Source organism: Eumetopias jubatus, unplaced genomic scaffold, assembly GCF_037043125.1.
Source record: "Eumetopias jubatus isolate StellerSeaLion01/CBP00866 unplaced genomic scaffold, mEumJub1_p1.0 scaffold_1, whole genome shotgun sequence".
Taxonomy (NCBI): domain Eukaryota; kingdom Metazoa; phylum Chordata; class Mammalia; order Carnivora; family Otariidae; genus Eumetopias; species Eumetopias jubatus.
The window spans coordinates 103,603,265-103,675,353 of NW_028274807.1; the positions used below are offsets into that span (position 1 = coordinate 103,603,265).

General features: G+C 38.3%; 1 protein-coding gene across 1 annotated transcript; it reads right to left on the bottom strand.

Annotated features, from left to right (window-relative positions):
* Positions 1–37,686: 37,686 nt before the first annotated feature.
* Positions 37,687–40,684, bottom strand: LOC114209033 (ER lumen protein-retaining receptor 3-like). Its single transcript, XM_028103081.2, has 2 exons — positions 40,633–40,684; positions 37,687–38,147 (listed from the first exon to the last, which is right to left on the bottom strand). The coding sequence occupies exons 1-2, from the start codon at positions 40,682–40,684 to the stop codon at positions 37,687–37,689; spliced, it is 513 nt and encodes a 170-aa protein (XP_027958882.2).
* Between the last annotated feature and the right edge of the window lie 31,405 nt (positions 40,685–72,089).

Sequence of the window (72,089 nt, forward strand, 5' to 3'; positions counted from 1 at the left end):
TAAAACTTGAAGGTTTATATGTCTTTCCTGATAAATTTTAATCTTTTTGGCTTTACTTCTAAATGGATTACTTAAATCTTAACACCACTTTTGGATTTAAACTTACTCTTTTGACTACCACAGCATGACAAGTGATAACTATTTACTTCATTTTTTTTAATGATTTTTTTTTAGTATTTGACAGAGAGCAAGGAGAAAACAAAGGAAAAAGTGAAGGCAACTCCTCATTTTCCAAGAAAATGAGTGGACAAACATGGAAAGGGTTCATCACTCTGGGAGCATTAGGCTTTGTCACTTGTGTCCATCAATCCATTTTCATTCATCACCTGAGTCTAAGCCAGGAAGATAAGAAATGTGGATTAGACCTTCCTTTTCCCTGGAAGGTCTCCATGAATCTGAAGCCTCTGTCTTACTGAACAACTATCATTTATCTTCCTTTCTTTTTTTCAGCTCTCTGTTGATATACAAGTATTGATTAACTAGACAGGATGGGAGGAATGAGACGAGGCAGAGCCTCTCCTGCTTAAACATGTAGTTCATTTACTGGATGACAGCGGCTCACTAGCTTCTCGGGGAGACACCAAGTTGGCAGGACGACCCCATAATTTATTGTGAGTCTGAGGAATGCTATTAACATCTAGACTGATTTAGAGAGAGGGTAGGAAGAGGTGCTTTTGTGAGTTTCAGATAATAGTTTCCCATTGCCGGGAAGGTCAAGACCTAACTCGTTAGCGTATCTTACACAGCTGATCACAGTCTGGCTCCTTCCTAACTTCCCTGCCATAGTGCCCACCATTCCCCTACCAAATCTACCCCAATCTGCCCAAAATTTTTACCTCTGTGGCTCCATGCACTCCTTTTTTCCACCTGAAATTCTCCCTCAGATACCCCACACATCTTCTAAGGCCCAGTTCCAACATCATTTCCTCAGAGAAAGCTGCACTCACCTCCTTCTCCCTCCTCTTTGTTCTTATAGACTTTCTATATGCCTCTACTGAAGCTCATGAGGCTATTGATGTGGGTGTAAATATTAATATGGTAACCTGTTTTAATATGTAAATGGAAATGTTTTTTTCTTCCCCTTTTTTGCTGCAGTTATAGAATGAAAGGAAATACAACCCCTCACTATCTGCGGACGTTAGAATATTTTATTCCTGGCCTCCAGAAACATTAGGAAATGTCCTTCCAATAAGTTCTATTATGAGACACGAGAATGGAGGAAAATTTATGCAGAATACAGAGGGAAACATGGGACTCAAGAGGACTAAGGGAAAAGGGAAGCGAGTGCAGAGAAGGAGATGGAAAATGATAAGGTTCCTGAGGCCTGAAGCCTTGTTGAAACTGAGTCCTTGCCCACGGACAGCTCAGCTTTCATCTTCATGGAGAGCCTCCCATCCTCTGCACCCAGGGTCTATGCCATTTGATCTCTCTTCTGTACCAAAGAGGATGCCCCTTTTCCCTACCCTTCTTCCCTCAGCTCTCCTCTGAGTGTACTCATTCTCAACTGCCAATACATCCCACACCAGCAGATATCACTTGGTTCTTATCCTATCAACCCTCCCCACACTCCAGGAAATCCATAAATCCATAGGGGCAGGGGGTCCTGAACACTCAGTGATGGGGGAAACCCACATTTATCCTAAGGAATGGGGAAAGTGCACTTACTGAGCAAACTAGGGATCATAGTTGGTGATAGCCCTGCATTTATGTCTATCTCCCTAACTTGACTATAAGCTCAAGGCCCATGTCCCATTCATCATTGATTTCCCAGGAACATCTGTAATGTAATAAATTTATAGTAAATCTTAGTTCAATGAATACCTAAAAGAAAACTGCTGGCTTTTCCCCTAAAAATATGCCTTGTATATTTGCAGTAGGTAAAAGTTTTGTTTTGTTTTTTTTTTATTAACACATAATGTATTATTTGTTTCAGGGGTACAGGTCTGTGATTCATCAGTCTTACACAATTCACAGTGCTCACCATAGCACATACCCTCCCCAGTGTCCATCACGCAGCCACCCCATCCCTCCCACCCCCCACCACTCCAGCAACCCTCAGTTTGTTTCCTGAGATTAAGAGTCTCTTATGGTAGCAGGTAAAAGTTTTGAAAAGTTTTCTCCATTATTACTTTTTTAAGTAAACATTTATTTGTTGAGCACCTACTATGTCCCAAGTTATGGACACAGGTAGAGAAGAGGGTTCTATAGTAATGGATAAATTAAAAAATTACATTCAATTTTTTGATTCAAATTATGAAAGTGGTGATTCAAAATATGAAAGTTATCATTTTTATAGCAGCCAACATTCATAGCCAAAATGTTAACATGTTAACATAATTTAATTTCAACGATTAGTACACATCATCACTTTATAATGGGCACTCAAAAAATTAAGTTTTCAACAGATATCCCCATAAATCCTGCCAATATATTCTAGTCTGTGTGTTGTAGAAAAAGACTTTGATAACCACCAACTCTGGGCTCATAAACACTGAGGGAAGAAGTGCTCAACATCAGCATATTATGTATGAGTAAAATACTCTGCTACTTGTAATCTGTGTTGGATTGCAGAATTCATGATTAGAATTTAAGTTCCAGAAGGAGAATTATAATGCCTTCTACTGATTTTCTTCAAGCACATGATTGAACTTTGTTATCTGGCAATTCAAAACAACTAACACATCAAGCTGTGATACTGGAGTGATGAAATAGATCAAATATATAGGTAAGTAATGAGCCTATGGCTGAAATTTAAAAGCAGGGTTCAAAGATTTATACAGCTGAAGAGCTGGAATTTATCTCACAGCAAGACTACTCAGGCCAACTCAGAAGGTTCATCTCCTCCCTGCTTTCTTTCACCCTCAATTCTCTACTCCATCTCCTTTATACCAAACCGCTTTTCATCTTTACTCTTCTAACTTCACATATTAGGCAAAATTCCTTTATTCTCTCCTTTCACTTTATCCCTTGATGTGGTACTGGAAGCATATTAATATTTATATACTTTCTCTGGTCAATTTTCCCACATCAGTCCATACAGATGCAGAGGCTCCTCCCAGATTTGGGAAGGGCTTCACTGAGTGACCATGAACATGTGCTACATGTTTTTCTGGACAAGGTCTTCTTAAAGCAATTGTAAAGAGGCAATGGACGTAAATGGTGCACACCTTTGAAGTAGGCTAAAGCTTAATTTGTAGATATCAGAACTACCAGCCAATTGTCACAAAAAACAAAAACAAAAACTGAAGAAATTCAGTTATTCAAATGAAAACTTCAGTTAACCTACCATGTTTGTGTCAAGTCCACAAAACAGCTAGTTTAATTTTAAATTCTTTCACTTTCCAATAGTAACTTTGCAGGGCAGTCATTACAAATATAGTATATCAGGTTATTGAAAGAACCAAGTACCAGACAGGCTGCAATGCAAAGCACTTAAGCTGAAAAACTTATCATTTGGGAACTGGACTGAAGTAGAATTACCCTTCTCTCTGTAATGGTTGAAACTCTACCTCAAAAGCAGTCAATGGACATGACATAAAATAAGTAAAGATAAGTCACTGTATGAGAGATTATGAAGTAAATTCCAGCACTGCCAAAATAATAAAAACTTACAAGGAGTTAATCTCAAATATGTTGCAGCATTGACATTTTAGTCTTAAGCAGCCTCTTGAAATCCAGGGCCACCACACAAACTGGTGGGGCATCATCCACTTTTATCTGTAAAAGCCATATACTTAATTGTGACCTATAATTCTCCTATAACAAATGCTGGACCAAAAAAAAAAAAGACACTTCTTTTATGCTATATTTCTTTTCTCTAAAAGGGGAATTATAATTTCTGATTCTACATAGGGAGTTTTGGAGCACTGATAGATATTAAATTTGCCCATCCACTGCCCTGGACATTTGGATTCAGCAAGTGTGAAATGAGGTTCAAAGAGCTTTCTTCCTTCCTTCCTTCCTTCCTTCCTTCCTTCCTTCCTTCCTTCCTTCCTTCCTTCCTTCCTCCATTTTACCTTTCATTTTTTAAATAATTTTAGACTTACTGAAAAGTTGTGAAAATAATACACCCTGATTTCCTAATATTAACATCTTAGACAATCATAGTACAACTATCAAAACCAGAATATTAACATTTACACAATGCTCTTAACTGAAGTGGGTTAAGTTGTGGCCCCAAAAAGGTATCTCCAAGTCTGAAGCCTCAGCATATGTGAATGTAACCTTATTTTTTTTAAAGTGGTTTTCCAGCTATAATTAAAGATCTCAAGATGAGATCATCTTAGATTAGCAAGGTAGACTCTAAATTCAATGACAAGTGTTCTACGAGAAAAGATGACACAGAGGGGCACCTGGGTGGCTCAATCAGTTAAACATCTGCCTTTGTTTCAGGTCATGATCTTGGGGTCCTAGGATCTGCCCCACATGAGACTCCTTGCTGGGGAGCCTTCTTCTCCCTCTCCCTCTGCTGTCCCCACTGTTTGTGCTTTCTCTCACTCTCTTTCCCTCTCTCTGCCAACTAAATAAATAAAATCTTTAAAAAAGAGAGAGAGAGAGAGAGACGACAACAGGCAGATGAAGAGAAACAAGGGAGAAAGCATATACAGAGGAAGAGATTGAATTTCATTGTCACAAGCCAAGGAACACCTGAATCAACCAGAAGCTGGAAGAGGCAAGGAAAGATCCTCCCCTAGAGTCTTTAGGAAAGAACTAACCGTGTCAACACCTTGATTTAGTACTTCTGGCCTCCAAAACTGTGAAAGAATAAATATCTACAGTTTTAAGAGATGCAGGTTTCTGGTGCTTTGTTATAGTAACCCCAAGAAACTAATACATACAGGTAATGATAATAAATAAAATAAATATTGTCTATCATTTCTGAGTACAATCACCTCTGCTTACTCTCAATAAGGGACTGATTAATTGCAAAATTATTTTTTACCTTGGCTTTTGTCCTACAACTACACTCTCTTCCCCTCTGTTCTAATGTTATTATTTCTTAAATGGCCTTTCAGAAATCTGAAATTTCTAAAGAAGGTTTTCAAAGATAATTAGTTGATCAAGGAGGACTCAGTATTCTTCAGAAGTAATTTATTGAGTATATGCCCCAAATTTTGTGATTATTAAGCTTTGACATAGAAAATAAAGCTTAACACTGCCAAGGAACTAGAAGAATCTTTTTCACATAAACGGTGACACAGATGGATTTTCATACGTTAAATACTTTAAGACATTTTAAATGTGCAAGGCATTTTCAACTGGATACCAAGTTAACGTAATATTTTTAACAATGATTTAACTTTTACATTACATAAATAATAGGTGAAGAGTAGATCTTAAGTTTGATATTTTTGAGCTACGTGTTTTGATGTATAATCGATAAACAGGAAATTTGGACTATATTAAATGATCAAAAATATGTTGACACTGGAATTTCTGGTGATTGGTATCCAATTCTGACATTTCAGGGTATGACTAGCGATGTGTTTCAATGTCATTTGATACAGATTATCAGTTAGAGCAAATAAATGAAGTTACATGATTCTTATTAAGATATCCTTTGAATCTACCACCTTGCCCACAACTGTAAATATGGGTTTTGTTCAAGAAAAATCTTTTAAATTTTTATGTGAAATGTAAGAACATGTATTTTATCTCTACCATGTAAATAAGCAGTGATATAGAAGCCTAAGAATTAAAGTAGGGGCACCTGGGTGGCTCAGTCATTAAGTGTCTGCCTTCGGCTCAGGTCATGATCTCAGGGGCCTGAGATCAAGCCCCGCATCGGGCTCCCTGCTCGGCGGGAAGCCTGCTTCTCCCTCTCCCACTCCCCCTGCTTGTATTCCCTCGCTCACTGTGTCCCTCTCTGTCAAATAAATAAATAAAATCTTTAAAAAAAATAAACCATTCATCAAAGTAAACATTTTAGTGGGAAGTAAAAGGGGCTCACAGCCCTTTCAAGGCTAAAGAATAGTTCCTTATATGAATGGAACCCATTGCCATTTGCCTAATGCTGCCAAGTATGGAAAGATACTGGTGAAATCTCAAGAGAGACCTTAAAAAAAAAAAAACTGGCAGGTTTGAACACTTAAAATACCTTCAACCTTTCCTTTGACTGTGAAATATATTCCAATATTATTGACTCTTAATAATCTTCCTTATATTCTGAAGAGTTAAGTATAAATTTTCACTTTAATTGACCTTTATATCCTATAATCTGAGAAATCTAACCAACATCCCTGTCATAAAATACCAAGTAGACTTTCTCTCATTATGAAGTGCAACTGATTTCCCACTTCTCTTGACACAGCTCAACAGAATGAATGTGTGGTGATTAATATATTCCTATCTGCCTAAAGATCTGCATCAAAGGTACTAAGAAATATAACCAATGACAAGTTTGTTTTTAAAAAGCAAAATGTGAGGATTATAACATGTAAATTTCATTTCCCTTCTCAATAAATATATTCTGCAGCTGTTCTGAAAATATGGAAAGTTGAATCTAAAAAAAAAATCCAGATATATTTCTAAATATTAAAGAAAGAATGAAGTCCCAAAAGTTCATTTTTGCTTTTATTTCACTAGCCTTTGGAGATGAACCTTGAAAGAAGTTGCTGTAGCCAATGTCAGAGGTTACTGCCTATGTTCTCCTCTAGGATTTTGATGGATTCCTGTCTCACAGTGAGGCCTTTCATCCATTTTGAGTTTATCTTTGTTTATAGTGTAAGAGAATGGTCGAGTTTCATTCTCCTGCATATAGCTGTCCAATTTTCCCAGCACCATTTACTGAAGAGACTGTCTTTTTTCCATCGTGTATTTTTTCCTGCTTTGTCGAAGATTATTTGGCCATAGAGTTGAGGGTCCATATCTGGGCTCTCTGTTCTGTTCCGATGGTCTGTATGTCTGTTTTTGTGCCAGTACCATGCTGTCTTGGTGATTGCTGCTTTGTAATATAGCTTGAAATCAGGCAACGTGATGCCCCCAGCTTTGTTTATCTTTTTCAACATTTCCTTGGCAATTCAGGGTCTTTTCTGATTCCATACAAATTTTAGGATTGTTTGTTCCAGGACTTTGAAAAATGTCATTGGAATTTTGATTGGGATGGCATTGAAGAGCTTCTGCACAGCAAAGGACACAGTCAACAAAACAAAGAGGCAACCCACAGAATGGGAGAAGAATTTGCAAATGACACTACAGATAAAGGGCTGATATCCAAGATCTATAAAGAACTTCTCAAACTCAACACCCAAAAATCAAATAATCAGTCAAAAAATGGGCAGAAGACATGAACAGATACTTCTCCAAAGGAGACATACAAATGGCTAACAGACACATGCAAAAATGTTCATCATCATTAGCCATCAGGGAAATTCAAATCAAAACCATACTGAGATACCACCTTACACCAGTTAGAATGGCAAAAATGGACAGGGAAAGAAACAACAAATGTTGGAGAGGTTGTGGAGAAAGGGGAACCCTCTTACACTGTTGGTGGGAATGCAAGTTGGTACAGCCACTTTGGAAAACAGTGTGGAGGTGCCTCAGAAAATTAAAATAGAGCTACCCTATGACCCAGCAATTGCACTACCAGATATTTACCCCAAAGCCACAGATGTAGTGAAGAGAAGGGCCATATGCACCCCAGTGTTCATAGCAGCAATGTCTGCAATACCCAAACTGTGGAAAGAGCCAAGATGCCCGTTAACAGGTGAATGGATAAAGAAGATGTGGTCCATATATACAATGGGATATTTCTCAGCCATCAGAAAGGTTGAATACCCAACTTTTACATCAACATGGATGGGACCGGAGGAGATTATGCTAGTGAAATAAGTCAAGCAGAGAAAGTCAATTATCATATGGTTTCACTGATTTGTGGAACATAAGGAATAGCATGGAGGACATTAGGAGAAGGAAGGGAAAAATGAAGGAGGGGAATTGGAGGGAGAGATGAACTGTGAGAGACTATGGACTCTGAGAAACAAACTGAGGGTGTTAGAGGGGAGGAGGTAAGGGGATGGGTTAGCCTGGTGATGGGTATTAAGGAGGACACGTATTGCATGGAGCACTGGGTGTTATACATAAACAATGAAGTGTGGATCACTACATCAAAAACTAATGATGTACTGTGTGGTGACTAACATAACATAATAAAATAAAACTTAAAAATAATTAAAAATTTAAAAAAAAAACAAAGAAAGGATATCTTTCTCTGCTCAAAAAATAGGAAGATTTAACATTGTCAAGCTGTCATTCCTTCCCAACTTAATCTATAAATTCAATACAATTCCAATCAAACTCCCAGAAAGTTATTTTGTGATATTGACAAACTGACTCTAAAGTTTATATGGTGAGGCAAAAGACCCAAAATAGCCAGCACAATATTGAAGGAGAAGAACAAATACAGAAGACTGACACTACCTGACTTTAAGATTCACTATAAAGCTACAGTAATCACAACAGTGTGGAATTTACAAAGAATAGACAAATAGAAAAAGGGAACAGAACAGGGAGCCCAGATATAGATCAACATAAATATAATCAATAGATCTTTGACAAAGGAGCAGAAGCAATACAATGGAGCAAAGACAGTCTTTTAAACAATGGTGCTGAAACAGTGAAAGATCCACATGTAAAAAAATTAATCTAGACACAGACTTTATATCCTTCACAAATCAAAAAGGATCACAGGCCTAAATGTAAAATGCAAAACTACAAAACTCCTTTAAAAAGGAGAAAACCTAGATGATCTTGAATGTGATGAAACTTTTTAGATACAACAACAAAGACAAAATCCATGAAATAAATAACTGATAAGCTGTATTTCATTAAAAGTAAAAACTTCTGCAAATGACAATTTCAAGATGATGAGAAGACAGGCCACAGACTAGGAGAATATATTTGTGAAATACCTATCTCATAAAGGACTGTTATGCAAAATACACAAAGAACTCTTAAAACTCTACAATAAGAAAACAAACTACCTAATTAAAAATTTGGTCAAAGACTATAAAAGACACCTCTCCAAAGAGGACATACAGATGGCAAATAAGCATATAAAGGGATGTTCCACATCACATATCATCAGAGAAATGCAAATTAAAACAATGAGAGACCAAAACACACCTATTAGAATGAGAAAAATCTACAACACTGACAACACCAAATGCTGACAAGCATGTGGAGCAACAGAAATTCTCATTCATTGCTGGTGGGAATATAAAAAGCTATAGCCAATTTGAAAGACAGTTTGGTGCTTTCCTACAAAATTAAACATATTTTCATCATATGATACAGAAATCATGCTCCTTGGTATTTATCCAAAGAAGTTGAAAACATGTCTACACAAAAAAACTACACACAAATGTTTATAGCAGCTTCAGTTATAATTGTCAAAGCCTAGAGGTAACCAAGATATCCTTCAGTAGATGAATGTATAAACAAACTGTAATACATCCAGACAATGGAACACTATTCAGTGCTAAAGAGAAATAAGGGGTGCCCAGGTGGCATAGTCAATTAAGGGTCTAACTCTTGGTTTCGGCTCAGGTCATGATCTCAGGATCCTGAGACTGAGGCACACATCAGGCTTCATGTTCAGTGCAGAATCTGCTTAAGACTCTCTCTCCCTCTGCCCCTCCCCACTGCACTCTTTCTCTCTAAAATAAATAAGCAAATCTTTTTTAAAAATTAAAACGATGGGTATTAAAGAGGCGATGTACTGTTTGGAGCACTGGGTGTTATACACAAACAATGAATCATGGAACACTACATCAAAAACTAATGATGTAATGTATGGTGATTAACATAACATAATAAAAAAATAAATAAATAAAAATTAAGATAAATAAAAAGAGCCATCAATTCATGAAAAAACATAGAGGAATCTCAAATGCACATTACTAAGTGAAAAAAAAATCTGAAAAGCTATATACTGTATGATTCCAACTATATTACATTCTTAAGGCAAACTATGGAGACAATAAAAAGATCAGTGGTTGTCAAGGGTTGGTAGGAGATGAGGGACAAGAATAAATAGGTAGAATACAGAGGATTTTTAGGGCAATAAAAATACTCTGTATGCTAATGATGGATGCATGTCATTATACATTTGTCCAAACCCATAGCATGTATAACACCAAGAGTGAACACTAATGTAAAGTATGCATTGGGTGATTATGATATGGCAATGTAAATTCACCAATTGCAAAAAATGTATCCCTCTGGTGGGGGATGTTGAGAAAGGAGGAGGCTATGTATGTGTGATGACGAGGTTATATGAGAATCTCTATACCTTCCCCTCAATTTTACTGAAAACCCAAAATTTCTCTTAAAAATAATAATAAAGTCTTAGTTGAAAAAATATCCTGAGTTCATATTTCTAAATCTTCTCATCAAATTGCTTCTCTTCCAATGGTCTCCATTTCAGTAAATAGATCCTGGATCCAACCAATCTAAGGTCCAAATTCTGCAGTTTTCCATGATACACCATCTCTTCCAATACCCAAATGCCCAATACCTCAACCAGTCTTAGAGAGACTTCCTCCAAAATACATTTTGAATTCCTTCATTTTTCTCTACCCTCACCTGTCTCATCCAAAATACCATCATTTCTTGTCTAATTTATAGCAATGGCCTCTTAATTGGTTCCTCTTACTTGACCCCAATTCATTATCCACACATTGATCAACACAATCTTTGAAAAATGTAAATTTTACTCCCTGTCGAAAGCTATTCAATAGCTTCTCAATTGCGGTTAATGTAAACTCACAATAAACTATCACCTTACACCTGTTAGAGTGGCTACTATCAAAAAGACAATAACAAGTGTTGGTGAGGATATGGAGAAAAGGGAACTCTTGAGCACTGCTGGTGGGAATGTAAATTGGTGCAGCCACTATGGGAAACAGTAAGGAGGTTCTTCAAAAACTTAAAAATGGAACTATCATATGACCCATCAATCCACTTCTTGACATATCCAAAAGAAATAAAATCAGTATTTCAAAGAGATTTCTGCACTCCCATGTTCATTGCAGCATTATTCACAATAGCCAAGACATGGAAACAACCTAAGTGTCCATCAACAGATAAATGGATAAAGAAAATGTGGTATGTATACAATGGAATATTACTCAAACATAAAAAAAGAAGGAAGTCCTGCCATTTGTGACAGCATGGATGGACCATGAGGGCAGTATACTAAGTGAAATAAGTCAGACAGAGAAAGACAAACACTTTATGATCTCACTTATACACAGAATCGAAAAAAGCCAATCTCATAGAAACAGGGAGTAGGTTGGTGGTTACCAGGTTCTGGGGAATGGGGAAAATGGGGAGATGTTGGTCAAAGTATACAAAATTCCAGATATAAGACAGATAAGTTCTAAGTCTCTAATGTATAGCATTGGGACTATAATTAAGAATACTGTATTATAGGGATGCCTGGGTGGCTCAGTCAGTTAAGCGTCTGCTTTCAGCTCAGGTCATGATCCCAGGGTCCGCAGAGCAGGGAGCCCACTTCTCCCTCTGCCTCTGCCTCTCTCCGTCTCTCATGAATAAATAAATAAAATCTTAAAAAAAAAAGAATACTGTATTAAATACTTAAAAGTTCCTAAGAGAGTAGATTTTTAAATGTTCTCAGCACACACACACACACACACACACACACACACACACAAGATAATTATGGATATGTTAACTAACCTTGTTGTAGTAATAATTTTGTAATGTATTCATGTATCAAATCATAATCTTGTAGACTTTAAACAATGTTATATGCCAATTTTATGTCAATAAAGCTGGGGAAATTTGTTTAAAAAATACCTTAAGTCCTTTATTTTGCCTACAATGCTCTGAATCACCTGGTCCTGCTTACTTCTCCAGACTTACGACTACCACCTAACACCTGCTCTCCATGCTGTAGGTCTCTTGGCCCCTTGGGGCTTTTGCAGTTTCCCTCTATCTCGAATGCTCTTATCCTTCCTTTTCACCTAGCTAATCTACTAATCCTTTAAGCCTGAGCTTATTCTACTCTCTCACGGAAGTCCTCAAGCACTCTCTGTCCCCTAATCTAAATGTATTTCCATTATAGTTTTTTTAAATACTTATTTATTTGAGAATGAGAGAGTGGGGGAGGAGCAGGGGGAGAGAACCTTCAGGCAGACTTCCTGATGTAGGGCTTGATTGCATGACCCAAGAGATCATGATCTGAGTTGAAACCAAGAGTCAGACACTTAACAAACTTTAGCCACCCAGGCACACCTCCATTATAATGTTTAATTTCACTGTTTAAATTTCCCTCCTAGCATATGTGTACTATATATATATACTGGATATAATATAATGTCTATATCATATAATACATATAATTTATATGTATACACTTACTTGTGCAAATATGTGTTTAATATTTATCCTCCCACTAGACTCTATGTTTTCAGTTTTGGTTTGTTTGTTTGTTTGTTTGTTTTGCAAAAAGTGAGTTCTATTTCCATAGAGTTTTTTAAATTGCTGTTCAGAAGTAGATTCTATACTTTTGGAGGCAAGAGTGTCTGTGTTGTCCATCTTTATCATCCCAGTACCTAGCATAGTGCCTAGCATAGAAGGTGCTCAGTGTATTTCTTAATATATAAACAACAAGAACTTTCATCTTCATGTCAATAAGAAATATTGCCACTCCTTTCTTCCCATGATTACCCAAATGTATCCTAAAAGTTACTCTGTTATTCCTACTGTCTTCTACATCTAACATTGGGAAGCTTTTATACACCCTGTAACTTTCATATATTGAATAGCAAACACAAAACAGAGAGTGCAATATGAGAAGAAGGCATGAATTAGTCAGTATTATGACAAACACCTAACTAAAACATGGGAGGAGGAATCTAGAATCTTTTAACTTCCATTTTCATCAAGATTCTAGATAATTTGTGTTAAAAATAATATATTTGCATGTAATTTTACAGTTAAGCAAATGTCAAATCAAAATATTAAATAATTTCACAAACCAAACAACTACATCTATAACAGCAAACTTCTATACATATTAGGAATAACATTTACAAGCATGGTGGGAAACAGTAACCCTCAATTATTATTTTTTTTAAAGATTTTATTTATTTATTTGACAGAGAGAGAAAGAGCACAAGTAGGCAGAGCAGCAGACAGAGGGAGAGGGAGAAGCAGACTTCCCACCAATCAGGGAGCCCAACATGGGGCTCGATCCCAGGACCCTGGGATAACGACCTGAGCCAAAGGCAGATGCTTAACTGACTGAGCCACCCAGGTGCCCCAGGTAAAACTCAATTATTGATTCATTCTTTCATTCAACATTCATTTATTGAATATTGTTTACATGCCAGGGAACAAGCCAAATGTTGAAGATAACTTTCTCAATGGAATCCATACAGCAATGCTATAGAGTGGTCAAGGCAGATATCATCATTCCCACTTTACAAATGAGATACCAGGGTTTGGAAAACTCAAGTCTCACTTCCTTAAAAATCATATGTAAGCCAACTTCTGGAAAAGATGGCAGAGTAGGAAGATACTAAGTTCACTTCATCCCACAGATACAACTAGATAACAACCCCATCAGTGTACGTAATCCAGAAAAAGACCCAAAGACTGGCAGAACAGACTCTGCACAGCTAAATGTTGAGAAGAGGCCACCTCAAAGAGGGTAGGAAGGACAGAGACCCAGTCAGGAGCTAAAAAAAAAAAATAAATGGGACTGCCCATGGGAGGAGGGGATGCCCTGGGCCCAAAGAATAGAAAGAAACAAACCCTTATATCAAGCACCCCAGGCACGGGGAACCCGCACGGGGAAGACAAATCCTGTAACATGTGACTTTGAAAATCAGAGGGGCTGAATTTTGAGATTTCTTCAAATCACTGAGGCTTAACCCCTGGAACTTTAAAGATCAGTGGGCTCAACTCTGGAAGAGCCTAGAAGGTGAGAGGAAACTGAGTCCCCAAGCTTAAAGAGACAGTACAACAAACAGCCCCATGAAGAAACAACATAGAAGCAGTAGTTAGAAAAATGCCCAGGGTAAACAGGAAGGAGATTTATTTACTAATCTCAGAGTGTGTGCTAGAGGGTCAGGGACCTTTAGGAAACTTCTCCAGGGACAAAGGAGTTGGCAAGTGCCCTTTCCTTCCCCTGCTCCCTAGCCTAGACACACAAATATCTGCAAGAACCAGCGCAGTGCCAACACTCTTCATTTAACTTGCTAATAGCACACTCTGCCCCCTGCATTCTCCTGCAGACATATCCCCTTGAGCCAGGCCTCAGCTCCAGGTTTACCCCCACAGCAGAACTCCAAATTTTGCTTATACCACAGGTCATGTCCTTGCACTCTCCTATGGACTCACTCCCTCCAGCCCTGCAGCAGGAGTTTTCTAAAGTGACTTCAGGTCCCCTTCCAGAGCAGAACTGCACAAGCCTTGCTAACACCTCAAACCCAGTCCCTGCATTCTCATGTAGACCTTCTCCTTCCAATATGCCCTTCCTTGGCCAGAGCCCATCATAACTACAGGACACTACAGAACCTCTTCTTCATAAGGCCACTACTTTCAAAAGCAGGAGACATCAGTGACTTTCCTAATACATAGAAACAGACACAGAGAGTTAGACAAAATAAGGAGACAGAGGAATATGTCCCAAATGAAAGAATAGGACAAAATCACAGCAAGAGAGCTAAATGAAACAGAGATAAGTAATATGACAGATAGAAAATTTAAAGTAATAGTCATAAAGATACTCGCAGGACTTGAAAAAAGAGTGGAGGACCTTGGTGAGACCCTGATCTTAACAAAGATAGAGAAAACAAAAAGGACATATGGTGATGAAATGGATAAAAAGGAAGACCCCCATCTATATGCTGCCTATAAAAGACGATTTCAGAACTAGAGACACATGCAGACTGAACGTGAAGGGAAGGAAAAGCATTTATCATGTAAATGAAAGTGAAAAGAAATCAAACAAGTAATCAAGAAATACATGGAGGGGTGCCTGGATGGCTTAGTCGATTAAGCATCTGCCTTCAGCTCAGGTCATGATCCCAGGGTCCTGGGATCGAGCCCTGCATCCGGGCTCCCTGCTCCACAGGAAGCCTGCTTCTCCCTCTCCCTATCCCCCTGCTTGTGTTCCCTCTCTCGCTGTGTCTCTCTCTGTCAAAAAATAAATAAAATCTTAAAAAAAAAAAAAAGAAATACATGGAAACAAATGAAAATGAATATACAACAGTCCAAAATCTTTGGGATACAGCAAAAACTACTCTAAGAGGGAAGTTTATAGCATTACAGACCTACCTCAAGAAGCAAAAAAATCTCAAATAACCTTACCTTACACCTCAAGGAGCTAGAGAAAGAAAAATAAACAAAACCCCAAACCAAGAGAAGGAAGGAAATAATAAAGATTAGAGCAGAAATAAATGAAATAGAAACTGAAAAAACAATAGAACAGATCAATGAAAATAAGAGCTGAGTTTTTTTTTAAAGATCAACAAAGTTGATAAACTTTTAGCTAGACTCATTAAAAAAGACAGAGAGGGGAAAAAAAACTCAAAATGAGAAATGAAAGAGGAGAAATTACAACCAACACCACAGAAATACAAAGGATTATAAGAGAATATTATGAAAACCTATATGCCAACAAGCTAGATAACCTAGAAGAAATAGATAAATTCTTAGAAACATATAACATCCCAAAACTGAATCAGGAAGAATTAGAAAATTTGAACAGACTGAGTACCAGCAATGAAATTAAATCAGTAATCAAAAACTCCCAACAAACAGAAGTCCAGGACCAGAGGGTTTCACAGGTGAATTCTACCAAACATTTAAAGAAGAGTTAATAATACCTATTCTTCTCAAACATTTCCAAAAAATAGAAGAGGAAGGAAAACTTCCAAATTTACTCTATGAGGCCAGCATTACCCTGATACCAAAACCAGATAAAGACACCACTAAAAAACAGAACTACAGGCCAATATCTCTGATGAACATAGATATAAAAAATCTTTAACAAAATATTAGCAAACTGAATCCAAGAATACATTTTAAAAAATCATTCACTACAATCAATTGGGACTTATTCCTGCGATGCAAGGGTGGTTCAATATTTACAAATCAATCAATGTGATATATCACATCAACAAGAGAAAGGATAAAAACCATATGACCATTTCAAAAGATGCAGAAAAAGCATCTGACAAAGCACAATATCCATTCGTGAAAAAAACCCTCAACAAAGTACGTTTAGAGAGACCATGACTCAACATAATAAAGGCCATATATGGAAAATCCACAGCTAACATCATACTTAATGGGGAAAAACTGAGAACTTTTCCTCTAAGATCAGGAACAAGACAAGGATGTCCACTCTCACTGCTGAATAGCCACACACACATACAAAAGCAATCTTAAAAAAGAAGAGCAAAACTGGAGGCTCACAATCCCACATTTCAAGATTTACTACAAAGTTGTGATAATCAAAACAGTGTGGTACTAGCACAAAAACAGACCATAAATCAACAGAACAGAATAGTAAACCCAGAGATAAACCCACAATTATATGGTCAATTAATCTTCAACAAAGGAGGAATGGGAAGAGGAAATGGGAAAACGTCTCTTCAACAAATGGTGTTGGGGAAACTGGACAGCTACATGCAAAGGAATGAAAATGGACCACTTTCTTTTACCATACACAAAAATAAATTCAAAATGGATTAAAGATCTAACCATGAGACCTGAAACCATAAAAATCCTAGAAAAGAGCACAGGCCCTAATTTCTCTGACATTGACCATAGCAAAACTTTCTCAATACATCTCCTGAGGTAAGGGAAACAAAAGCAAAAATAAACTATTGGGACTATACCAAAATAACAATCTTCTGCACATAAAAGGAAACAATCAACAAAACTAAAAGACAACCTACTGAAAAGGAAAAGACATTTGCAAATGACATATCCAATAAAGGGTTATTATCCAAAATATACAAAGAACTTATACAACTCAACACCAAAAAACAAATAATCCAACTGAAAAATGGGCAGAAGACATGAACAGACATTTCTCCAAAAAAGTTATACAGCTGGCAAATAGTCACATGAAAAGATGCTTAACATCACTCATCATCAGGGAAATACAAGTCAAAACCACAATGAGATATCACCTCCCCCCTGTCAGAACAGCTAAAATAAAAAACGCAAGAAACAAGTGTTGAGCATGTGGAGAAAACCAAATCCTTGTGTACCGTTGTTGGGAATGCAAACTGGTGCAGCTGCTGTAGAAAAGCAGTATGGAGGTTCCTCAAAAAGTTAAAAATAGAATTACCATGATTTAGTAATTCTTCTACTGGGTATTTACAAAAAAAAATACAAAAACACTAATTTGAAAAAATATATTCACCTTTATGGTTATTGTAGCATTATTTACAATAGCCAGATTATGGAAGCAGCCCAAGTGTCCACTGATAATGAATGGATAAAGATAAACACACACACACACACACACACACACACACACACACACACAAGTGGATTATAGTCATGAAAATGAATGAAATCTTGCTTTTTGCAACAACGTGGATGGATCTAGACACTATAATGCTAAGCAAAATAAGTCAGTCAGAAAAGACAAATACAATACGATTTCACTCATATGTGGAATTTAAAAAACAAAACAAATGAACAAAGAAAAAAGAGACAAACCAAAAAACAGACTCTTTTTTTTTTTGGAAGGTAATAGAATTTTTTATTTTTATTTTTGTTTTTTTTTTTTATTAACATATAATGTATTATTTGTTTCAGGGATACAGGTCTGTGATTCCTCAGTCTTACACAATTCACAGTGCTCACCATAGCACATACCCTCCCCAATGTCCATCATCCAGCCACCCCATCCCTCCCACCCCCCTCTACTCCAGCTCTTAACTACAGAGAACAAATTGATGGTTACCAAAGGGGAGGTGGGTATGGGGTGGTGAAACAGGTGATAGGGATTAAGAGAACACTTACCATGATGAGCACTGAGTAATGTATAGAATTGTTGAATCACTATATTGTACACCTGAAACTAATATAACACTTTACTAGACTAGAATTAAATAAAATTTAAAAATCACATATTGGAGGCCCAGCATTCATGCCTGGTTGGTCTAATTCCAAATTGAGAATCACTATCCATTATGCAGTGTAGTCTCATTGTGTTCAACAAGAACTTCATTCTGAGGTTGTTGAGAGACATGGCTTTATAAAGGTGTCCCTTTCAATGAACTAAGCAACTCACAAGATGCAAATTCTAATCTTGGTGGGCTGAAGGGGTGAAAAAAGATAAATTTTCCTCTTCATAATGAGGGGATAGCAAAGAGAACTCCTCATGGGGAACAGGTGAAAATAACTTCATATACATGGAATGTAAAACAAACATAATGCAGCATAAGCTAGCTTCATTCTCCATCTTGCCAGGTCAGAAATGATAAAACATAAGATAGGAAATTGCAGGGGGCTGGAGGGGGGGAGGGTTGTGCATAAGCAACTAAGTCCCCCTAGAAGCTGCAAGTGGTTTTTACCAAAGCTGCTTCTTTGTAGTTGTTTTAGCTGATGCTAATGAAACTCCTTTCTGGCTAATAGGCCATCTGCTCCATTCTGTCTCCTGGAGAGGGAGCACATACATTCTCCCTGAATTTAGTCTCTGCTAGCTCCAGGGAGACAATGGCTCTTCTGGAGCTGACAGTTTAAGCAAAGCCTCTGGCTCAACATTTTTCTGTTTGTCTCTGAGAGAAGCACAGTGAAGTGGTAAAGGAGTTGTTGAGAGGTCACTGCTTCATCTAGGAAGATCACTCATGAGGAGCCCCACAGTGGAGTCAGCCATCTTCCCAAAGTTAGGGGCCAACATATGCAGGCACAGTGGCATGCAAGGTAATGAGGTGCCTGTTCTTGGAAGAAAGACGTGCTGGGGGTGGTAATTTATAGGGGTGGTTTGGGTGGCAGTAAAAAGTCAGAAACTTTGGGGGCGCCTGGGTGGCTCAGATGGTTAAACATCTGCCTTTGGCTCAGGTCATGATCCCAGGGTCCTGGAATTGAGCCCCGCATCAGGCTTCCTGCTTGGTGGGGAGCCTGCTTCTCCCTGTCCCTCTACTGCTTGTGCTCTCTCGTGCTTTCTGTCAAATGAATAAATAAACTCTTTAAAAAAAAAAAAAGTCAGAAACTGGCCACAGCAAAGAGTTGAGTATATCTGATACCATACTTTTAATGTTTTCCAAAATGAGTTTCACCAAGAGATGTTATACTAAAAAAGACATAGATGCCATAGGAGGTGATGGAGATGAGGGGAGGAAGGAGAGGAAGAGAGAGAAGCCTTCATGGTTAAAAATATCTGAGGGGTACCTGGGTGGCTCAGTCAGGTTAGCCTTTGACTCTTGGTTTCAGCTCAGGTCATGATCTCAGGGTTATGAGATCAGGCTCTGTGCTGGGTGTGGCGCCTGCTTAAGATTCTCTCTTTCCCTCTCCCTCTGCCCTCTACCCACCCCCCATGCTTGCTGACGCTCTTTCTCTCACTCGCTCTCTCTAAAAAATAAAAAAAAAATCTAGGAAACACTGGGGTTAACAGAACTTCTTTAAAGCCTCTGAGTTGCTTTTATGAACTATAATGCTTTAATAGAAATGGTAACATTCAACATTTCCCCAATCTATTTAACCACTTTTTATATAACTTCTGTAGAAGTTGGGATGCTGTTGGCTATGAATGGCAATACCTAGCCAACAATGTCTTAAACAATACAAACATTTAAAAAGCTCACATATCACGATGTGCAGAGGAAGGTTTTCCTTATTTGGTCCAAGGGCTCAGGGAGGTCACAGTGCTGGGTGTGAAGCTCTGTGATTCTGTTGGCCTTTCCCTCATGGTGGCAGAAAACTAGAGCAGCATCAAGCATCACAGTTTCAGAGCAACATTCCAAGAGCAGAAAAAAAAAAATCTCTCCCCACTGGCCTCTCTCTCCTTTCACCTGGGAAGAGAATCTTTCCCAGAGACCATCAGCTGACATCCCCTTATATGTCATTAGCCAGAACTAGATCACACAGATACCATTAACTGCAAGGGAATTCGGATAATATCTGATTTTCCCAGCCTCTAGTGGGAAGTGAGCAAGAAAAGGGGGATTGGAAGTAACTGTTGGGCATGCAACCAATAGCCATAGCCCTACTTGGGGTTACTATTCTAAGTGTATGGAGATATGTTTCACCATTTTGGCAGGTCAGGAGAAAGACAAGCTGGTTTAAGTTCTTTTATGGGTTGAATTGTGCCCCCCCAAAATTCATAATGTTAAAGCCCTAGGATTACATGTTTTAAATGTGAGAGGGAATGGAATGGAATGGAATAAATGGGAAAGGAACAGAAGAGGATACATCAGAGTTTATCAAAAGGAGAAAGGTAAGTAGTTTCATAAAATTGTATTTCAATTATATATGCACGTATACTAGCTAGTGAGGTAAAGTATGTATTTTCTGTGAGTCACGTTCAAAATAATTTGAAAGCCATTTCATTAGACCCTATATTCTAGGGCAAGAGTCAGAAAACTATATTGAAAGAGCAAATCTAACCTGTCTTTGTAAATAAATATTATTGGAAGAGAGCCACAACCATTTATTTATGTATTGTCTATGGCTGCTTCTACCATCCGATGACAGAGTTGAGTATTGCAACAGAAACCATATGACCCACAAAGCCAAAACTATTATCTGGCCCTTTACAGAACAAGTTTGCTGAACCCTGCTCCAGCAATGTGGACCAATTGTTGAAGGAGACAATCAGTTACTTAAAGGAAAATGGAGATGCAATTACGAGAATAAGAATACGTGAATGGGGGAAACAAAACCAAATTTCTTTAGTTACCACTGAAGAAGAAAGCCAAAAGCAAATATACAGAAACAAGCACAGAGTCAAAGATACCCTGGAAGGGAATAATGCAGGCATCAAAGTGGCCTGGGGCTTGGCAAGGCAGCCTGTGAATCAAAGAGGATCCAGACTGAAATGTCATCCATTCCTGGCCCTGTCCTTCCCGGGCTTCACCAACAGACCCAGTGCTCAGTCTCCTTGCAGCTAAGTTCATTTGTACCCTTTGCTCCCTATACAACCACATCTTAGACCTGGGCCTCAGGGTTCCCCCATGTTTTTGGCAGTGCTGTTCCGGAGAAGCACCCTTGGTGTAGACCGGGTCCTACTTGGATACCAGTCAGGAGAAGCATCCCTCTGCTACCTGGGACATGCCAGGGACAGCTGTACCATTCTCCGTATTTGAACCAGGACCACCTGGCCCCAGTTCCCATTCCTCCCCTTCAAGGAACTCTTGGATCACTTCTCCCAGCCCTTGCATGTGGAAACCCCCACACGCTTCAAAGAGCTCCAGAGTTCCAGTTGTCTTGAAGAAGCTCCCAGTTCCAAGGGAGTTATGTGGCCAGAGGAGTGTTTCTTCATGGGATAACATAAGATTGGCCTATGAAAAGTGCTAACATACTGATTTGGAGAGATCCTCACTTATGCCGCACACATCACCTATGATGGGTCACAGCAATCCTGTAAGCCTGAGCTGTAAGTGTGGGTCTCCGCTACAGTTCTTGCTTATGTTCTGACCAGGGTGCCACCGCCCATCTATGGCACACAAGAGTGGCAGGGTGGCAGTAGGGGTCTTCTGATCCATGTCCTCACTTGACCCCAATGACATAGTGACTTGACGCTAAGCTGTGCCAGCTGAGGAATGGATGTTCCTTGCTCACATGGGCCCCTCTTCTCACTCTGCCCATAGGCCCTTCCCTTATCCTCTCCAATGACAGGATATAGACAGATTATGATGAGTCATGGCATTGTGAACAATAATAGCATTGCTACCTTTTCCTGACTGTGGGAGATATGGAATTAGCCAGGAAGAGTACACTTAACAATAAAGAACACAAAGAGATGGTTTCCAGATGTGAACAGGAAGAGATGGTGCCTGGACACCACAAAGGGTCTTCAATGGTACAGACTATACAATAAACCAATACCTAAGTCAATACTGCCTCTCTACCCATTATTCTAAATCTTCATTGATAAGTCACTTAGCTCACATGGGCCCATGAATTTTGTAAGACACTTTAACTAGACTTGTTTATATAGTAAGGGCCCTGCAAAATATATTTGCCCAGGGTTCCATACACACTGGCATGGCCCTATTGTCTGCAGAATGGCTGTCAAAGTGGTAGATCTGGGGGCGCCTAGGTGGTGCAGCTGGTTAAGTGTCTCACTCTTGGTTTTGGCTCAGGTCATGATCTCAGGGTCATGAGATCAACCCCCACCCTGGCTCTGCACTTAGCTTGGAGTCTGCTTAAGACTTTCCCTCTCCCTCTGCCCCTCCCCACTGTGCTCTCTCTCTCTTTCAAATAAATAAATAAATCTTTTTTTAAAAAAGTGGCAGATCTGATGTCTCTGCCTTTCAGAAGCCAGAAGGCCCAACCATTCTGAAATAAAGTCCACCCACTGAGAGCCTTACTGAGTCACGTATTCATCCTAAGATCCAATTTTTAAGGCCTACTGTCCTTTGTAGCTCTGAAGTGGGAAAATTTTCCATTATCACCTCATTACCTATATCTTGAGCCATCCTACTACTTGGGTCTTTGAAAAAACTCCTATGCTAAAACAAATTTATGGTTCATCCTAGGTCAGGTTACAAAAGATTTGAAAATACTGAATCCATTCTAAGGAGGAGCCTGCTTTATATATATGCTGGATGCTGAAGCAGACAAAGTATGTCACTTAAACTGTATTTTTATATCAACTCATAAATGTTTTTTCATTATACAAAAATAACCTCTCCCATTTTATTCTGTCAAAATGTCTCTTTATTAGGTTATGGTTAATGGCTTAAGAAGTAATTTGCAGTGAAACATGTCAGTGCATTTTATAGCTATCAAAGAGAAGCACAAAGACACCATTTTCAGGGTGTCGATGTCATTATCTTGGGGCCTGCCTTCCTTGTGGAACTGCTAGATGCAAAAAAGTAATTAAGTATCCCTTTTTCCTTTCGGTATTGTCGCCAAGTTCTCAACTTCCCAGATGTCAGCTCTGAGCTTCTGGCTTTTAAATAAGAGAAACAGCTACAAGGAACCAGGCACAAAGGAAGGTAACTCCACTTAGCACTTAATAATGAAGCTCTTCTTGGGGTGCCTGGGTGGCTCAGTTGGTAAAGTGTCTGCCTTCAGCTCAGGTCATGATCCCAGAGTCCTGGGATCGAGCCCCTCATCAGGCTCCCTGCTCAGCAGGAAGCCTGCTTCTCCCTCTCCCACTCCCCCTGCTTGTGTTCCTGCTGTCGCTCTCTCTCTCTGTCAAATAAATAAATAAAATCTTAAATAATAATAAGAAGAAGAATGAAGCTCTCCTTGTCCTTTTGTAACTCTCAGAAGTAAAACTCTGCCTGGCTTCAGAAGAGTGGCCAAATTGAGTTCATGTTTATTAATTAGCTCATTATATTTGTTAGGCAGGAAATAAGCTTGTTAAAGAAAAGATTCAGTCATTTTATAGCCCAGAATTAACCTTTCTTGAAGTCAATTTTTATGGAAATTAGGCAAACAGTATTTCCCTCAGACCACCAGAATTATGAAGGTGTTTTGCAAATCCAATTGTGAAGGAAATTGAAGATCGGAAGTACAAACTGTATACAGTATTCATCTCTATTTCTAAATTGTTCATGGAATTTGCTTTGAATCTGAGATGACTCAAGACTACAGAGCTCTTTTGCATAGCTGCACAAGCCACAGCAGAATTAGAACATGGCCTCCAATATATACCATGTTGTTGTTCTTGTATTGTGTTTGCCTGGAGCCATTAGAGGAGTTCATATCACAGGACTCAGAGATTCTTACATAGCTGCTTCAGGGTACAGGTTTCCCAGGAGTTCTTCCCCCTGCACACACTCAGACATATCTGATAAATTTACAAATAAATGAAAGAACTTGAGATGTGGGACACCCCAGCCATGTTCTCTGTGGTGTGATCCCTTGCACATCTAAAGCACATACTCTCTGAGAGCCCCTCTAAGTTCAAGACCAGAGGGAACATTGTAAGTGGAGTCAGAAAGTCCCAAGTTCAAATCCTTCACTACTACTTATGAAGAGAGGTGGCTTGGGCAGGTTACATAAACTCCCAGTGAAATGGTAATAAAAATATCTACCTTCCAGGGCATTCATGAGGACTGAATGACATATTTGTATGTGAGATGCATAGAACTTGGTAGGCTTTAAATAAATAGAAAGTGGCCTTAAGATGCAAACTCTTCTGATTCATTGTTTGTTCATAACAATGAATCATGGAACACTACATCAAAAACTAATGATGTAATATATGGTGATTAACATAACAATAAAAAAATTTTTTAAAAAAGATGCAAACTCTTCTGTCTTTGTGACTGTTAATCATCAGAAAATGAGAGGAAAGGAGTTGTCTCTTGTATCCTTGAATTTGGCTGCCCTGAGATTTACAGCATCTGTGGAAGCAATAAACCACCAGCTCTAAAATGGGCAGGTTAAAAGAGTACCTATTCCTCCTGCCTTCCTCTCTTCTCCCCTCAGCCTTTGGCTCTTTACTCAATAACACTGTATGAAGCATTTTTATGTGCCAAGTACTGAAAAGTATATAATTTAGTAATAAAGGTATATTACATTATCATTAAAATAGCACACTTGTTTAGTGCTTACTATGTACCAGGCAAAGCTTTAGTTTTATTATCTCATTTCTGGATTGGGCTTCTTATTTTTAAATAGAACCCAAAATGCCTCAAGCAGGCATGGATTTCACATCCCTATCCAAAAGTCACCAAGCTCTAATGTTTGATTATCTCTAGAATCTATCATCTCCTCTCATCTCCCACCACCATTACCTTTTGTCTAAGCCAACAGGACTTCTGAGCAGAACAACAGCTTCTCATAGATCACTGCTGCACATTCATTTAGATCTATCCAGAACATTCATTTGATCATGCTGATCTCCTCTTAAAACCACAGTGACTCCCCACTGCCCTCAGATTAGAATCTAAACTTCTGAATATGACCATCCAGGACTTTCATGATCTGGCCGAAGGCCCTGGTTCTTGCCAAAAAATAATGGGATTTGGATAGCTGAAATTTCATGCCATACCCAGCACTGAATATTCTATTATTCTTTGTCTAAAAGACTTCACAACTTACTTAAAAATTGTTAATTGGCTTCATTAGCTTTTAAGAATTATCCAGGTCAAGGGGTGCCTGGGTGGTGTGGTAGGTTAAGCATCTGACTCTTGGTTTTGGCTCAGGTCTGATCTCAGGGTCATGATCTCAGGGTCATGAGATCAAACCCTGAACTGGGCTTTGTGCTCTGTTTCATCAATTGCTGACTATGCTGCATAAGAAGTTATTATAAAGTTAGTGCCTAAAACAACACATATTTATTATTTCAGTTTCTATGGATCAGAAATCTAAACATGCCTTAGATGGGTTCTCAGCTTAGAGTCCTTACAAGGCTGTAATTAAGGTGTCAAACAAGGCTGGGTTCTCATCAGAGCTATTTCCAAGCTCCCTCAGCTCATTCACAGAATTTATATTCTTATAGCTATAGGATTCATTGTAGATTACTTCTCCAAAGCTAGCAACAGGAAGAGAAAGATTCTAGAGCAAGTCAGCTAACAGGATGTAATCTTACAACAAATGGTTTAAAAGCCAGTTAAGTATTTTAGAGGCACCTTGGTGGCTCAGTCAGTTAAGCATCCGACTCTTGATCTCAGCTCAGGTCTTAATCTCAGGGTTGTGGATATGGAGCCTACTATAAATAAATAAATAAATAAATAAATAAATAAATAAATAAATAAATAAATAAATTTTTAAAAAGCCATTTAAGTATTTTAATGTAACCTCATCACAGGCGTGACATCCCATCATCTTTGCATAGTCTGTTGGTTAGAAGCAAGCCATATTTACAAAGAGAAGATTATGCAAGGGCGTGAACACCAAGAAGCAGAGATCATGAAGGTCAGCTTAATATTTGTCTGTAATAGACCACTGTAAGTCATTATCATGCTCCTTTCTCCCAGGGCAATGATTATACCACAACCTACTGAATAACATAAGCTATTAGGTGCCTCATATCTTTAAGTCCCACCTCACATTTATATATCCATTGCTTTGACCCAAAGGAAAGGAGGGTAGGAGTGGGAGAAGACATATTTACATATATGTTTATGGAAGGTCCATCAGAGGTTTTAGAAATGGGGACTGTCAGAGCTGGAAAGAACTTCAAAGGTTATTCAATCCACATCACTGTTTATGGATGAGGAGATGAAGGCTGAGAAAGTTGATTGTTGCAAGGCCCAGAGCAAACAAAGACAGTGAGTAGCAGATATTCAGACACCCGGGCCAATGCTCCTTCTGCTCTCTCTGCTCCTTCTCAAGGGTCTCCCAGTAGTCTCTAAAGTTAGTTTGACCACAAAGATCAGAACAAGTTCTTGTTAAAAAAAAAAAAACACATTTCTGAGACTTGCTATCAGGATCTCCAGGGTGCAGGAGCCCAAGGTTTATATTTCAACCAAGCTTCTCAAGGTGATTCTGATTAAGCAAGTTTGGGGAACTCTCTTCTCACTTCATTCCATTAGTTGACAAATTATTTATTAAGCATACCCTCTGTGTCAAGTTTTAGGAAAGATTGTGGGGACACAGCAGATGGATATAGACACCATCCCTACCCTTATGAAGGTTGCCACCTAACAAGGAAAAGAGACATTGGCCAAGAGACTCCAAGTGTGAAGAGTGTTAGATGAAGTACGAATACTATAAGGGGAGGAGGAACAAAAAAGGCAGCTAACCTCAGAATTTGGGGAACCTGAGGACATTACATTAAGCTGGGCCCTGTAAAAGGGCACGCAAGTAGAGGGTACGGAGAGCAGGATAAAAGCATTCCAGGGAAGACACAGTAAGGCCAGAACACAGACCCCACCATAAGACCCCACAAGGATGTAGGCAGTGAGTTGAAAGAAGACAAGAGCACAGATAAGCCAAACACGAGCTTCCATAAAGGCCCCAGGAACGGTGCTAGGAATCTATAAAATGTACAGAATCAGCATAAAGAAGTCTGCACCCTAGTATGTGGGCAGCCCCTGACAAGTGTCAGCCATGGTTTGTAAACCTTGCCAATACGCTGATTTACAGCCAGCATCAACACCGTGATGGATGCTGTTTTTATTTCACAGATGTTCCTGATGCTCTACTTGACACGGCCTTGGGAGCTTAGCAAAGAAAAGCATTTGCTAAGATGTTTTGACTGAGAGGACACTGTCAAACAAAAAAAAAAAAAAAAAAAAGGGAAGAAAGAAAAAATGGCCATAAGAGCAGCTGTAGCTTAACCAAATGAATGACAGTGGGGAAAGGCAATTTCTGTGTGGTCAGGAGAGGGCAACAAAGACTTAAGGGATTTCCTTATATGATGCTCTGAGTTCACATCCTCCAAACTCCAACTCCGGACCTACTCACACAGATGATTTCCTGCAAGTGAGATACAAGTGGTCTTTCAAGTGTGACAGAAGAAGCAATTATATTTTCTGGTCAAACTGGGTGAAGAAATTCTATGGCTATCACTATTCAGACTTCGTACTCTTCAAGAACAGATTTTTTTTTTCTTCTCCAAACTCTGTAGGGCTTTGTCCATAGAAAGACAAATGCTGTACAAAGAGGCTTGATGAGAAAAATCCCCATTTTTTTGTAGAAGTTATCTGGAACAGAAAGAAAAAGTTTTACTTTTTATTTTACATACTCATCACTGCTTAAATTGTATGAACATACCATGTTCTATAACTAAGTTTTTTAAGTTAAAAAAATGCAAACACACTAAAATCCAACCCAATTAATATGCTCGTTCAATATTTAGTCTATTAAATTATGTGTAATTAACTTAAATCTTCATGTCCCCCATCATAATGAGCCTAGCTACACATTTAAATGTAACAGGAAACCTAGTCCCAAAAGCCTGGAAAATCAATGAAATTCTGAAAGTTGGACAGAAGCATGGGGGTGAGAGATGGGAGGATGTACAAGTCTCTTTGCCATCTCTTTCCCCAGAGCCCACTTGTCAGAGAACCTCCCATCTCCACACTCTCCTTTCAAACCTCCTGCCGCACTGACTCACTGCTACATTTCTTCTTGCCCTGCCCCTTTCTTCTAGGTCCCTAGTTGTTTCCATTTCTCCACAGGTAGTTGAAGCTGATCTGCTATCCCACCATTGCTATTCTGCACCTCCTACCCATTACCACATCTACACCACAAAGGCCAGGAGCCACAGAAGCAAGCAAAGAGGAGTCCACACTAAGTAGGACCTGGAAAGAAAGACTGAATCTGATACTTCAGTGTTTTGTTTTGTTTTTTTCTCCCTGTCACGCATGATCCTGGGCATTCAGGAAATCCTAAGATAAACAAAACATGGCCCCTGCTTTCAGAATCCCTCTAATTTGAATGGGGAGATAAGGCACGAACATAATCATTTCAAGGCAACATGGTATGTGAAAAAATGCCACAGAAGAGAAACAAAATGAGAAATCAGATGGATTTTTTTCAAGATTTTCTTTATTTATTCATGAGAGACAGAGACAGAGAGGCACAGGCAGAGGGAGAAGCAGGCTCCCTGTGCAGGGAGCCTGGTGTGGGACTCCATCCCAGGACCCTGGGATCATGAGCTGAGCTGAAGGCAGATGCCTAACCAACTGAGCCACCCAGATGCTCCAAGAAATCAGATGGATTTTTGTTTGAGTAGTCTTACACATTTAAATGGATGCCCAGCACAATGTTGAGGTGAACACAATGTCTGAGATCCCTTAGAAACCCAAGGAGCAAAATAGTTGCAAGGGTCATCATGAGTTTCAATCTGCAGCTAATGGATTTTACTCTACCCTTCAACTTGCGGAGAGGAAGTGTAGGACAAAAAGAAACCCTATTTCCAAAGGTGCTGCATGCTGTCAACTGTTTCCACATAGACATCAATGCTTAATTAACACCTAACATAGCTGACTGCTAAGGTTGATACGTGGTTAGGACTGAGTAGGGCTGTGTGGGTCATGTAGAAGGGATTTCTGTGTGGTTTGGCATATAACAATATGAAGGATCAACAAGCCCCTTGAATGTTAGATGAAAGCCATGGACGTTCTGCTCATAACAATGAATACACAGGCCAATAAAATTCTGCCTATAATTTTAGGGATGGTGAACCCAAGCCCATCTCTAACTTCCCAGGAGTCCATGAGCTCCCAGACGAAACAGAGGTTTTGGAACCAGACATATATCTAAATCTTGGCTCTCCCATCTTTGGCATAGGGTCTTGGACTTCACCTCTCTGATTCTGGGAACTCTCTCCTACAAATCTCTTCTACAGACCCCAGAGTTATTGAAAGGACTAAATTAAAATAAAACTAATATATAAAGCACTGACACATATACAGTAAGTAATCAACAAATATGAGTTCCTATTAATGACTATTCCTTTGAGAAATGTATTCTTGGATTTTAAGCAACTGGCTTAAAAAATTTCATTTATAAATTATAAAAATAAAAAAGAAATTTCATTAGGACTAGGTTTTAAACTTCCATCCTAAATGTGCATCTTAAATGTGCACACAACTTGAATCATGGGCAAAGTACAAAGTAAATCCAGTACAGGGGGATGTATTTTATGTAAGGGATAAATTACTGAAGACCTTGCATATATGAAAAGTTGCATAATTCACAACCAATTTTTCTATTAGAATAAATACAAAGTATAAAGATGCTGGCACATTAATCTACAATCATTGTAGCAATATTTTGCTGTAAAGCAGTCTTTTATTTCCTTAGCACTGTCTATACAGTTTCATAAAGTACTCCCTCTGACATTAAAAGCACAGTGTATTGAAGCATGTGTTTGTCTCAACAGTATTTTATCACATCTACCTTCCTTTCCAGTTACTGATTTTCAGGCATATTTTTAGAACTAGCACCAACACCAGTACCACCCTTAATGAAAACATGTGTGGTATTATTTCATGATTACAAAAAAAAAGACTCAATTACACTAATAGTGAATATTCAGATAAAGGCACACCAGCAACCGACATCACCTGTAGAAGTTCCTGTTCTGACAAACCATGGTGAGTTTGTCCATTTACAGGGCAGAGGGGGCCCCTGTGAAGCAAAAGTTAAACACAGTTACCATTTCACTCAAGCTGCTTTGAAATTACACAATTCTTGATATTTTCCTTTGAAATATTTGCATTATTTCATTTGTACATAAGGTGAAATTTTGTTAATATTTAATAGGCACACTTTCATATGCACATAAAATATGACTATACAAACTGAAGAACAAAGGAAATGTAACCTTACCGACTGTCTCACAGCTTTAGTTAGTGAATCTGATCAGCAGCAGACTTTATCTATTATGCCTACTGGCTCTGATACCCTGGGTGTTAACCTGCATTGGTATTAAAGAGTAGAAACCAGCAGATGGCTACAATTTCATAGCAGAAGAAACATTCTCTGACCTTATCTCACAGGACTCTGAAGAACATTAGTGCTTAGAATTCTGAGAATCTAGAACTCACACACCTGTGCAAAGACAACTGGAATACTGCCAACCAGGCAGGCTAACTCGGAGACACAGCTCAGCTGAGGAAGAGGAAAAGCAGAGGGGGGTGTTGATCAAAGAAAGAAATGTGCTTGAAAATGCAAAACTAGAGCTTCCCAGTAGCATGTCTACAACATCTGTCTGGCCAAAGCAAACTAAAAAACTAAAAATAGGCATTGAGGGGTTGTATCAATGTCAATTTCCAGATTATGACATTGTCCCACAGGTATGCACTATGTTATCTGACCACTGAGGGATACTGGTGAAGGGTATGAGGGATCTCCCTTTATTATTTCTTAAAACTGCATGCAAATCTACCAAAAAGATTATCTCAAAAAAAAAAAAAGAGGAAAAGAAAATTGGTATTCAAATGGAGAAGGCTAATCAGTTATTTGATCAAGGATTTAGCTACAAGGAAGTTCCTCACAATGCTGCTTGTATCATCAAAATACTGCACAAACTATCTAAATGTCTAAAGGCAAGGGATTATTAGTTCATTACAAAAAAACTGTGGCATATGTATACAAAAAATTCTATGCAGCCACTAAAAAGATTTCATAGGAAAATATATACAACTTGGAAAAATGTTCACAATATATTTTCACAAAGCAGATTTTAAAACAAAATGATCCCAGTTTTATAAATTATAAGTATACTTTATCGTTTAACATACAGAAAGGACTGAAAGGATAGGTGATAAGGTTAGGGATGATTTTTCTTTTTTGTAATTTGTATTTGCTAGAATTTCTACCATGAAAACTAATTCACTCATGTACAGATAAGTATTAAGTCCCTGTGGCATGGGAGGCACTGTAGGGTACCATGCGAGTAAGAGATACCCAGGCCCCTATCTTTTTGGAGCTTCCTGGCTATGACAGCTGGACACAACTAAGCTAGCAACACAGCACATGCTGGTAAATGCTGAACTTCCCTGAAATAGCATCCTCAGCTCTGAGAAGCCTTGCTCTGGATCAAGTGTCTTTCAGAAACCGGATTTCAGTCCACATAGTCCAATCACTCAGTAACCAAACCATCATCCTTGACTCTCATCCCTTCAGCTCCAATCTCATGTAGCATGGTTTCTGATACACCTAGTGGCCATGTCCTTATAAGGGAGAAATTTGTAAAGTATCTGCCAAGTGCTAGGCACTGTCACAGATTTTTGTTTATACGGCGTTATGGAGCCCTACCACGGCCATAGGAAGGAGGGGGTTTTTTTGTCAGTATTTTACAGAAGAGGAAAATAGAAGCACAGAGTGATTAAATGATTTGCCCAGAGATACACCCAGCTTCAAACCCAGGCCTGACTCTGAAGTTCATGGTCTTTCCACACATACCAGTCTGCTCTCCCCATTTATCTGTCAGGACATCTTCCAAAAGAGCTGCTTCTTTAGATTTTCATCTACTGCCCTCGCCTCTTGTATCTGGCCACATTGATAACCTCTGGGATGTCAGACTCCAGACCTAAAGATTCAAACCCTCTGGGAAGAGCTGGTAAGGTTGGAGATGGAATCCAGGGAAAACGGGTTTAAACTGATTGGCTTCCAGCACAGCTAGAGTTAAGGAGGAGAGAGCTTCGGACCCAAAGCCAGGGAGCAGCCCTCCTTTCTCCAGCTGCTCCCAAGGTTACATGGACCAAATGGCATCAGGAACAGTCTGTGAATCCCTTCTCTGCTAAAGAAAAAAACTTCGAATATTTTTGTTCCCCTGCCACTGCTCAAGGTTCCTTTTTACCTCTTAGGACTCAAGAGGTCCTTGCTGGAGTACACTTTGCAAGCCTATCTGGGAAGAAATGTTCTTGTCTGTCCCTGATCTTTTGATCTCCTATACTCACCACCAGTCTTGATAAATAAAAACCTTCAGCAAAGCCACCTTTATGAAAGTCTAGAAGCCAGTAAGTCAAGCAATATTGAACCCACAAAAATCAATTCAATGTATAAAAATAAAATGCAGAGCAGTATTTAGAGTATACTCCTATTTGCAGTTAAAAATAAAATATTTTTGTTGGGGCGCCTGGGTGGCTCGGTCGGTTAAGCATTTGCCTTCGGCTCAGGTCATGTTCCCGGGGTCCTGGGATCGAGCCTCACGTCCGGCTCCCTGCTCAGCGGAGAGCCTGCTTCTCCCTCTCCCTCTGCCTGCCACTCTGCCTACTTGCGCGCTCTCTCTCTGTCAAATAAATAAATAAAAATCTTTAAATAATAAAAATATATATATTTGTGTATTTGTAAACATTTTTGTCTTTTAAAAGCATCCTTAAAAAAATAAAAATAAAAACATATGAAAAGTGTCAAACATCATAAAAATACACTGAACCTCCCCACCACTACCACCTATCACTTAGCATTAGACCTCGAGCAATGCTCAGATGGACTAATCAGTGGGTTCAGGTGTTGTCAGCCTGATCTATACATCATGAAACTCTACACCTGCCTCTCAGTCATTGTTTTTACCACCCATTGATACACATGGCCTAGATCCATTTATTTGTGATTATATAATTCCTTCTTCATTTTAGCTGAAATTCTTCTATAAGGAACTATCCATCCTTTACATGTGGTTAACTTCAAGTACAGTGTATATAAGGAAGGCAGAATAAATGTTTGATTCCTTTTCCTTATCATTTTATTGTTTTCAGAATGAGTTGGTGCCCTAGGAACCTTCCATGGTGACCAATGAGTTTTATTTTTTTATTTCATTTTTAGTGTCACTGTGAGCCCATAGATTTGTTTATATTTTGTGTATTTATTGAACCGCAGTCTGATGGTCATTCTTTTTATGATATACATATGCAAAAAATATAGAAGTAAGTAGAGTGTTAAAAAAAAATCCCACCCCAATCCCTCTCCCCGGAGGTGATCCTACAAAATCCTTACAATGAAGTTCTCATCACTAAGTGTGAGTAGATCTGTTTCTTACAACTTAGGAAGCCGTGTAGGACCACTCTAAATAGCAATGCCTTAAGAAAGAATTTACTTCAGTTCCTTGGAAGCAGGAATTTTGAAAAGGAAGATGCATTATTTAATTAGACACAAAGGAAAGTGCCAAATTAGGGGCTAAGAAATTAATCACACAAGTTTAGGGAAAATGTTACAAACAAGAGTTTTCTTTTTAAGGAATAAGAGTAGATAACGAAATAAAATTTTGGAGAATCTTAACTATTTTCCCACAGAAAGATGACCAACAAAGGCTGTCATGTGACCTAAGCCGGTGAGGTGACAAGAAGCATTAAGACTCTAGAATCAGCAACCCTGTGCAGTAGCAGTAGCAGTGCTGCAATGGAACCAAAATGTGCTTTTATAAACTGATCTAAACCAAATTCCTGCACTCTGGCACTGCCCTGCTTTCCTCAAGATCTTCCGCATCCCAGTTAGCTGCCATTTCATCTCCCCAGTAGCTCAGGTCAGAAACCTGCCTTATCCTTGACTCTTCTCTTTCCCTCAGATACCCCATACTTGGCAAATCTTGTTTATCTCTAAAATATTTTAAGAATCTGATCCCTTCTCACAACCTCTGCTTCTGCCACCCTGATCCAAGCCACTTCTATCACTCACTTGGAATACCGCAACAGCTTCCTAAGGGTCTCCTTGGTTCACTTTTGTTCCTGTGGAGTGTAGCTTCCATCTACCACCAAGATGATCTTTTCAGAATTAAGTTGTGTCTCCTATACCTCCGCTCAAAAGTCAACAATGGCTTCTTGTCTCACTCAGAGGAAAAAGCAGACTCCTTGCTGTGACTTCTTATGCTTTCTCAGGCCCCTTCTTACCGCCCTGACCTCATCCTACCATGCTTTCCTCCTTCTATCCATGCTACCCTCACTGGTTGGTGATTCTGCAGATACTTCAAATGTGCTCCTGCCTGCCTCTGGGGGGCAGGCCTCTGGGGGGCCTTTACGCTTACTGTTTAATATGGAACACTTTGCTCTCCGATACCTGAATGGTTCATCCCTTTTTTCCCTTCAGGTCTGTGCTCAAATGTCCCCGTCACCCCTGCCCATCACCACTCCCAGCACAATAATGCTTTATTTTTCCCCATAGCAATTACAACATCTATGGTACTATATAATTTATGTAACTATTTATTTTGCTTATTTTTGTCTCTTCCACTAAAATGTACACCCCATAGGGCAGGGGTTCATATTTTTTTTTCAGTGCGAGAAATGGGACCTGGCACATCATTGACCCTCAATAAGTACCTATTGAATGAATATAAAATACTCTAATAGCCAGCGCTATGTGTCTCCCCCAACCCCTGCCCCCATATATACAGGCATTACTTTTTATCCTCAGCTCTACAGCCCCATGGCCAATGAAAGATAAAATATCAGATTTTACTATGTCAACTTGCTATTAAACAGGCATTTAAATGTGGTTTAAGAACAATTTTTAATAAACTGTTCCACTTTTCAATAGATGCAGTGAACAATAAATGCAAAGTGTCATAACATATCAGACTTTTATTTGTATTGTAAAATCGAATTGGCAGCTGTGTGGTAATAAAAAGTTATGATTATGAGCTGCACACGAACAAATAAAGCCTGATCACTCAGGTTTAAAATTCTCTTGCCTTTCATACTGGCTGCCCATTTCTGCCCTGGTTAGTAGTTCTTCCAGATGGTGCTCTGGGAGTCAGAAATATCAACACCCTAAGTCACCCTGCAGTGCCTCTCATTAAAGAAGCACCCATCATAAACTGCTTTGGTTTTAGATTATTTTGTCTTTCTCTTATCCCGGCCCAGTTATTCTTCACCACAGATGAAATATCAGAGTTGGCTGAGAAGCTTGGTCACAATACCCCCTGGCCCCATCCCAAGAGATTCTGATTCATAGGTCTGTAGGTGAATTGGGGGAGGATGGATATTGGACAAGTGTACTTTAGGAAAACTCCCCAATGATTCTGAGACACTCCTCTGGTTCAGAACCACTGCTCTAATTGATATGTACACTAAATATAATTACTATGTGAGTCATTTTAATTGAAGAGGGGGAGGGCCTGGGAAAAACTCTCAATGTTCAAGGACAGACAAGTCACAAGTTTTCCAATAACCAACATCTCCCAATTGAGGAAAGGACATAGTGGCTATCTGACCCCAACTAGAATAATCCCCTGATCCCTGACAGAAGGGTCCTGGATGGAAGTGATGGAAAGGAAGGGATTATCAAATGTTGCCATGAGGTATAGGATTTCTGCAATTTATTTAAGCCTTGTCCATAATACACATTTTAAGATCAGGTACGAAATGTCTGTTCCTTTTCTCCTAAGACTCTTGGCCACACTTTGTGACAATAAAATCTCCCAGGCTTGTGATCCAAATTGGTCTTTTTCTTCCATAAGTTGTCCTAGGTCTCAAAGGGTAGGGGGCATAGCTACTGAAAAGGGAGACCTGGCATGAGAGATGAGAGTAAAAAATATTCAACAAGACCAGTGCACAGCAAAAAGGAATCAGACAGCCAAACAGTGCAGGGGGTTCAAGGGAGAGCTTCCTTAAGGAAGTAGATGGATATGTAGGAGTTAGACAGGAAATGAGGAGGGGATGGAGAGTGGAGAAAGGACTGTTAGTCATAAGAAGTGGCCTGTGCAAAGATACAAATGCAAAGGCAGCTCACCGTGTGGAAGGATAAAAACAAGCCCAATGTGGCTAGGGCAGAGAGTTCAAGGACAGTGGGAGAGAATACCCTGAAGAGAAAAGCTAGGGCCAAGGGCCTATAATCCATGCTAAGGAACTTGGACTCTATTTTAATGCTGAAGAGGAGCTACCAGAGCGTTTTTAAGTAAGGGGATGACTTGATTCACTCTGCGTTTTAGGAAAAAGCACTCTAGGCTGTCCTAGGGCAAACAATTACAGGAGCAAGCCTGGACACAGGGAGACGAGGTAGGAAGATGCTATATTCATTCAAGTGAGAGGTGAGCAGCTTAGATCTTCTTCTTCTGCTGCTTCCCCCCAAACAGTATCCTGAGGGTCTAAAAGCTCTTTAAGTCATCCAGCAATCTTCTTTTTAAAACATGTTTATTGAGTGCCTATTATTTTCTATATCTACACTGCCCAATACAGTAGCCACTAACTACATGTGACTATTGAGCATTTGAAATGAGGCTAGTCTGAATTGAGATGTGCTTTAAATGTAAAATACACCCAGAAGACATTGCACAAAAAGAAAAGTATAAAATCTCACATTAATAATTTTTTTAAGGTATGAACTTTTTATTGCTTGAAAATTCTCTGACTATAGTCCACTGGTAGTTTTCGTACAGTTTTTATTTGCTTCAAGACCACATTTGGGGGTGTTTGATTGAGTAATCACCCTAGCACCTAAAAATATGAAAGGGAGGTGGGATTGACTGGCACAAAGCAACAAGGCCAGGCACCTAGTAGGTAAAGGCTTGGTCATTTGTTTCCTCATTGGTAAATGGTCATCATGGTGGTGCCCACCTAGGTTACTGGGATTAACGTACTGTGTGGAGCTGCTGCGAGCCATAGCAAGACCCAAGTCTGTTTTAAAGGTGAGGAAGGAAACTACTTCAGTCTAGCCAAAGCTGATAAATTTGGCTTTTGCTTGTGGCTTGAAGACAGAAGTTGAAGTAACACTTCAAACCTGTAATACTAGGTCACCTCTGTATCACTCCCTAAACTTGAAAGTGAAAATCAAATACCATGCTTCTAGTACTTGAAGTCTGATCTTTGGGGGCATTTGCCTTATACACAGACATCTTTCCAGATGGGATTGACTGTTCCTTAGCATGAGGCTCACGCTAGGACCTTGGGAGCAATAGTACATGGGTTAAGCTTTCTTGATAATCCAGTTGATGTGAGGCCCATGCTTGTGTAATTGGCCTAGGTTTTTTATTGCTGCTATAATTTAAGGGACAGATTGGTGAGAACATCTTCTATGTAGAATGATCAGTGCTTTGCTGAAATCCACACTAAGCATTTTTCTCATTTTAATTGTAACATTTGGCCTGAGTCCCGTAGAAGTGGTGCAGGGGAACATTTCAAATACTTTGTTCAGTGTCCTTGTTAGGGTGTAGAACCATCTCTGGGGCCCTCAAATTGGCATTGGAAGACTTAACTTCTTTCCTTTAAGGACTTTGGTCACATACAAGTAGAAGAAGTCACAGTAGAAGATGGTTTGTACTACTCCAGACACCACTGCAATTTGGTCATAGAAGTTCTCAGTCTGATACCGCCTGATCCAGTTAGCCAGGTAGAGTGACCCGTACAACCCAAGAAAGAACAGGTAGTAAGTAGTAATGGCCTCAGCCTCTCCAGTTTTACTGATCATGAAGAGCTGGGGCAGGATGGCCGCTGATTCCAGGTAGACAGAGAAAGTCCAGAAGACCTCCAGGGGAGTAAAACTGTAATTCTCAAGGAAGGAGAGACCAATGACGGGGACCAGAAGAAACTCCAGGCGGAATGTGTCATTCTCACTGTCAAATGTTTTCCGAAATCCCTTTATCACCAAGAAGTGCCATACAACGTTGATACCCAAGCTTGGCTTTGTGATCACTTTAGCACCAGGGAGTTGTGCACAGACCAATATAACATCTTTGCACCCAGTGGAGGCCAAAGGACATCAAGGTCCCTATACAAACAAAGGCCTGCTGGTTGTTCCTCTACTGCTACTTGTCAGCAGCAACTGAACAGCCTCATTAAACAACTGGCTCTCTCCTTCTCCTGGCCTAAGAAGATGGTCCATGATCATTCAGGGGCCTGTCACCAAGGCAGCTATAGCTCTCCAGGGGAGGTATATATATCCAGGAGCAATATTTAAAACATTCATGACAGGTATGCCATGGCACTGTCCAGTCAGAATGGATGCTGCCTGAAAGGAGAAATTTCAGCCTTTCCATTGGATGCCACCCTGCATACCCCCACCACCACCCCATCTGCCCCCAGCCCTAGTTCGTCAGGTGAGGAAAGGCTCCTAGGAGATCCCTGTTGTTTTGCCTGTCACCAGACTCCTCAATTCTATTCAGGGCTTCCTCTGAAGTATCTTATCTCTGTGTCACCCCCATTTATGATTCCCAGGCCGGCATAATGGAAGGGGGGAAGCATAAATGCCAATAGATTAGGAGACAGCAGGGCATAATAGCTAAAATGATAAACTCTGCAGCCAGACAACCTGGGTTGAATCTTAGTCCCCACAACTAGCTTGTGTGGCCATGGGCAAGTTCTCTGTATCTCCATTCCGGTAATATGGGGATAATAAACCCTCAGTAGGATTTATGAGGCTTAATTATTACATATAAAGCACTTAAAACAGTGCTTAGCACTCATTAATAGTTACTATTACTGGGAAAACCAAGAGTATCTTTCTCTCCCACAGTAGAAATAAGATGTGGACCTAAAAGTCTCAAACCCTGCAGAAACCCCATCCTTCCTGACTATAAAGATTAACAACCCTGGCTGCCTTTGGTTTGAGAAGACTCCATCCCTAGTTGGTCCACACAGGTCCTCCCACCTACAGCCACCACTGGTCCTTGACAGAAAAACAGACTTGGGACCTGCGACAGCCGGAGATACATTTGGCAGGGAAATGAGAGAATTGCTTTGGCACAAGCCAATATATTGCCTGCAAATCCACACATTTGCAGTCTTATTAATGGAACTCCAGGATTCCATAACTTAACTTCAAAGGAAAGGGTACATGAGGTGTTCCTAGGCATGAAGTTTTTGAGGCCCCTGCTGATTTTAGTCACACCCGTGGAATGCAGGAAGTAAAGTATCACACTTAAAGCAGTGCACAATAGATTTGCCTCCTAGTTTATCAGGTCCAGAATCAACCTGAAGCTACTAAAGCAGCTTAATAGTCTAAGCAGTGGTTCTCACACTTTGATGGGTATCAGGATCATATGGGAAACTTAATAAAAATGCAAAAAGCCCAGGTCCTACTCCAATGAGCCCAAGCCTTTGTGTTCTTTATTAGTTCTTTAGGTGTTTCCCTATAGCCACAAGAATGTGAGAACCATGGCTCTAAAGAAAAGATAGATACAGAAGGGTCAGCAGCCCACTCCCATGCTATAATCCAACATTTCAAGAATGCCTTAACTGAATACCCCTAATCATAGGCTCACTCCTTTAATACTTTAATTAATAAAATTAATAAAGACATAAAAGTACTAATCATGTTTAAGTAATGCAGTCTACACATACGGTAGCATTTTGAAAAGTTATTTGCATAAGTTTATTTTAGACTTGGGGATTCTTACAGCTCTCACACTGTCTCACTATTACTGAAAGAATACTTTAAAATTATGATGTAAAGACAATTTGAAATGGCTCCAGGAAGAAAATTATAATAGCACATTTGTCTTCACTGTGTTTTCATTATAAGACACAGAAAGTAATCGATGGACAAGAAAGCACAGTGGAACTCAGGGCACAGAGAATATGGTTGCCAAAAGCAGAAACACAAGACTCCAGGATAATTATGTAGTCTTTCCCAACAAGTGAGCCCAGAGTTCTAGAAATGAATTATGTAGATTCTAATAAGCATCTTATAAATACCAGAAATGATTTATATTACATATTCTCAGACACTGTAACTGATTTGGGCTAGGAAGTCTCCAACTTAATAGAAGGCAATATTCTAAAATCTTGTTCTTTGTTTTAGAGCACAGCATTCTGCCACAGCATGGTGTTATAGATGGCTGTGTGGTGGCCAGGAGGCAAGATGTGCAATGGGGAGCACGACCCCGCAGCTCAGAAGACTTGGTTCTGAATACTGGCCCTGCCATGAATTTGAACCACAATTCTTCTAGCTGTTCAGCCACCAAATCTGAAAGTCACCCTACATTTTCATTTTCTCATACTCCACAACCAGTCCAACAACACATCACATTTAGTTAGCTATTCCTTTAAAGTATGTGCAGGATCCAACCATTTTCCCACTTCACTACAATCAAGGTTCATGTTACCATCAACTCTCACCTGAATTATTACACAACAGCCTCCAGACAATTCTCCTTATACAAGTCAGATCATAGCATACCTTTGTTCATGGTGCTCATTTCACTCCGAATAAAAGCACAAGTCTCTGCCATGATGTAAAAAGCCAAGTGCATTCTCCAGCCCATCCCACCAATCCCCACCCTCCACTCCAGCCTCTTGGCCTCTTTGCTGCTCTTCAAACACACCAAGCACACTCTAATTCCAGGACTCTGCACTTGCTGGTCCCTTCAACTGGCACTCTCCTCCAAACACCCCCAGATAACTATGTGGCTCCCTCCTCTCCTCCTTCAATGGCACTTCAAATATCAGCCTCTCCATGATTCCTGTGGAATTTGTATCTACTACACTTATATATACATAGAAAATGTCTGGAAGATACCTAAACTGTTAACAACAGAAAACTCAATTGAGTGGGAATGCTCTGGGAGCAGGGTGAAGGAAAGAACTTATTTTATAGTCTTCCATATGCTTTTTGGTATTTTTATTGAAAAATTAGTGGTAGCTAAAACTATGATAATGCTGAGTTAATAGATACCCAGGTCAGTTCACAGGAACCCAGGTAGCCCTACCAGTTCTGAAGTATTTTAGTTCATATGTTTTATGTGCTTGATGGGATTTTGAATTGAGATATAGTTGACATATAACATCATATTGGTTTCAAGTATACAAAGTAAGGATTTGATATTTGTATATATTGCAAAATGATCACCAGAGTAACTCTAATTCACATCCATCACCACACATAAGTTACAAATTTGTGTGTGCGATGAGTACCTTTAAGATCTACTCTCTTAGCAACTTTCAAATATACAATACAGTATTGTTAACTATAGCTACCATGCTATATATTACATCCCTAGGACTTATTTTATAATTGGAAATTTGTACTTTTTGGCCACCTTTACCCATTTCCTCCACCCACTCAAAACACAATAATCATAACAGTGTAATTTTTTGCAATGCAGGTCTACTAATGAAATGACTGAAATTCTCTTGAGGGGATAACATTTTGTTTAACTGGAGTTCAAAGTTAGTCTCTTGTATCATCATGGCAGAAACATAGCCTAAAATGAATGATCAAGGCAAAGCATGCTCTAAGGTACTGAAATAGAGCTGGAGGGGACTTTACAGAGCCATTGTTTTAGCTCTTACAGATGACGTGAAGCCCTGATTCCTGGTAACAGCTGCTCCCATCTCACAGCTACGTTGTGAAGAGAACCCAGTCTCACGACTTGTGGTTCCACTGGACCTCTTCTTAGAATACTTGCATTTCCCCTGGGAGAACTGACCCAGGGGCATATTCATTGTCTGGAATTTAGTACTGCCTTTTAGCATTAAAAAAGTCACATCCAGAAGAGCCTTTTAAGAGGCCATATTCTGTTTGCTAATGAACAGTGGAAGTGACCGCACAAGACTTTGTCCACTAGGCATCACTGTACATTATTGCCATGTCGTTGTTGTTTTTATTGAAGAATAGTTGACATACAACGTTATATTAGTTTTAGGTATACAACACAGTGATTCAACAATTCTATATATTACTCTGCTCACCAGTGTATAGTGCAGTTACCATACGCTATTATATTATGGACTATATTCCTATGCTGGGCTTTTCATCCCCATGACTTATTTATTTTATAACTGGAAGTTTGTACCTCTTAATCCCCTTCAACTAATTTCATCCATCCCCCGCCCCCTCCCCTCTGACAACCACCAGTTTGTTCACTGTATTTATGAGTCTGTTCCTATTTTTGTTTGTTCATTTGTTTTATTTTTTAGATTCCACATGTAAGTGAAATCATAAAGTATTTGTTTTTCTCTGTCTGACCTATTTCACTTAACATAATACCTTCTAGGTCCATCCATGTTGTCACAAATGGCAAGATCTCATTCTGTTTTATGGCTGAGTAATATTCCTCTGTGTGTGTGTGTGTGTGTGTGTGTGTGTGTGTGTGTGTGTGTGTATCACATCTTCTTTACCCATTCTTCCATCAAAGACAAGAAATAACAAGTGTTGGTGAGGATGTGGAGAAAAGGGAACACTTGTACACTGTGAGTGGAAATGTAAATTTGTATTTCCACTGTGGAAAACAGTATGGAAGTTCCACAAAAAATTAAAAATAGAAATACCATACAATCCAGTAATTCCACTACTGGATATTAACCCAAAGAAAATGAAAACACTAGTTCAAAAAGATACATACATCCCTATGTTTACTGCAGCATTATTTACAATATCCAAGATATAGAAGCAACCTAAATGCCCATTGCCATGTTCTTATTCATGCACATGACTGTCATCAATGGATTGTAAACATCTTGAGGACAAGGGGAGTCTTATTAATCTTTCTGTCATCTGCAACTGGCACATAGGGAAATTCACAAATGCTTATTTAATTAATTGGTAAGTAATTAATGCCTCTTCTTTTGCAAAATTCTCTTCTACTCCTTCACTTTCAGTGAAGTGTTGGTCACACCATTGTTCCCTGTTAAAACTCTCCAATGGCTCACACTGTACTTAGAATAAAATCCACACTCCTCATACTGGCCCACAAGGCCCTTTCTGATGTACTTCTCTGATCTTATCTGTTTCTACTTCTTCCCACTTTAGTCACATTGACCTTTTTTTCCCATTCACCAGATAGGCCAAATTTATTCCTGCTCTAGAGCTTTTGTAAAGGCTGTTCCCTTCACTTTGAAATCTCTTGTCCCCAATCTTCACATGTTTCATCTTGCATTCCTCATCCCTCCCCCAACCATTGTCATTTATCACTACACATATTTCTTCATTTGTTTATATGTGTTCTCATTCATAAATATGGGAGCTCCATGAGAGAAGAAGTCTTTGCTGTCTTGTTCACTACCACCATACTTAGCCCCTCAGTCAATGTCTGGCACATAGTGGGTACTCAATAAATGTTTGTTGAATAAAGGCATTATTTCCTCCACGACTTCCCAGGCTTCTTCTCAACTCTACATATTTAATACAATAAATATTTGTTGAATAAATGAGTCAAAACTGAATGTCATCCTTTTGGCTCCAGGGTGGGATCTTGGCTTGGATGAAATGTAATTGGCTAGAAACATGAGTGCAATGACATGGTAGAAAAATCTGGAAGAACCAGACAAAACTGATGGAACTATTATGCACACATAAAGTTGTTTAATTCTCCAATTTATTTTCATTTTAGTGTATGTCTATTTAAACCAATGCCCCAAAAATTATAGCCTCTGACTGGTTGGCACATAAATTTCTGACTTTAAAACCACTTTATTTCAAGCTTGATAAATAGCTTTTGTCACTAGGTAGAGTAATTAAGGTGTAGAATTGGCCATAGCTAGGCTGGGCTGACATTACTTTCTTTTCAGTGTTTTGTTACCTGCCTGTCAGATTTGGCAGAGCCCATAGAAAGGCTCAGGGCTGAGTTATGTACATTCTCTTCTGGCAGGACCTCTCTCAGGGAGATATATCTCTCCTATCTACTGAGCAGCTTCTGTTTTCCAAGACCCATGGCAGATATGCCTGGCACACACTGCCAAGCCCCTCTCATCATTTCTAGTGGTCACTCTGTCACTGGCAGAGAAAAAGATGGGCTATTCCTTATTTGAGATCTCCATGCTTTTTGGCTTCTCCACTGTGTTCTAGCCTTACTCTCTACAAATGGTATTTTATTAATAATTCAATATAAATTCCAAAACCCATGCTTCAGAGTGCCAGAATTGCTATCTTGTAGAAAGAGTAAAACAAAGGAGTTTAACACACCTTGCAAAGCACAATCTCCATGATGTATCCAAGAAATAGAGAATTGATGGGAATTATAGGCTATTACAGATAAACTTTAACTTAAAAATTCAACCACATCATTTTATGGATGATGAAAGTGAGTTCCAGAGATGAATTAACTTTGTTACTTCACACGGCTCACCACCGATAGAATAACTATGTATATACTTATTTGTTCACCTGAATGTTAAGAAAACTAAAGTTCAGAAATTTGTCTTGAGCCAGAAGTCACTGATTGAGTCCCACCTAGGACTATTTCTATTTCTCTCTTTGGTCCATAGATTCAAATAATTCCTTAGGTTCTGCCTAATTGCATCATGGCTCAGGACAGGAAGAGCTGAAGCAAAATAAATTGTATTGACAATTATCTTTAGGGGGCAGGTCTGTCTTTGTGCAGTTGAGCTCTTTACCCAGCATCTCTTTCAAGACATCTTAAAAGGATCTTGCCCAACAGGGCTTTTACCAATATGAGAATATCCCAGCAGAAAGGTACTAAATGGGTCATCCTTCTAGAAATCAGTCAAGGAGATGTTACTTACATCAGGAGGATTCTGTGCATCTCAGAGGTCCCTGAATGGTGGGGTAGGGAGTATGACATGTGCATGAGCATCTGCCTCAGAGAGCACCAACAGCCAGACTACTACCTCAATTTATGACAGACTCCACGCTTTGTCTTTCATTCTTCACTGGACTGTGGAAAGAAGAGAAGAAGTAGAGTGACCAGAAGGATAAAAAACGAAAGAGTAATCACATGCTCTTCTCCACTGCAGGTCCCTCAGTCTATGTCTTTAGGAGGGAAAGGGGAAGAGGCTTGACAGTAGATGAAACCATAAAGTTTGGGTTTATACTGGCCTGGACTTGTTCATATCAGAATGTAAAATTATTCTAATGACTAAAAGTGACTATAAAGCAATGGGTGCTATATGAGATGCTGCCAAGAAATGTGAGAGAGCCAGTATTGGTTAGAAATTATTAGTTAAGTATAGGTAGAATTCAGGGAGTGGAGGGATGGAGAAGCTAAAAAGTTGAACACAGGGAAGTGCAAGAGCTTATGAAGAATGCACTCCACTTTGTGAAGGATGTAGACTTTATCCCATGTATGCCCAAGAAGAGCCAAAGCATCTTACTTCAATGAATGATATCAGATTTACATGCATTCAATAAATATTTATTATAGACCTATGAAGTGTCAGGCTCTGTTCTAGGAACTGGGGGTGCATCAGTGAACAAAACAAACAACAAACCTTCACCTTGGGGAGCTTACATTCCAGTGGGAGAGAGGTGACAGATACTAAACAAAAATGAGTATGTGTTTAATATCTAGTATGTTAGAAGTTGATAAATGTCACGGGAAAAAAAGAAAGATTATGGTAAGACAGATTGGAAATACTGAAGCAGAGAAGATGATAGGATTAGATTTCATTGTTTTCATTGAGGGACCAGGGAGGCAACACTGAGAAGGTGACATTTCACCAAAACTCAAATGAGGTGAGGTTAAATATGAGACAATCTGAAGAAAGAGTATTCAAGGCCGAGGAGATGGTCAGTTCAAAGGCTGTAAGGCAGAACCCTACTGTTGTTTTTAAATAATAGCATGGAAGCCACTCTGGCTGGAACAGAATGAGAAGAGAAGAGCAGAAAGAGATAGGGTTAAAAGAGGCCATGACCAGGTATGGTCTCAAATACCTTTGAATAACTTTGACTTTCATCCTGAGTGAACTAAGGAGACACTGCAGGATTTACATGCAGAGGGGAGACACAGAGGGCTACCTTGATCTCAATTAGGTTTTAAAAAGATCATTCTGTAATGAAGTAGCAGAAAGATAAATTGAGAAAACAATCCCATTTACAAATGCACCAAAAAAATATATATATATATCTAGGAATAAACTTAACCAAGGAAGTGAGGGTACTGTACTCCAAAAATTATAAAACATTGATGAAAGAAACTGAAGGCACAAATGGAAAGATATTCAATGCTCATAGGTTAGAACAACAAATATTGTTAAAATGTCAATACTACCCAAAGCAATCTATAGATTTAATGCAATCCTTATCAAAATACCAATACCATTTTTCACAGAACTATAAAAAATAATCTTAAAATTTGAGTGGAACCACAAAAGCCAGAGAAACAACCTTTAAAAAAGAAAAAACTGGCGGTATCAAAATCGCAGATTTCAAGATATACTACAAGGCTATAGTAATCAAAACATTAAGGTACTGGCACAAATATTGACAATAGATCAACAGAACAGAATAGACAGTCCAGACATAAACCCACAATTATATGGTCAATTAATTTTCAACAAAGGAGGCAAGAACATGCAATGGGAAAAAGACATTCACAAATGGTTCTGGGGAAACTGAACAGCTACATGCAAAAGAATGAAATTGGAGAACTTTCTCACATCATACACAAAAATAAACTCAAAATGGATTAAAGATCTAAATGTGAGACCTGAAACCATTAAAATCCTAGGACACAGCACAGACAGTAATTTCTATAACATCAACCATAGCAACACTTTTCTAGATGTGCCTCCTGAGGCAAGGGAAACAAAAGCAAGGAAACTACTGGGACTAGATCAAAATAAAAAGCTTCTGCACAGCCATCAAAAGGAATGAGATCTTGCCATTTGCAACGACATGGAGGGAACTGGAGGGTTTTACGCTGAGTGAAATAAGTCAATCAGAGAAAGACATGTATCATATGACCTCACTGATATGAGGAATTCTTAATCTCAGGAAACAAACTGAGGGTTGCTGGAGCGGTGGGGGGGGTGGGAGGGATGGGGTGGCTGGGTGATAGACATTGGGGAGGGTATGTGCTCTGGCGAGTGCTGTGAATTGTGCAAGACTGTTGAATCACAAATCTGTACCTCTGAAGCAAATAATGCAATATATGTTAAGAAAAAAAAAAGAAGAAGATAGCAGGAAGGGAAGAATGAAGGGGGGGAATCGGAGGGGGAGACCAACCATGAGAGATGATGGACTCTGAGAAACAAACTGAGGGTTCTAGAGGGGAGGGGGGTGGGGGGATCGGTTAGCCTGGTGATGAGTATTAAAGAGGGCATGTTCTGCGTGGAGCACTGGGTGTTATGCACAAACAATGAATCATGGAAAGCTACATCCAAAACTAATGATGTAATGTATAGTGATTAACATAACAATAAGTAAAAAGAAAGCTTCTGCACAGCCAAGGATACAATCAACAAAACAAAAAGACAACCTAATAAATGGGAGAAGATATTTGCAAATGACATATCCAATAAAGGGTTATTATCCAAAATATACAAAGAACTTATACAACTCAACACACACACACAAAAAAATAATCCAATTAAAAATGGGCAGAAGACATGAACAGACATTTCTCCAAAGAAGACACACAGATGGCCAACATAAGCATGAAATGATGCTCAACATCACTCATCATCAGGGAAATGCAAATCAAACCTACAGTGAGATATACTTCACACCTGTCAAAACGGCTAGAATCAAAAACACAAGAAACAACAAGTGTTGCTGAGCATGTGGAGAAAACCAAATCCTTGTGTACTGTTGTTGGGAAAGCAAACTGGTGTAGCTACTGTGGAAAACAGTATGGAGGTTCCTTAAAAAATTAAAAATAGAATTATCACATGATTCATTAATTCCATGTTGGGTATTTACCCAAAGAATATGAAAAAAAAATAATTTAAAAAGACATATGTACCCCTGTGTTCATTTCAGCATTATCTACAATAGCCAAAATATGGAAGCAGCCCAAGTGTTCACTGATAGATGACTGGATAAAGAAGATATGGCATATATCTACAATGGAATATTATTCAGCCATTAAAAAGTATGAAATCTTGCCATTTGCAACAACATGGATGGAGCTAGAAAATATAATGTTAAGAAAAAAAACTCAGAGAAAGACAAATGCCATATGATCTCACTCATATGTGGAATTTTGGAAACAAACAAAAACAGACAAACCAAAAAATAGACTCTTAACTATAAAGAACAAACTGATAGTTACCAGAGGGGAGTTGAGTGTGAGGATGGATAAACAGGTGAAGGGGATTAAGAGTACACTTATCATGATGAGCACTGAGTAATGTATGGAATTGTTGAATCACTATATTATAAACCTGAAACTAATATAACACTATATGTTAACTACACTGGATTTAAAAAATTTTTTTAAAACACTAAGTGGACAAAAATGAATTTTTTATATTTGGAAAAATAATAAGCCTACCATTTTACTTTGTGGTACTTAATAGACATGTTCCTATAATTTGCATGTGTACACACAATCAATTTCCTGTGAATTGTATTTAGTTGTTAAACAGAGAATTTTTCCTTAAAAAAAACGGAAACAACCCAAGTGTCCATCAATAGATGAATGAATAAAGATGTAGTGTGTGTGTGTGTATGTGTGGTGTATGTGTGTGTGTGTGTGTGTGTGTGTGTGTGTTGTGTGTAATGGAATATTACTTGACCAGAAAAACAATGAAATCTTGCCATTTGCAACAAACAACATGGATGGATCTAGAGGGTATGACGCTAAGTAAAATGTCAGTCAGAGAAAGACAAGTACCATATGATATCAGTCATATGTGGAATTTAAGAAACAAAACAAACAAACAAATAAAGAGAGAAGCCAAAAAACAGACTCTTAACTATGGAGAACTGGTGATCACCAGAGGGGAGGTGGGAGGGTGGGGATGGGTGAAGTAGGTGAAGGGATTAAAGTACACTTATCGTGATGATCTAATGTATAGAATTGTTGAATTACTATATTGTACACCTGAAACTAATATAATACTGTATGTCGATTATGCTGGAATTATTAATAAATTAAAATAAATTTAAAAATTAAAAAAGAATCATTCTGGCTGCTGGGTTGAGACAGACTGTGGTGGGAGGTGAGGAGCAAGGTGGAAGCAAAGGCAGAATTAGTAGGTGTTTGTAATTATCCAGGAAATTACATAATTTAAAAATCACTGTATAGACTATGCGGAGACAGGAGCAGAAAAGAGTGAGACTGAAAAGACCAAGGTCAGAGAGGACTGCAATACTGCCATATTGCAATAATCCAGCCATGAAATGACTAAGACTTTCAATAGTTCTGATCTGCATCCACAGTCATTTATACTAAAACAATCAATTTTACAGAAAGGATGAACAAAGTTAAAGTACCAAAAATTGAGGCCTGGGGAACAGGAAATAAACAATAACATACCACAGGGTATGTCTCAGCTTGGCATGCATTCAAAAACAATTATGAGTGTTTTTAACCTGTGACTCTAACTCAGTGCCCTGTACATAAAAGATGCTCAAAAATCTCCTTTTGGACTTTTACTTATGCATAAAGGATTAATTGCTACAGGAATTACCCCTAGAATAAACAATAAGAAACCTGGGGAAAATATATAAAACAACTTTTCAAGTACTAGGCAATAGGCAGCTCAAACCTGTGATCTTTCAGAGAAGGGAAATGATGAGATAAGTGCTATGCCAGCCTGGAAACATTGTCCAGGCTGCAGCTCAGAGAGCAGGAACTCAAAGAGAATCTGGCAGACTCATTTAGCTGAAGAGACAAAGATCAGAGTTTAAATCACTAACGGTAAACAGAATTTATAGATCAGAATATTGGAGGGAGCTAAAGTAAAAGAGAGCTCCAGATATCTTCAAAGGGTCCCATCAAGTCTACAGCCAAGTATTGATGGCACATGCCTGGGGTAACACTCCATGAGGCTGGGGAAAACCTGAAAGCAATAGGCTGAAAATGTCCCTGAAATCATACAGTAATGGAAATAGTTCACATTCCCTTCACTCAGAGTGGATAAACTTCATTAGCATACAGAACATTAGGTAGAATATTCAAAAGAGTCATGCCTTATTAGCAGGGGATAAATTAGGTCTGGAGTAAAGACTGCTCTGGACCTGCCACAAGAAAACTTAAAAACAAGTTTCAAAAGGATCAAACTAATCTGCGAGAGCAAGAACAAAGTCCAATACTCTTTAAAGGAATAAAACAAAACCTGGCATTAAACAACAAAAAATTCAGTGTCTGTAATCCAATCAAAAATTACCAGGCATGTGGCAAAGAAAAAAAACTATGACATATAACCACAAGATTCTACTAATAAATAGAATCGTAAATGACAGAGATGATTAAATTTGCAGAAAAATACATTAAAGTAGCTGTTGTAAATCTCATGAATATGTTCAGTGATGTAAAAAAAAAGAAAAACATGAGCATAATTAGCAGAAAAACAAATGATATAAAAATACTCAAATGGAAATTCTGGATAAAAAATAGAAAATCTGAAATGAAAAATGCATTGAAGAAGATAAGCAGCCAATGAGACACTGCATAAAAAAATATTAGTGACACAGTGAAAATATCAGAGTCATAGCAATAGAAACTATTCAACATAAAGCAAGCAGATCAAAAAGGACCATAAAACAAAAAAGAACAGACTTCCAGTTTCAGGGAAATACACTAATTTACAGATTCAAGAGACTCAGAGAACTTCAAATAGGATAAACTCAAGAAATCATGTTCAGATACCTCATAATCAAACTGTACCGGGGGTGGGGGGGAGAGAAATGATACAACACATACAGGGGAACAATTTGAATGACTACAAATTTTTCATCAGAAGCCATGAAAACCAGAAGGGAACAGAAAAACATCTTTAAGGTGCTGAAAGAATATAACTGTTAACCCAAACTTCTGTCAGAAATATCCTTCAGGAATAAAGGCAAAATAAAATCATTCTAAGAAGAAGGAAAACTAAGAGAATTTGTTGCCAGCACACCTGCTAAAAAATAAATGCTTAAGAAATTTCGTCAGGATGAAGGAATTTCTTCAGGAAAATACATAACTTCAAGAATGAAAGAGCAACAAAAATCGTAAGTATCTGGGCACCTGAAACAGACCATTTTTATTCTTTAAGTTCTTAAAAATATGTGTGACTGTTGAAAATAAAATGTGGAAAATCCTAAAGAATCTACAAAAAGCTTCTAGAATTAATAAATGAGTTTAACAGTGTTAAAGGATTCAAGATCAGTATATAAAAGTCAAATATCTTTCTACATACAATAAATGAATAACTGAAAATTATAATTTTAAAAGAATATCATTTACAATAGAATAGCATCAAGAAACATGAATACTTAGAAATACATTTAACAAACTCCGTGTATGATCTGTATACAGAAAACTATAAAACATTACTGAAAGAATCAGTTAATACTTAAATAAATAGAGACATATGCCAGGTTCATGATTTCTTAAGATAGCAAATCTTTCCAAATTCATCTATAGATTCAACACAATCCTTATCAAAATACCAGCAGGAATTTTTTTAATTGACAAGCTGATTCTAAAATTCATATGAAACAGAGTACATACAATAGCAAAACAACTTTGAAAAGAAAAACAAAGTTGAAGGATGCACATAGTCTGACTGCAGATTTACATATAGATCAGTGGGAGAAAGTAGAAAGGCTAGGAATAGATGTACATATAGATGGTCAATTCACTTTCAACAAAGCTACCAAGGTAATTCAAAGGAGAAAAGATAGTTTTCAACAAATGGTACTAGAACAATTGGCTATCCATATGAAAAGACATAAACATCAAATCTTATTTCACACCATAGATAAAAATCAACTCACAATGGATCATAACCATAATGTTAATAATTAAATTATAATATAGAAGATAAAATAAGATATTTGGAACTTTTGATTAGGTAAGGAACAAAAAGGAAAGACCTTAAAAGAAAAAAATTATAAATTGAGCTTCGAATTTTAAAACTTTTGCTTTTTGCAATATTATGTTAAGGAAATTAAAAGGCAAGTCACAGACTGGGAGAAAATATTTGCAAAACATATATCTGATAAAGGCTTGTATCTAGCATATATAAAGAACTCTCAAAAGTCAATAATAATAAAAGATCCAATGAGACCAATGAACCAAAGATCTGAAGAGACACTTGACCAAAAATATATCTGAGTGACAGAATACATGCAGAATTTCTCAAAATCATTATTCTATTTTGAAAATGCAAATTAAGACTACAATCAGATGCTCCTACACACCCAGTACTTTAAAACTTAGTTGATTAAAACAAAAACCACATAATTCTATTTTATGTTTTTGTGGGTGATAAATTCAGGCAAAACTTAGACAGTTCTTCTGCTTTATGCTACACTGACTAAGGTCATCACTGGTACTCAATTTGCAAATGGGCTGGACTTGAGGGATCAAGATAGTTTCACTCACTACACAAATTGTTTCAGGAAAGAGAATAAAATCAAGAGAAAGAGAATAGAAAAGAGGTTAGTATAACCTCTATATCAAAACATCATAAAACATTTCAAAAAGGAGAAAACTACAGTCTAATCTCTGTCATGAAAATACACACCAGTAAACAGAAATACAGATACAGGTATTAATAGATAATACACAATTATTGAACAAAATTTATCCAAAGAATTCAAGATTAGTTTAACATTTGAGACTAAAATATAACTTGAAAAGTATAATCTGCCACATTAACTAATAAGAAAAATCATACGACTATCTTAATATATGCAGAAAAAAAGCAATTGCTAAAAGTCAATGCTCTCTAACAATTTAAAAATAACTTAGCAAACTAAGAATACAGGGATCATGTTTAATCTCCCGAAAGTTATCTACACAAAAATCCAATAGCTACTATCATACTTAAATGTAACATTTAAATGACTTCTTGAAAAGATAAATATGTTTACAGTCATCACTTATATTTAGCCTTATACTGGAAGTCCTAGCCAGTACAGTAATATAAGAAAATTAATAAATGCTATAAGATTGGAAAAAGCAAGATAAAGAACTCTATAGTTGGCACATGGCATTATTTATAATCAGAAACTTCAAAAGAACTTCAGATAAACTATTATAATGAATTGACTAATTTAGTAAAATCACTGTACAGAAAGTAAATATATAAAAGCAATTTTAATTTTAAATACAAGAAACAAACAATTAGAAAAATAAATTTTTAAAAATACTCTTTATAGGGGAAGTTGGAAGATGGTAGCAGAGTAGGAGGACTCTAGGCTCACCTCATCCCATGAATGCAACCAGATAACTATCAAATAATCCTAAATACCCCAGGAATTGACCTGAATACTAGCAGAACAAACTCCTGAAGGCTGGCAGAACAAACTCCACAACTAAAGATAGAGAAGAGGCCACATCAAAGAAGGTAGAAAGTGTAGAGAGGCAGTTTGGGAGGCAAATGAATCATGGCCACTGCAGTGGAAAGGGAACCATGGTAGTGGAGAAGGGCAAAAGATAAACTAGCACACTGGGGAGTGCATGGGGAAAATGAATCCCCATAGCAATTGGCTTGGAAAGCAAGATGGCCAAATTTCACAAATTCTTGAAACCAGTGGGGCTTAAAGCCTGGAGTTTTAAAGGTCAGTGGGCTTGGATGGGAAAGAGCTCCAAGGGCATTGTACTGCTCTTGGAGAGAGGCAGACAAACAATCCCCAGACAAACTGCATGGAAATACCAATCTGAAGAGCGCCTGGCACACAGTGGGGAGGTTATGTGCACATCTCAGAGTGCAGCCCAGAAAGACAGCATTCACAGAGAGACCTCTCCTGAAAAAAAGTAACTGGCCAACACCATTTCCATCCCCTGCTTCTCAGCATAAGCACAGGACCACCTGCAGGAACCAGCACAGTGCTGACACTCCCTACCTAACTTGCCTACACAAAGCCCTGCCCCTCCATGTTCTGATGGGACTGCCCCTCCCAGTCATGTTTGCCCCAGTCCCAGAATGGCAGGCCCTCTCCCCCAGAAGCCCAGCCCAAAACTCTGCTCATACTGCATCATCTGACGTGGGAGTTTTGCAGACCATTGGTTCCCACAGCAGTGGCAACAGGTCTCATTTCACAAATAGACCAGAGCACACCCAGTTAAAATGTTCCACATTCAGGCCAGGGACCAAACACTACCCACAATAGGCAAAGAAAGCGTCTGCAGACAACTGGCCTGAGGATAAAGTGGCCAGGAAAAAAACAGCAGAGCACATGTAGCATAGATTGGAAACACTACTGGAAGCACCAGTCCTGGGTAACAGGGACACCATACTGCAAGGTGCTCTAAGACTGCTTCTTCAGAAGGCTATTATCTTCAAGAAAAAGAGACATAGCTGACTTTCCTAACAAAGAAAGACAGGCACAGGCACAGACTTAGACAAAATGAGAAGACAGAGAAATTGATCCCAAATGAAAGAACAGAACAAGGCAACAGCCAGAGAGCTAAGTAAAACAGATATAAGTAACATGCCTGATGGATAATTTCAAGTAATGATCATAAGAATACTCACTGGACTTGAGAAAAGAGTGGAAGACATGAGTGAGACCCTTAACACAGAGATAAGAAATACCATAGCAGAGATAAAGGGCACACTAAACGAAATAAGAAACATGCTTGATAGCATAAACAGCAAACTGGAAGAAGCAGAGGAACAAATTAATGAGCTAGAAGACAGAGTAATGGAAAGTAATCAAAGTGAACAAAAGAGAGAAAAAATTATGCAAAAAAGAAGAATATACTTAGGGAACTCAGTCACTCCATCAAATGTAATAACATTCATATTATAGGAGTCCTAGCAAAAGAGAGAGAAAAGGGGAAACAAAATTTATTTAAAGAAATACAAGCTGAAAACTTCCTTGATCGGGGAAAGGAAATAGATATTCAGATCCAGGAGGCACAGAGATGTCCCAACAAAATCAACAAAAGCAGATCCACACCAAGACATATTGTAATTAAATTTGCAAAAATATAGTGATAAAGAAAAAAATTGTAAAAGCAGCAAGACAAAAGAAGACAGTAACTTATAAGGGAACACCCATAAGACTAGCAGGGAATTTTTCAGCAGAAACTTTCCAAGCCAGAAGGGAGTGGTGTGATATATTCAAAGTGCTGAATGAGAAAAAAACTTCAGCAAAGAACATTCTATCCAGCAAGGCTATCATTCAAAATAGAAGGAGAGATAGAGTTTCCCAAACAAGCAAACACTAAAGAAGTTCATGACAACTAAACCAGCCCTGAAAGAAATATTAAAGGGGACTCTTTGAGTGGAAAGGAAAGACCAAAAGTGACAGTATAAAGGTAGGAAACACAAAAGTAATAATAATGAATATTTCTATAAAAAAGTCAAGGAACTCACAAAATAAAAGGATTTAAAATATAACAACATATACCTAAAACATAAAGAAGAGTATAGAATGATTTCAAACTTAAATGACCATCAACTTAAAATAGACTACTATATGCAGAAGAGGTTTTATACAAACCTAATGGTGCCATATATCAAAAACTACTAATAAACATGCAAAGAGTAAAAAGAAAGAAATCCAAATATATCACTAGAGAAAATCAGCAAACCATGAAAGAGAGAGAGAAAGAAAGGATCAGAGAAAATCTTCACAAATAACCACAAAACAAACAATAAATGACATAAATACATATCTATCAATAATTACTTTGAATATAAATGGAGTAAATGTTCCAACCAAAGGCATAGGTTGACAGAATGGAGAAAAAAAATGAGATCCATCCATATGCTGCCTACAAGAGACTCATTTTAGACGTAAAGACACCTGCATACTGAAAGTGAGGGGATGGAGAAACATCTATCATGCAAGTGGATGTTAAAAAAAAAAAAACTGGAGGGGTGCCTGGCTGGCTCAGTGGGTGGAGCATAAAACTCTTGATCTTGAGGTCATGAGTTCAAGCCCCACATTGGGCATGGAGCCTACTTAAAAAAAAGATGGAATAGCAATACTTAATATCAGACAAAATAGACTTTAAGACAAAAACTGTAACAAGAGACAAAGAAGGACACTACATAATAATAAACAGGGACAATCCAACAAGAAGATAAAACAATTGTAAATATTCATGCACCTAACAAAGGAACACTGAAATACATAAAACAGTTAATAACAAACATAAAGGAACTAATTGATAATAATACAATAATAGTAGAAGACTTTAACACCACAGTTACATCAATTGACAGATCAGCTAAACAGAAAATCAACAAAGAAATAATGGCTTTGAATGATACACTGGAAGAGATGGGTTTTACATATATATTCAGAACATTCCATCCTAAAACAGCAGAATACACATTCCTTTCGAGTACACATGGAACATTCTTCAGAACAGATCATATATTAGCTCACAAAACAAGGCTCAACAAATTCGAAAAGACTGAAGTCATATCATGCATCTTTTCTGACCATGATGCTATGAAAGTAGAAGTCAACCACAAGAAAAATCTGGAAAGACCACAAATACATGGACGTTAAATAACCTGCTACTAAACAATGAATGGGTCAACCAGGAAATCAAAGAAGAAATAAAAAAATACATGGCAACAAATGAAAATGAAAACACAATGGTCCAAAACCTATGGAATGCAGCAAAAGCAGTTCTAAGAGGGAAGTTTACAGCAATACAGGCTGACCTCAAGAAGCAAGAAAATATCTCAAATAAACAATCTAACCTTATACCTAAAGGATCTAGGAAAAACAACAAAGAAAACCTAAAAGCAGAAAGAAGAAAATAATAAAGATTAAAGCAGAAATAAATGATATAGAAACTAAAACAAACAAACAACCACCACCACAACAACAACAACAAAAACAATAGAACAGATCAATGAAACCAGGAGCTGATTCTCTGAAAAAAATTCAATAAAACTGATAAACCTCTAGCTAGAATTATCAAGAAAAAAAGAGAAAGGACTCAAATAAATAAAATCACAAAGGAGGAGAAATAACAACCAACACCACAGAACTACAAACAACTATAAGAGAATATTATGAAAAACTATATGCCAACAAACCAGACAAGCTGAAAGAAATGGATAAATTTCTAGAAATATATAAACTACCAAAAGTGAAACAGAAAGAAATAGAAAATTTGAACAGAGGGATCAAGACAGTTTCACTCACTACACAAATTGTTTCAGGGAAGAGAATAAAATCAAGAGAAAGAGAATAGAAAAGAGGTTAGTATATAGTAATGAAAACAAAGCACTATTGGCTCAAGGTTAAGCCAATAAAACAGACTAGAAAGTCCAGTAACTGACCCACATACAGCCAATCTTATCATCAATAAAAAGTGGAAAAGCACAGTCTTTTCAATAAATGGTGCTGGATCAATGATATCCATAAGGGATAAAACAACCTTGACTTCTATTTCATACAGGAATATAAATCAATTCTAAATGGATCATAGGCCTAAATGTGAAAGGTAAAAACAAATCTTCTAGAAGATAACATATGATAATATCTTCATGACCTTGAGGCAAGCAAAGATTTCTTCAATAAGATATAAAAAGCTCTTACCATAAAGGAAAATTTGATAAACTGATTTAATTAAAAATAAGAATGTACATTCATCAAAAGATACCATTAAGAGATAGAAAACAAACTACAGCCTGGGAGATTTTTTTTTAAGATTTTATTTATTTATTTGTCAGAGAGAGAGAGAGAATGCACACAAGCAGGAGGAGGGGAAGGCAGAAGGAGAAGCAGTCTCCCTGCTGAGCAAGGAGCCCGATGTGGGACTCAATCCCAGGATCCTGGGATCATGACCTGAGCCAAAGGCAGACGCTTAACCAACTGAGCCACCCAGGCATCCCAGCCCGGGAGATTTTTTTAAAACTACATATATCTGACAAGAATTCTATCTAGAATATGTAAAACACCATTATAAATCAATAATAAAATGGTAACTAAATCCAATTAAATAAAGGGCAAAAGACAAAAATCAATACACAAAAGATGACATCCAAATGGCAAATTAACATATAAAAAGATGCTCAACATCATCAGTAATTAAGGAAAGGCAAATTAAAACCACAATGAGATCTCACAATATATTCACCAAAAGGCTAATTTTTTTCTTAAATATTCAAGGCCAGGCAAAGATATAGAGCAACTGAAACTCTTATATGCAGTTGGTATGAGTATAAACGATGTAACCACTTTGGAAAACAAAGTATCTGCTAATACTAAATAAATACATACTCTATGACCCAACAATTCTACTCATAAGCATATACCTAACACAGCCCCATATGTATGTGTATCCAAAGACATGCACAAAAATATCCACAAAGCATTATTCATAATTGCAAAGACTGGAAGTAGTTCAAATGTCTATCAGCAATATCATGGAAAAATAATTACAACATATTCATAGAATGGAATACTATGTAGTACTATGTACTACAACCATGTGCCATAACATAGATGAAACTCACAGTCATAAGGCTGGGGGGGGGGAAAGCTAGACACAAAATAATAATACATGTCAAATTCAAAACAAATGAAGCTAATCTATGTTGCCAGATGTCATAATAGAAATTATTCTAGATGGATAATAACTAGAAAAGGCATGATGAAGCCTGCTTGGTTGCTGGTAACATTTTATTTCTTGATCTGAGTGGTAGTTACATGACTTTGTTCACACTGGAAAAACTCATTCAATTATAATTTATGGACTTTCCGGCATGTATGTTAAATCTCAATAAAAAGTTTACAAAAGGGATGCCTTGGTGGCTCAGTGCATTACGTCTGCCTTCAGCTTAGGTCATGATCCAGAGTCCTGAGATCAAGTCCCACATTGGGCTCCTTGCTCAGTGGGGAGCCTGCTTCTCCCTCTGCCTGACACTCCCCTTGCTTGTACTTTCTCTCTCTCTCTCTCTCTCTCTTTGACAAAGAAAGAAAGAAATCTTAAAAAAAAAAAAAGGAAGAGAATGATGCTCTGTATTTGAAACATTTACCAAAAGAAAAGCCTCAGACTAGAATGGATTATATTTGGCCATGCATAAGCTGTGTGCAGGAACAGTTCTGGGCACAGGTACTGAGTTGAATAATGTCGCCCAAAAGTCATGCCAGCCTAGAACTTCAGAATGGGAGTCTTTATAAATGTAATCAAGTAAGGCAAGGTCTTTTTTTTTTTTTTAGATTTTTTTTTTTTATTTGACACAGAGAGAGTGAGAGAGAGCACAAGCAGGGGGAGCGGCAGGCAGAGGGAGAAGCAGGCTCTCAGCTGAGCAAGGAGCCCGATGCAGGACTCGATCCTAGGACTCTGGGATCATGACCTGAGTCGAAGGCAGCCTCTTAACCGACTGAGCCACCCAGGCGCCCCAAGTAAGACAAGGTCTTAACTGGATTAGGGTGGGCCCTAACCCAATGACTGCTGAACTTACAAGAAGAGAGAAATTTGGACAGAGACACAGAGAGAAGAACACCATGTGAAAACAGATACACAGGGAGAATGCCATATGATGACAGAAGCAGAAACTGGAGTGACACATCTACAACACAGGAAACCCCAAGGGTTGCTGGCAACTAACAGAAGCTAGAAGAGGAGAGGAAAACTTCTACCTTAGAGCCTTGTCAAAGAGCATGGCCCTGCCAGCACCTTGAGCTTGGGCATTTTTTAAAACAAAGAGCTTGCTCTGGTACACCTGTAAATTAAGGATAAAATGTTTTGCCTATAAATTACCATTCTGCCATGAAGAGACAAATGTTTTTTCATATTAAAAGTAACAGCTGTGTTATTTAACTCAGCAGAGGAAATACATGCAAAAACAGCATCTCAGGTAACCCTAAGAAAGATGGCTATGAATTGTAAACTTGTGATAGCAAGAACATAGAAATCAGGATAAGTCACTGAATATTATTCTGTGGTGGAAGAGGGTGGGAAATGACTGTGTCATATAAGCACTTCTCCAGAAATGTCGAATCCTGAAACTTAATCATAAAAGCTAAAAGGATAGATCTGACTCTTAACTCCTCAGCATCTGACATTTACTGTACTTACTGAAAGGGTACCCAAGGGGAAGGCTGCAGGGAGTAAAGGGGATGAGAAACAGTATCTCTTTTTTTTATTATTATGTTATGTTAATCACCATACATTACATCATTAGTTTTTGATGTAGTGTTCCATGATTCATTGTTTGTGTATAACACCCAGTGCTCAATTCAAAACGTGCCCTCTTTAATACCCATCACCAGGCTAACCCATGCCCCCACACCCTCCTCTCTAGAACCCTCATTTTGTTTCTCAGAGTCAATAGTCTCTCATGGTTCATCTCCCCCTCCAAATCCCCCCCTTCATTTTTCTCTTCCTGCTATCTTCTTCTTTTTTTTTTTTAACATATAATGTATTATTTGTTTCAGAGATACAGGTCTATGATTCAACACTCTTACACAATTCACACCGCTCACCATAGCACATACCCTCCCCAATGTCTATCACCCAGCCCTCCCACCCCCCACCACTCCAGCAACCCTCAGTTTGTTTCCTGAGATTAAGTATTGCTCATACCAATAAGGTCATATGATACATGTCTTTCTCTGATTGACTTATTTCACTCAGCATAATACCCTCCAGTTCCATCCACAAAGTTGCAAATGGCATGATTTCATTCCTTTTCATGGCTGCATAATATTCCATTGTGTGTGTGTGTGTGTGTGTGTGTGTGTGTGTGTGTGTGTGTGTGTGTGTGTACCACATCTTCTTTATCCATTCATTTTAGATGGACATCTTGGCTCTTTCCATAGTTTGGCTATTGTGGACATTGCTGCTATAAACATCGGAGTGTGGGCGCCTGGGTGGCTCAGTCGTTAAGCATCTGCCTTTGGCTCAGGTCATGATCCCAGGGTCCTGGGATTGAGTCCCACATCAGGCTCCCTGCTCGGCAGGAAGCCTGCTTCTCCCTCTCCCACGCTCCGTGTTTGTGTTCCCTCTCTCGCTGTCTCCCTCTCTGTTAAAAAATAAATAAAAAATCTTTAAAAAAAAATAAAAATAAAAAAATAAACATCGGGGTGCATGTACCCCTTCGGATCCCTACATTTGTATCTTTGGGGTAAATACCCAGTAGTGCAATTGCTGGGTCATAGGCCATTTTCAACTTTTTGAGGAACATCCATACTGTTTTCCGGAGGGGCTGCACCAGCTTGCATTCCCACCAACAGTGTAGGAGGGTTCCCCTTTCTCCGCATCCCTGCCAACATCTGTCATTTCCTGACTTGTTAATTTTAGCCATTCTGACTGATGTGAGGTGGTATCTCATTGAGGTTTTGATTTGGATTTCCCTGATGCCAAACGATGCTGAGCACATTTTCATGTGTCTGTTGGCCATTTGGATGTCTTCTTTGCAGAAATGTCTCTTTATGTCTCCTCCCATTTTTTGATTGGATTATTTGTTGTTTGGGTGTTGAGTTTAAGAAGTTCTTTATAGATTTTCGATACTAGCCCTTTATCTGATATGTCATTTGCAAATATCTTCTCCCATTCTGTCGGTTGTCCTTTGGTTTTGTTGACTGTTTCCTTTGTTGTGCAAAAGCTTTTTATCTTGATGAACTCCCAATAGTTCATTTTTGCCCTTGCTTCCCTTGCCTTTGGCGATGTTTCTAGGAAGAAGTTGCTGCGGCTGAGGTCGAAGAGGTTGCTGCCTGTGTTCTCCTCTAGGATTCTGATGGACTCCTGTCTCACACTGAGGTCTTTCAAACATTTTGAGTCTGTTTTCATGTGTGGTGTAAGGAAATGGTCCAGTTTCATTCTTCTGCATGTGGCTGTCCAATTTTCCAAACACCATTTGTTGAAGAGACTGTCATTGGACATTCTTTCCTGCTTTGTCGAAGATGAGTTGACCATAGAGTTGAGGGTCCATTTCTGGGCTCTCAATTCTGTTCCATTGATCTATGTGTCTGTTTTTGTGCCAGTACCATACTGTCTTGATGCTGACAGCTTTGTAATAGAGCTTGAAGTCCAGAATTGTGATGCCACCAGCTTTGGTTTTCTTTTCAACATTCCTCTGGCTATTCGGGGTCTTTTCTGGTTCCATACAAATTTTAGGATTTTTTGTTCCATTTCTTTGAAAAAAGTGGATGGTATTTTGATAGGGATTGCATGAAATGTGTAGACTGCTCTAGGTAGCATTGACATCTTCACAATATTTGTTCTTCCAATCCATGAGCATGGAACGTTTTTCCATTTCTTTATGTCTTCCTCAATTTCTTTTATGGGTATTTTATACTTCTCTGAGTACAGATTCTTTGCCTCTTTGGTTAGATTTATTCCCAGGTATCTTATGGTTTTGGGTGCAATTGAAAATGGGATCCACTCCTTAGTTTCTCTTTCTTCTGTCTTGTTGTTGGTGTATAGGAATGCCACTGATCTTTATGCATTGATTTTATATGCTACCACTTTACTGAATTCCTGTATGAGTTCTAGCAGTTTTGGGGTGGAGTCTTCTGGATTTTCCACAGAAAGTAGCATATCATCTGCAAAGAGTGAGAGTTTGACTTCTTTGCCAATTCGGATGCCTTTTCTTTCTTTTTGTTGTTTGACTGCTCTGGCTAGGACTTCTAATACTATGTTGAATAGCAGTGGTGATAGTGGACATCCCTGCCGTGTTCCTGAACTTAGGGGGAAAGCTCTCAGTTTTTCCCCATTGAGAATGATATTCGCTGTGGGATTTTCATAGATGGCTTTTATGATATTGAGTTTTGTACCTTCTATCCCTATACTCTCAAGACTTTTGATCAAGAAAGGATGATGTACGTTGTCAAATGTTTTTTCTGCATCTATTGAGAGGATCATATGGTTCTTGTTCTTTCTTTTATTAATGTATTGTATCACACTGATTGATTTGCAGATGTTGATCCAACCTTGCAGCCCAGGAATAATCCCATTTGGTCGTGGTGAATAATCCTTTTAATGTACTGTTGGATCCTATTGGCTACTATTTTGGTGAGAATTTTTGAATCAATGTTCATTAAGGATATTGGTCTGTAATACTCCTTTTTGATAGCTTCTTTGTCTGGTTTGGGATCAAGGTACTGGTGCTATAATAAAATGAATTTGGAAGTATTCCTTACATTTCTATTTTTTGGAACAGTTTCAGGAGAATAGGTATTAATTCTTCTTTAAATGTTTGGTAGAATTCCCCTGAGAAGCAATCTGGCCCTGGGTTTTTGTTTGTTGGGAGATTTTTGATTACTGCTTCAATTTCCTTAGTCTACTCAGGTTTTCTATTTCTTCCTGGTTCAGTTTTGGTACTTTATACATCTCTAGGAATGCATCCATTTCTTCCCCAGATTATCTAATTTGCACATATAGCTGCTCATAAATATGTTCTTATAATTATTTGTATTTCTTTGGTATTAGTTGTGATCTCTCCTCTTTCATTCATGATTTTATTTATTTGGGTCATTTCTCTTTTCTTTTTGATAAGTCTGGCCAGGGGTTTATCAATCTTGTTAATTCTTTCAAAGAACCAGCTCCTAGTTTCATTGATCTGTTCTACTGTTCTTTTGGTTTCTATTTCATTGATTTCTGCTCTGATCTTTATTTTTTCTCTCCTCCTGCTGGGTTTAGGCTTTATTTGCTGTTCTTTCTCCAGCTCCTTTAGGTGTAGGGTTAGGTTCTGTATTTGAGACTTTTCTTTTTTCTTGAGAAAAGCTTGTATTGCTATATACTTTCCTCTTAGGACTGCCTTTGTTGCATCCCAAAGATTTTGAACCGTTATTTTCATTTTCATTGATTTCCATGAATTTTTTTAATTCTTCTTTAATTTCCTGGTTGACCCATTCATTCTTTAGTAGGATGCTCTTTATCCTCCATGTATTTGAGTTCTTTCCGACTTTCCTCTTGTGACTGAGTTCTAGTTTCAAAGCATTGTGGTCTGAAAATATGCAGGGAATGATCCCAATCTTTTGGTACCGGTTGAGACCTGATTTGTGACCTAGGATGTGATCTATTCTGGAGAATGTCCCATGGGCACTAGAGAAGAATGTGTATTCTGTTGCTTTGGGATGGAATGTTCTGAATATATCTGTGAAGTCCATTTGGTCCAGTGTGTCACTTAAAGTCTTTATTTCCTTGTTTTGGTTTGGCCAATGAGATGTGAGTGGAGATGACATATGACACTCCTGAGCAAAAGCTTGAAGAGCCATGTGTGATTCCATCATTACTCTTTTACCCCTGCATAGACTAACATATTTCAGAGAGGGGTTGTGCCTACTGCCTGGGCTGGGAATGAAGATGGTAGAGCTGAAGTTCACTTTTGAACATGTTACATAAGTGAGAACTACCATATTGTTATAAGTTACTGAGATTCGGGTATTCTTTGCTACTGGCAGCATAACTTAGTCTGAACTGACTGCTCCAACAGGAAGCCCAAGTTACATTCAACAGGATACATTGGAAAGCATTAGTATAATGAGCTTCCTCTGGTTTGGTGCTATTATAAGTGACATATTTTTCCTATGGAATCTGTGTGGTCCTTCAAGTTTTCCCCACAGAGTCAGAAATAAGACCTTAGTTTGGTAGGGTCAGTCTGTTAGGGTCAGTGAGCCCATTTTGCTGAGTCAAAATCCTTTCTGGTAGAAGGGAGCCACTCTGGGTCTGTTTCTTTCATCTGCCCTGTGGCTAATGTTCCCAGGAAAGAATTACTGATATGAGGAGTGTCTGAGGCCAGGAGCAGATCTCTGAAGCATAACACAAACCACCTAACACAGTAGATATGAACATATTGAAAAATTATGGGGTGCATATCATTTGTGGTGCAAAGTATAGTGCAAATTCATTTTCTAAAATGCTCTCTTACTTCAGGCATGACAAGGATGAAGAATAGGTGTTACCACAATAGAACACAATGAAAGGCCACCCAAGAAAGAAAATGGAATTCAGAGGTGACTCATAAACAAAGTACTACCTTCAAGAAAATAAAAAAGCCATCCATTATCTACACAAAATGCATAATAATAAGGACAAGTGCTTCATCACCTCCTGTTTGACAGCTAGAGGTCAGAACTCCCATAAGGGAATCACTGCATAACCTCATACTTTAGTCAGAATGGGCTGCACCTGAGTCAGAGAGCTGTTCTGTCTTTGGAGAGATTTGATTTACTCTCCACCCCTATCCCCTATTCTTAATTATTGCTACCATTAAGCAGTTTCAGTTTTTAATAATTTTATTGTTTTTTTTAAAAAAGACTTAATTTATTTATTTGAGAGAGAGAGAGAGGGAGCACGAGCATGAGCTGGGGGAAGAGTAGAGGGAGAAGCAGACTCACTGCTGAAGTGGGAGCCCAATGTGGGGCTTGATCCCAGGACCATGAGACCATGACCAGAGCCAAAGTCAGATACTTTACCAACTGAGCCACCCTGGTGCCCCAATAATTTTATTGTTTTTAAAAAAGATCTGTACTAAGTTAATTATCCTTATTGACTTAAAAATGGAAGCTTGATAGCCAGCTCATAAAAGATCTGCCCTGAAGCTTTTTACTCAATGAAAAATGTTTCTAGGAAATTATATTCCTACTGCAAGTGGCATAATTTCTTTTTTTTTTAAAGATTTTATTTCTTTATTCATGAGAGACAGAGGGAGAGAGAGAGAGAGAAGCAGAGGGAGAAGCAGGCTCCCAAGGAGCAGGGAGCCTGATGTCAGACTCGGTCCCAGGACCCTGGGATCATGACCTGAGCCGAAGGCAGACGCTTAACGACTGAGCCACCCAGGCGCCCGCAAGTGGGATACTTTCTTCCTAATCTAGTACATCTAAGAAAAAGTTAAGTTTCTTTTCATTACAGATTATACGACTTTATTTTATATTACTTTATGATATTTATTCACTTAGTTAACAGTTATTTATTGACTGCCTACTCTTTGCCAGGGATTATTCTTGGAGTGGGAGCTCAGCAGACTCTGCCCTCAGGGTGGTTGCATTCTAATGAGAGAAGATAGAAATTAAGTACAACAAAAACAAATAACTATGTAATATGTCAGATAGTGATAAATACTCTGAAACTAATAAGGCAGAGTAAGGAGAGACAGAGAATTATGGGAATGGGATACTATTTCATACAGGGTGGTCAGAGCAGTTCTTACTGGTTGGAGGCATTTGAACTGGTTGGAGTTAAGGGTAAGAGTGACCATGTAAATATCTGCTGGTCGAATGGGGAGTTGGATTCATATCTCATTTTACTCAGATATATTCCTGACAAATAAGATGTAAATTGAGTTTTATTTTAAGCACATTATGGAAAGACTTTAAAAATTCTTTTTAGTGAATCTCTCTCTAAAATGAAGATCCCATTGATAAAATGAACAATCATGTCTTAAAAGTAATCTGCATTGTGAATACAAGTTTCCACATACTGAATTCACTTTAAACAAGTTATACTTGTTTAGATTAAGATGTTATAGAGGAGTGATGGACAAGTACAGTTTAAATGAGTGAAAAGTCTTGGGTATATATTCTTAAAAAGGATTTATTATTTTATTTTAATTATTTTAAACTATGTATTGTAATAAGCAAATCAGTAATGTGTGGTTGAAGGTCTTTGAATTAATCAGAATGCTTTGTTATTAGCATATGCAAATCACATAAATGCTTTCAAAATATCTGAGAGCCCTTAAAAAATGATTTCTGTGGTTGAGTTAGCATTCTCTCTATATTTATATGTACCCTGAGGATGCACTAGAAATACACATTTTTCAGAACTAATGCAGATGTAACTCAGGCCTTGGGCAGGTTATCACAGTTTTCAAAGAAAGGTGTTTAAACTTGCAAGACTGTGCTTTGCCCTTTAGATTCACTCTTCCTGGATTCACTGCTTCAAAACAAAATGAAGCAAAACTGTTAATAGAATACAGTGAGACCAAACTTGTCATCACCCCATTTTAAAGTAACCCTAATGCATAAACTCTGACTTTATAACAAAAAATGCATGATCTGATGGTTGGAGTTCAAACCTCAGGGAATATGGGCTTTGATTGCAATTGCTATTTTAGAACATTAAGGTGGTTGTTAATTTGTAGAAGAAAACAACCATTGTGAAAGCGAGAAATTGATATAAGAAATACTGTTTCTCAGTCTAAAAAAAGGGGGGGGAGGAGCAAAATGGCAGAGAAGTAGGAGACCTAAATTTCGTCTGGTCCCAGGAATTCAGCTAGATAGGGATCAAACCATTCTGAAAACCTACGAACTCAACAGGAGATCGAAGAAAAGAATAGCAGCAACTCTCTGAACAGAAAAACGACCACTTTCTGGAAGGTCTCTTCTGATTTCTTTGGTGTATATTTTTCTGGGGTCATTGTTACCCTGTTAGCATTTTGTTCTCTTATTCATCTGTTCTCCTCTGGACAAAATGACAACACAGAAAAAAATCACCTCAAAAAAAAAAAAGAACAAGAGGCAGTACCAACTGCCAGGGACCTAATCAGTATGGACATTAGTAAGATGTCAGAACTAGAGTTCAGAATGATGATTTTAAAGATACTAGCTGGGCTTGAAAAAAGCATGGAAGATACTAGAGAAACCCTTTCTGGAGAAATACAAGAACTAAAATCTAACCAAGTTGAAATTAAAAAGGCTATTAATGAGGTGTAATAAAAAATGGAGGCTCTAACTGCTAGGATAAGTGAGGCAGAAGAGAGAATTAGTGATATAGAAGACCAAATGATGGAAAATAAAGAAGCTGAGAAAAAGAGAGATAAATAACTACTGGATCATGAGGGCAGAATTCGAGAGATAAATGATAACATAAGGTGAAACGATATTAGAATAATTGGGATCCCAGAAGAAGAAGAAAGAGAGAGAGGGACAGAAGGTATATTGGAGCAAATTATACCAGAGAACTTCCCTAATTTGGGGATGGAAATAGGCATCAAAATCCAGGAGACACAGAGAACACCCCTCAAAATCAGTAAAAATAGGTCAACACCCTGACATCTAATAGTAAAACTTACAAGTCTCAAATACAAAGAGAAAATCCTGAAAGCAGCTCAGGACAAGAACTCTGTAATCTACAATGGTAGAAACATTAGATTGGCGACAGACATATCCACAGAGACCTGGCAGGCCAGAAAGGACTGGCATGATATATTCAGAGCACTAAATGAGAAAAATATGCAGCCAAGAATATTATATCCAACTAGGCTGTCATTGAAAATAGAAGGAGAGGTAAAAATCTTCCAGGACAAACAAAAAATAAAGGAATTTGTAAACACAAAACCAGCCTTAAAAGAAATATTGAAAGGTGTCCTCTAAGCAAAGAGAGAGCCTAAAAATAACATAGACCAGAAAGGAACAGAGACAATATACAGTCACAGTCACCTTACAGGCAATACAATGGCACTAAATTCATATCTCTCAGTAGTTACCCTAATGTAAATGGGCTAAATGCCCCAATCAAAAGACACAGGCTATCAGATTGGATAAAAAAAGAAGACCCATCAATATGCTGTCTGCAAGAGACTCATTTTAGACCCAAAGACACCCCCACATTGAAAGTGAGGGGGTGGAAAACCATTTACCATGCTAATGGACACCAAAAGAAAGCTGGGGTGGCAATTCTTATATCAGACAAATTAGATTTTAAACCAAAGACTGTAATAAGAGATGAGGAAGGACACTATATCTTACTTAAAGGGTCTATCCAACAAGAAGATCTAACAATTGTAAATATCTATGTCCCTAACGTGGGAGCAGCCAATTATATAAGGCAATTAATAACAAAAGCAAAGAAACACATCAACAACAATACAATAATAGTGGAGGACTTTAACACCCCTCTACTGAAATGGAGAGAGCATCTAAGCAAAAGATCAAATCCATGACCAACTCCAGGATTAGCGGGGTGGGACTCTAAATCTCCTGTATAAAGGGACCAACAGGGAGGTGTAGAAAAAAAGTTTTGAACAATAATACAGTCTACCATCCCTATGATCTAAAATCTTGAATGGTTTAGGACATGGTTGCTTGACCAGTATGAGAGTGTTCACACACCGTTTTGAGAATCTGATAAAATGTAAAGAAGCTATCCCCAGAAAAATGTACACACACAAAAACCTATTCCCAGAAATATCCACAAATAAAAATATCTACAAATGTTTGCATATAATTTCAAGAGTCAGAGATACCTAGCTCTATGTATGAATTCCAAACCTAGAATAGTAAATTGCTTTGGAGAGAAATTTTCTTCCTCAAGCATTAAACAAGTTGCCATTTGTCAACATGAGGTTAGCTTTCTAATTCTACCTGAAATTAGAGGAAAAAGACCTCATCCAGGAGGGACATCTAGGTTATCTGCAAACTGTCTGCTCATTCTGAGGTCCAGGGCCCTAAATCACTGCCCTCCACACTACCTGGGAAAGTTCACTGAAAGGGGAACATGTTGCCTTTAAGATATATTTTCTTCCAGTTCAAATTGTCCAGCATTTTGGGACACCTGGGTGGCTCAGTTGGTTAAGCATCTGCCTTCAGTTCAGATCATGGTCTCAGGGTCCTGGGATTGAGCCCCACACCGGGGTCGCTACTCAGTAGGGAGTCTGCTTCTCCCTCTCCCTCTGCTTCTCTGCCAGCTTGTGCTCTCTCTCTTAAATAAATAAAATCTAAAAAATATATATAAATAAATTGTCCAGCATTTTATCATATTGCCTTTTTTCCTTTTACTGTTTATAAATCATATATATGTATATATATTCCCAAGTAATACTGAAACTTAGTAATACAGAGCGATATTACTAAGTAATAATATTAAATAAAGCATATTTCCTTATCCTAAGGCAATCAAACGTGGTAAGTTTACACACACATAATACCTTTGTGTATCTGTGGCTCTCTCACCTCCATGGGGCTGAGGATCATACACAATAATCAGCATTTTTTCTAAACTCCAGCAAAAATCCTCAAATGTAGCCACAGTGAAAATTGGATTGGATAAGGGAACTGAGAGAGAGGGGACAAGGCCATTCATCACCCTACTCAGAAAGCAACTCTACCAGTGGAGCCTGAGGAGGGCACGTGGTCTGCCATAGTTGCAACGACATTTTATCAAATGTCAAATAAGGTGAAATCAAGCACCTCCTAAAGTAACAAAAACCTGACAGAACTGTCAGCTGGCTCCTTCTGAGAGCCATTTTTGTTCACACTATAATTTGAGTTCCCTTGTTTTTTTAATTATTCAAAGTACCATCGTGAGTGAAGTTGGATGAGGTTCTGGCTTTCTGACCTGCACATTTCTCTGTGGGGTTGAGTAAAATATGGAGTGAACATTTAAATTTGAGAAAAGAAAATACCCTGAACATTTTATGACTGCAAATTTCAACTTAAAGCAGACACAACTGGAAATGCTCCTCCTGGATCCAGAGGGAGAGGCCAAGCAAGTCACAGGCCCATGTCCAAACTGGGTTCTGCTCATGCCTCATGGCACAGGCAGCACAGTTCTGTGTGCCAAGGGACCTGCTGCCTGGGCCTTGTGGGCTAACGGGGACACAGTGTTCTCAATGAAGAATTCACTTCACATATTCTCATCTAAAGAGACTCTCAACATCAGATTTATTTTCTATTAGGGGGAAGAAAACACTTTGAATGTGCTATAAAATCTCACTGAGAATTAAAACAAAATAACTTTACCTTGGAATTTATCCACAATTCAGAAAAGCTTTCTGTTGGGTTCTGAAATCCTGTTTGAATTTTACATATAACTGCATGCCTTGCTTTTAGCAAACCCAACACATAAACATCCTTATCAAGGAGTGAGAATTTGCTTTACAAAAACTCTCACTAAGGATTCCTTTAGCAACCTTCTCTGAATAGATTTAAAAATAAAATACATATTCTGGAGCATAAGTAAGATATTAGGTGAGTACACCATCTACCCATTATTTAGTTATAATAATATTAAGACTTTGCTAAAACATAGGTATCAGAACAACAACAAAAACCCTCCAAGTATAAAGAATAGTCACATGCTATGATCTGCCAAATAACTAGCTGTTTAAGATAACAATAAAGGGAGTAATATTTGTGCAAAATATACAAAAGTATAAATGCTATTGCCCTCTGAGAAATAAGGATTAACTATTATGAATTTCACTTTAAGGGATTTAAGTATCAAATCATACAGCATATTGCAATTTTTATTTTTTAGTAATAATGACTGTGAAATAATTGAGTGATATACATGTAACATTTTTCCCATTTCAGATGCCCCCCCTTCTATATTTCTCAATGCTCTGGAAGTATCCCATACCAGTTATCAGTCATAAATGCCATGTCAGCTTCAACCACAGTACTATACCAACTAGCGCTACTCTGCTCTCCTTCGTCAGGGCTCCAGGAATGGATGGCTATGGAATAAGCACAATAAGACACCTTTCAAGCTTTTATAGACCAATGAGAAGATAGGTCTCCAGATAATGGGCCATTTTGATATTCCAATCCTCAGATTCAGACATTCCCATTACAGAGATGTCATGATTAGAAAACACAAAGGAAAATCACTTTACGTGATTTACAACTATTCCTTAATATTTAAAAATATCACATACCCCTCCCTAGTGTTTTTATTATTTCTGGCAAGACATGCTACATGCTGATGTCAGCTGAATATTGGAATAAAATATAGAGAGTGGGAGGGGTAGGAAGACTTATCAGGGACACAATGGAGCCCAGAAATCTTGATTAGCAACCATCTCCACCATGTAATGAGTTTCTGGACCAGCAGAGGTGAAATTGCATGACAAAATCACAATAAATTATTCTTCATTTGAACACAGACTAGCCATATCATCACCTAGTTCCAGGTTTAGAAGACTGAACTT

Bases quoted from the DNA above. Each gene is read 5' to 3' on its own strand.
- LOC114209033 (XM_028103081.2), bottom strand. From the start codon at position 40,684: ATGGCAGAGACTTGTGCTTTTATTCGGAGTGAAATGAGCACCATGAAC. The intron at 38,148-40,632 runs GTATGCTATGAT...CTGGTGCTAAAG, and splicing joins AATGAGCACCATGAACAAAG to TGATCACAAAGCCAAGCTTG.